This window comes from Trachurus trachurus, assembly GCF_905171665.1.
Source record: "Trachurus trachurus genome assembly, chromosome: 19".
Taxonomy (NCBI): domain Eukaryota; kingdom Metazoa; phylum Chordata; class Actinopteri; order Carangiformes; family Carangidae; genus Trachurus; species Trachurus trachurus.
Genome location: NC_139913.1, coordinates 20,587,537 through 20,643,929, shown reverse-complemented (window position 1 = coordinate 20,643,929; position 56,393 = coordinate 20,587,537). Strand labels below are relative to the sequence as shown.

At 42.0% G+C, this 56,393-nt stretch overlaps 2 protein-coding genes across 2 annotated transcripts; one reads left to right on the top strand and one right to left on the bottom strand.

Annotated features, from left to right (window-relative positions):
- Window positions 1-6,150: 6,150 nt before the first annotated feature.
- On the top strand, window positions 6,151-23,762 carry ace (angiotensin I converting enzyme (peptidyl-dipeptidase A) 1; the record flags this gene model as incomplete). Its single annotated transcript, XM_083993803.1, has 25 exons — window positions 6,151-6,543; window positions 9,615-9,785; window positions 9,871-9,958; window positions 10,801-10,944; window positions 11,064-11,255; window positions 12,017-12,114; window positions 12,299-12,468; window positions 12,566-12,789; window positions 12,888-13,032; window positions 13,681-13,779; window positions 14,919-15,041; window positions 15,131-15,336; window positions 15,653-15,789; window positions 16,120-16,278; window positions 17,347-17,440; window positions 17,661-17,804; window positions 18,336-18,527; window positions 18,988-19,085; window positions 19,536-19,705; window positions 20,464-20,687; window positions 20,780-20,924; window positions 21,067-21,165; window positions 21,454-21,576; window positions 22,052-22,236; window positions 23,569-23,762. Exons 1-25 carry the CDS (start codon window positions 6,310-6,312, stop codon window positions 23,760-23,762), a joined length of 3,858 nt encoding a protein of 1,285 aa, XP_083849929.1. The 5' UTR covers window positions 6,151-6,309.
- Window positions 23,763-26,370: 2,608 nt separating this feature from the next.
- On the bottom strand, window positions 26,371-55,875 carry itga3b (integrin, alpha 3b; the record flags this gene model as incomplete). Its single annotated transcript, XM_083993868.1, has 25 exons — window positions 26,371-26,481; window positions 26,674-26,799; window positions 26,897-26,995; window positions 27,170-27,283; window positions 28,607-28,741; window positions 30,379-30,555; window positions 30,880-30,982; window positions 31,141-31,218; window positions 31,427-31,506; window positions 31,584-31,661; window positions 31,901-32,069; window positions 32,425-32,522; window positions 32,659-32,805; window positions 32,946-33,085; window positions 36,058-36,125; window positions 36,218-36,304; window positions 36,439-36,572; window positions 36,671-36,759; window positions 37,538-37,731; window positions 38,357-38,561; window positions 38,741-38,839; window positions 39,047-39,296; window positions 39,882-39,967; window positions 40,908-41,035; window positions 55,700-55,875. 25 exons carry the CDS (start codon window positions 55,873-55,875, stop codon window positions 26,371-26,373), a joined length of 3,171 nt encoding a protein of 1,056 aa, XP_083849994.1.
- Window positions 55,876-56,393: the final 518 nt, after the last annotated feature.

The following is a 56,393-nucleotide window of genomic DNA, read 5'->3' as shown; positions in this document are numbered from 1 at the left end:
CCTAAGTGTCTGTGGTCAGTAGGCGTTTCTGGTCTTTCAACATCAGACACCCTCACCCAGGTGACTCATCTGGGATGGTTCCAGCACTAACTCGCCTCCTCGCAGCAATTGTCAATGGATCAGCGCTTTTAATCCAAAACCCACTGATTGCCATGACATTTTCTAAAAAGATTTATGTTCTCCAAAGGATGAATTTTGCCAATTTATTTTGGATAATTTTTCTATAAGTGCTCTCAGTCACACACAAGTAAAAGGTCAAAACAGTCCAAATATCCCATCATCTACTTGATGGATTTGCGTAAAACACAGTCATATGGTAATATAATGACTTGATCCCTCACTTGGCCTCCCCTACTACCACACCGTTGACATCTACAGTGTGTGGAGTGAAAGTGAATTGTCATGGAATTTGGTACAAATATAATTTTTTTTCTCATAACTTACATGCTTCTTGAACTTCTACATCACCATCAATCACGACTTCAATTTGTTCATGACCAACTATCTGAAAAAACTAATACATTCCCCATCAGATCGCAGTGACCTTATTACAGTGACTTTTTGATGAAACTTTCCAGCATTTTCTCTCATGCTTGGTGAAATCCAATCCAATCTTCCTCCCTGAAGTCAACTATAGAGTATCCAAATGCTGTAGGAACCAAACCCCATGAATGATACCCTCTCATTAGAAATGATTGATAAAAAGCATTCCACATTGACATCTTTAAAGGATGATTAATAGATAGCACTACAGTGGATTTCTGCCGCAGTATGTACTGTTATCACTTTATTGTAGCTTGTATTACACCATCAGCAGAGCTCTTGTCTACTGATACGAGATAGATGACTTTATTTCTTTATGGGATATGACTCTTCTCTGTGTTCAAGTCCGCTTGTGTTGATATAATAATTCAAATATAATAATTAATTTGTAATTTGAGATGTCCATTAACAAGTAATGACTAAACTGATGATTGTTACATCACAGTTATTGCTATATTGCTGCATATTGCACCAGCTAAACCAAGGCCATGCACGTCTACTAAAATGAAGAAAGTGATAGATAAATAGTTTTATTTCTCTGCATGTCTGCACATAAACTGTCTGACTGGTGTGTTGCATTATGCAGCACTAAACTCTCTAAGTGGTCTCTGGCAATGACAAATAGCTGTGATTCTGCCCTCTGCTCTTGTTATTCTGCATGATTTAAAGCAGCTGGTAATGTATACTCACACAGAGCCCAGCATGGTTCAACAAACAGACATGGAGATGATATAACATATGACATCTACTGCAGCTGAAAACAGGAACTCCATAATCATGTTCCTGCTCTTGCTGACCTCAGACATTGTGTCATTTTCTTCAGATGGCTCAAATGACCAACAAAGATTTTTCAACTCTCACATACTCATACTGTAATTTTACACACACATACTGATTACTTGGTTGCTTGTTTTTTTATCCTCTTAAATCTAAATATTTGAGAGGCCTCTTTTTTACAGTAATAACTGAAAGATATACTATTTTTTTCAGTTTTAATCACTGGGCTCCCCACATGTTACAGATTAGCTGCACTAAAATCCAAGTCAAACGTGCAGCTCAGCAGGACAAGAACAGCACGCTGCTGTTTTATGATGTTGTTTACACTGTGTGCTACAGTAGTAGTAACATGTGACTTCTGTTTTATCACGCTGAAGGTTTGGAAGAAATTAGGAGAGTTGTAATCTTTAGAGCAACATGAACATCAGCTAACAAGTCTCAGATTTCAGAGCCAGAATTATGATAATGATAACAATGATGATGATTATAATTTTCTTTCTTCATAATGAATGTAACTTGGTTGCTGCAGCTTTGCTCCTTGTTCCAGCAAACACATTACTGGTCTCAAATGGATCTGCACATACTGCACAGTAAATTATTATGTATGTTTGTCTTTGATTTATTTGATGTTGAGTGGAGCTCCTCTGGGAATTATGTGTGGTCCTCAGAAATTCATAAACAAAATAAGGAAGTATAAAGGTTTACAATCACTTTTAAAAGCAACAACAGAGATAACCTCTCACATTGAAATATGGCTTGTAAACATTGAAAAAACAAGGTTTGTTTTAAAGTACACATGTGTACAGTTTGATAAGATCAGTCAGAGTCTTATCAGCTACCTGGACTCAGCATTGGCCCACAGCTTGTCGGCATTTTATTTAATCCTCAAAACCCTTCTGGATGTAATTTAAGATAAAACATTTCTCTCATTTCTATTTTACTATCTCACTAACTGTTGATTCTTGCTTCACTCCCACATTAGGGATTTTGTAGCATGAATGTAGATTAAATTAGAACAACAGAGGGTGTGTGTGCATGGGAATCTGCACATGTCATCTCAACACCCAAGAGTACCAACAAACACACACAGACACATTCACATGCCACCTCGCAGCATCCAGGTCCAATGGTGTGCAACATATGCCTGTTTGTATAGATTGGATGTTCTGGGCTATCACAGCCTCTCCACACTCCACAGACTTCCATTAAAAGAAAAGCCAAATTCAATTATTGTGCCAGAGACTGCAGGAAAACTACATTGTACAGGACACACACACACAATAGGACAGTGGTTAACACTCTGTGGACAGTCATACTTTGACGACTTCAGACTCAATTCCAATTAGTCTTCAGGCACCAGCTGCCCTTCCCGTAAACTTTTACCAGTTAACACGTCATTGGATTTGAAAAGCAGAACAAAAACATGATGACGTATTTCTTCTCTTATTCTAGAGAAACTATTTTTGGAATTATATCTCCTTAGAAATTGTTGTTTTTCTGACTTCACCCTGACTTCACCCTGACTAAGTATCATGAGTGTGTGAAAAGTAAGTCACAGTGCTGCCTCCGCTCCTATCAGCCCAGTTAGGATCTACTCTGTCAATAAGTAAGCCGAACCCCCGCAGGTGGTTCACATGTTTGACATGTGCCTCACGTTTCCAGAGACACCCGCGAGTGTGTCTGCAGCAACACCTGTTATCTCGTCTTGCGATAGATGCTGTATGGCGTGATAGAAACGGAAGATGACTTGTGGTGGCCTGATTGAGGCAGCGCTCAGAACAGGGGGTCGTCCGCAGAACAGTGTGGACTGATTGATCCTGTGATCTAAATCTGAACTAACGGCGACCCTCGCTGTGAGGTGATAATGACTCTGTCTGCCTTGACCTGATGAAGACCACTCAGCTGAACAGACTGAGATTCAAAGGTTTCAGTGGTTTGTGCAGAGATCACATCACATGTTAATTCATTTATTGGACCAATCTTTCACAATCAGTGTGTTGTAGTGAATTATGACAGGGTCTCAGCTCAGCCTTGTATTAATCAAAATTATCTGTAGTTCATTTACCTCAAAAGTAAAATGTCAGCATTATTAAACTTACAGCTTTTATCTTGTACAGGTGGAAACTCCTTATCAGCAGAAACAACATTTTATCAGCATCAAAGTTGTTGTGTTTTTAATAGATTTCATTTCTGGTACCTTGTATGAGCGATAGGGAGTTGTCACATGGACAGGATGAACATAATAAAACAATAAGAACTAATTCACTGTAGTCATGTGAATATCAAAGTTGTTTTGATTGACTCGTGACTATCGCTTAACTCCAGAGATCCGTCTGCCAGATACTGGTGAGATCAACATGAACCTGGGAGATAGGAGCTGCAACTAATACAACACATCTAAACAGCAACACATTTCATTTCACACATTTCATTCGACACTCGGGTGTTGAATAAAAACAAACCAATAAGCAAAAAAAACAAATGATTTAAAGCAAACAACAGTGAAAAGTTCATTAGATTCATAAACATTTATGATCCTGCTCTTGTGCAATACAAGATCACTCATTTAAACATTAATACTTTTTACAGTATAATCTCATTTGCCTCGTTGAGACAGTAAAAGAGACGCTCCTAGTTGTGTTAACTGTGCAATAGTCCAAGAATAATAGAAATATTTCTTCTTAACTAATCATATGAGTGTGCTTGAATTTTGATACGTTAAAGTTTGTGCCTCAGATATGTTTTATTTATTTATCTTTGGTTAAGAGGAGGATTGTGGTCATGGGTCATAGGTCTACCTACCTACCTACCTACCTACCTACCTACCTACCTACCTACCTACCTACCTACCTACCTTTTTGGACTTGGAGGATGTGTTTCTTTTTGATATGCTTTTTTAAGAAGTAAGAAAGAAGGTACATATTATCTTGAAGTGGTTTATTGTTTAATCCTTGTGAAAAGTGTGAGTCCAGACATTTGACTACCAAGTCCACAGTCAGGGTCCAGGGTCAGGCCAATGATTAGCTGGTTGGTAGCAACAGGAGCAGCTGAAGAATTCTGGACAGCACGTGGCCATGGTATCATAAAACATTAAAAACAGGATTTTAGGGGATAATGTAACTGAAGTTAAGTTTTGTCTCGGGGAAGTGTTTTTGGAGCAACAATTTGTGCTCAGCCAGGAACATCTGGGACTAGACTCGACCTGGCGGACTGAACGCAGCATTTGTTGCAATGAATGAACTGGTGCAACGAACCAGGTGGCGTGGTTACAGGCAGCTCTGCAGCTCTGCAAACTTGAGGAAGATAAATGCAAAGTGGGTTTGAAGGCATCTGTCCGGTACATCTGGTGCTGTGCTGAATAACTGAGTGACGACTTCAAAAACCAAGAGCTATTTAAAGCTGTTACAGAGGTGGCTGGCGATGGTGAACCTCGTCATTAGGATTTGTAAATAATGTGTTTCCCACATTTAACAAATATTTATTTATAATAGAGATCTCCCTCAGGTGTTGGTAGAAAGCATCAGGTGACCAGGAACATGACTCCAGGCCTCTAAATGGACACAAAACCAGTTAAAACTGGTTTCATGATGTATTAAAATATGTGGGCTTTGCTGTATGTATAATCTATCTTGTGCAATACGGTATTTGATATTCCTTGTTTAAAAAATTTGCCTCTGTGTACTTGACCTCCTTTGAACTGCTCTGACATGATTCCAGGAGGATGACTTAACATAACAGCTCAATGCGGGATTAAGAGCAGCTCAGTAAACTTGGCTTATTTACGCAGCTATTACACAGTTCTCTCATGAGCATCTCAAGACAATGCTCACAATTCCTACCCCCCTGAAATGGAGGAAATGAACCCCTCTGTGGTTTATTTCTCCTCTGCTCCGTTAACCTCGCTGCACAATACACATTCAACAACAGACAAAGGCTGTACTATATCTATACTCGTTGTGCTACAGGCAACAAGAACAAGGCTGTAGTACAGTGGGATGAAACCCAGTCGATTCTGAATGGAGACAGCTTGTAAAATCCTTCCACTGCTTGACAGCTGTGTGTGTTTCCTGAGAAAGACATGTCAGCTGTCACTGCGGTTAACCCAAATTTTAAATGACATCCCTTGTAAAATGATTTTTTTTTTTTTTTGGTGAGGGGTAGGAGGGGTGGGGTGGGGTGGGGGGTTGTAGATTTTGACAGGCTAAATGTAATGTGGTGTGGGAATCAAGAAAATGCACTACTTCATTCTGTCATTCTGCTGGAAAGGTGAGCCCCCTTACTCTGTTTTGAGCGTCTCACAGACTTTTTCTCCTAATCTCTTACAGCCTTTCCAACCCTCACTCTTAATTCCCATCACCCCTCCTATTTTATTCCCCTATCCCCTCTCTCTTTCATTCCCTCCGTCTTTATAACCCCCCCTCCCTCTGTTGTCACCAAGCTGAAGGAGGGAACTGAGAGCAAAGTATGTGGAGTCCCTCCCCAGACACTCCAGTGCTGGTTATTGAGGAGCCGCCACTCTACAGTCAGGCGAACAGGCACGCAGGCACACCGAGCTGGTGTGTCATATATTATCTCTTATCTTTAACAGCTAATGAAACTTAGATCTGATCAAAGATACTGCCAGCCGTCCTAATCCTGGCAGGCTGCTAAACAGAGAGGGAGGGGAGGGAGAGAAGATAGGAGTAGTGAGGAAGGGAACTGAGGGGGGGAATTATGTCCAGTGCTGTAAAGTGGTAAGAGGGAAGGCTGCAGAGAAGTGTGGGCTGGGTTAAACTGGCACTTAAAAAGAAGCTCGCTTTGGCTTGTGTGTATTCCACCAGCAGCCAGGCTGGGAGACTAAGGAGGGAACAGTGAAGGAGTGGATGAGACAACAGCTCCAGGGGAAAGGTGTACTCTCACTTCACTGGAGAAAGTGTATTTTTAGCCGTTCCTCCTAACTCTTCCACATCCAGTTTCTCTCGTCCACTTTGCCTGTGGTTGGAGTGAGCCATGGGCACTGCTGTGGACAGGTTTCTGTGGTCTGCGCTGCTGCTGCTGCCAGTCTTTGGACTTTCTGTGGCTGTGCGAGAAGACTGGCTTCCAGGGGACTATCGCCCTACCCAGGAAGAGGCACTAAGGTTCCTCGATGACTACAACACCACTGCAGAGGAGGTGTTATTCCACAGCGTCTCTGCCAGCTGGGACTACAACACCAACTTAACAGACCACAACTCCCAGCGTCAGGTAGGACCGCTCCTTGAGCTTCCAGTTTGACATGTTGGCTGAACTTTTCTCTCATGCTGGTATGATTTCGAGGCCCATTTCGATCGGGTTCTTGCCAGCACTGGCACCTCGGCACCGCAAATGCATGCATGGTCAAGGGTTTCTGTGGAGCTGAGCCCTGCTTGATTTGGATATCACCCCTATTCATCTCTCTCCAGAATTACATGCTCAGCTTCCTCCCGGCGCAGCCAACTCAGCTTGTGTGTCACTGCAAATATAAAACAGATCTTAAAGCCTGCAGTGAGAACGCCTTCAAGTTTTGAATATATTTCCATGGGGTCTTTCAGGCTATAATGTTGGCTGTTTATTTGTCTAACTGTCTGTTTTATGACATTTTCTACTTCATACAGTTTCCCCAGATGGAAGCAACCGCTATATAGCATGCAGTTTTATACACACTAATAGTCTTTATGGTCCAATGTGGCAATGATTGCAGTCAATAAAATGCCTCTGTTTTGAAGGAATTTCAAAATGGAGCTTAGGGTAATGGCATATTGCAATGGCTTTAGAGTCTCATCCCTCCATATGCCCGAGGAACATTTGCATAAACAGTGAATATGAGGGTGAGAGTGGATACCGGCAATAAAACAGGGGTAAGGTGCAGCCAGGCAGGAGGCTGCAGGAGCCAATGAAACTATAGAGGTGTGAAAGAGTGTTTACTCGCCTTCAGGCACGGCAGTCAGCGCACTAATAGTAATGGAAATGTGTGAAACAGAACAAGCTCACTCAGACATACACAGACTCAGGAAAGCAAATTGTCAAATGGACATAGTCAGTGAGTGCGAAGCCTGGGATGTTTCTTCTCTCTGTGTGCTTGGACAGCTGTCACAGCAGGATTTCACTACACTGCCCAGGCTTTTTGAGAACTGGTCTCCTGATCTAGTGAACAGGTGTAACCACGCCAAGTGTCAGCAGGGTCAGGCTGCAGAATGTGTCCAGGACGTAAGCTGAAAGATGAGTAGGGCTGCAGTCGCCGTGTTCGAGCGTGATTTTTTTCTTTCTTCCCTGGACGGTTCAAAGATGGGATCAAAGTGAATCAGAGCACCGGGCTCCATCTGATCTGGCAGGCAGGGATGAGAGGAGGGGCGGGGGCGCACGGGAAGGGGCATGACCGTTCAGCCTGTCAGCAAAATTTTCTTACGTTGGCATTCCACTTATGCTGCGCCGTAAATTCATCATGGTTAGATTATTATTTTAATAAACTGGCACGCGCACACAAGAGCACACGCGTGCACACACACTTCACTCCCTCTTCAGCCATGCACCTTCAGACAGATCAAACAGAACGAGGATCAGATCACAGGCTTCTAATCATCCTGAATAAAACCTGATGAGAGTGGATATCAATTACCTCAGAAACTTCAGAGTAAAATACCAGCTGCCTTCAAGTGCCACAAGCTGACCCGAGGCTCAGTCTTTAATTTTACTGCTTTTCTATGTGACTTGAATGTGAAAGGACTTCATTTTGAAGTACGATAAATACATTTTCTCACTTAAAAACACTGTTTTCTTTTACAACTTTAATATTTCAGATGCAAATATTTCCAAAACCTTCTTTACATTAATACTATGGGAACAAAGGATTGGGAAGAAGACTACTTATAGACATAAGTTATGTTTTTACAGGTTTAATGAGAAAGAAGAACTGATAACGGACAAGTATACAGTTACATCACACATCGCAGCTTGTGTAACACAAAGACCTCAGCTAAAAGGCATTTCAGCCTTATCTATATTATTTGCTGACAGTGTGATTATCTGAGTGGATGGGTGGTTGTATTGGGGAAAAAAAGAAAAAAAAATGATTAGGAGAAGGACAGAGATTGAGAGGAAGCGCCCAAAGGTCAGAGTTAATACTTCAGCTGGCTGTCACCAGTTTTCCCTCCTCCAGCCTCTTATCTCAGCGAGGGCTGTGGGGGGGGAAGATGGAGAGGAAAGGCTTTGAGGAAAACATGAGTGGGTCTGAGCCACTGTTCTGACACTTCTATCAGGATGTGTGTTGAGAAACTGCCGTCACTGCTCCAGGTTACATCAACATTTGGGTGTGTTGCAGATACTTTCAGTTTTCTTTTCTAATTTTTCAAGTGTGACTAAGATCGCTGGCTTTACTGCAACATTACACACACTGAATGGTTGCAACGAGACAACAAACAAACCAGTTTCTGTCTTGAGGGAAATATAATGTTGTAGTGTTATGGGGCACATAATGCTGTGACAATATAACAGCAGTTCATCATATGGAATAGGAACAAATCAATGTTCAGTGTTCATGCGTTGTTCCACAGCAGCCTTGACTCCATCCATTCTGCCAGCGCTGTCATTATGTACTGAAAAGGCGTATGTCCATGACCTTCCAGGGGGCCATAAAGAAAAGCTCTAGAGATGCAGAGAGGCTGTGTATGAACATGTGAGCTTGAGTGAGAAAGGCAGTTTGTAAAAATACGATCCTTGAGCTTGGGTTATTTGGCTGTTCTGTCCTTGGCCCCAACAGACAGATATAGCACTTTATAGATCCCAGAAAGAAGACATGTTGGTGCAACTATTGGGGAACAATGAGTCACAACTTAAGACAGTAAGGGGGTTGAATAACAAGGTTCTGTGGGGCTGCATTGTTCATTGTCAAGAACACCAGATTGTTAAACAAGAAAAATGTAAGTATTGCACAATTCTGTCCGGCAATGAACTAAAGTCATCAGGAGTCTCAGGGCATCATGAAGGTCTCCAAGAAAGTTCATGGCAATTCATTAAATACAAACACAGATTTTCAACCTTATGATGCCACTGGATGAAAAAGCCATTGACATAAAATCCACCTTTTGAGAACCATGAAATTATGTACAAAAGTTCTAATCATCCAATACAGTACAGTATTTGTCAAGAAATTCAGATAAAACTCATCTCAGTGATGATGCTACATATTCATTAAAGCTTCTTAAATTTCAACTCTTTGTTTCTCCACTGTTATTGTCAAATTGGAGCAGTCCAGTATATTACTGTCACTCACTTCCTCCTCCTCCTCCTCTCACTTTTAGGTTAATGCATCCCTTGATGAGCAGGCATTCGCTGAAGCTTGGGGGAAAAAGGCCAAGAATGTCTTTACTGCCAGTCTTGAAACGTATCTCCCCGACCCCAGTGATAGAAAACTGATGGAGAAGATCCGGACACTGGGAGCTGCCAACCTACCACAGGCAGAAAGAGAGGAGGTGTGTTTCTGATTCATGTTTTCTAATGTGAGGTTTTCTTTTGAGCATCACAGAATGACTTCAAATCTCTTTTCCTCGCTCGCAGTATAACACCATCCTCAGCACCATGGACAATATTTACTCAACAGCCAAGGTGCATCCAGAGCCAAACATAAGCTGGAGCCTTGAACCTGGTGAGTAAATACAGTAGATTCTCTGTACTGTGTTATAGGGCTCAAAATGCATACACTTTATGATACAGATGTTTTAGTGTTCACTGAAAGAAAGAAGAACAGAGCACTGTTGAGGAATATGATCCAAACAACAACGTGAAAGGGGAAAGTCTAGGGACAAAAAACCCTTATAAGTGGTCAAGATCTTATCAGCTCTTGGAAAAGTAACAGGATGGGCAAAATGACTTCAGAGAGGTCTCCACAGGAAATGTTATGGATGTGCCCATGAGTGCTGAGTAGGAAGCTGTAGAAATATCATCGTTGGCTTTTAACACTGCATCTATGTATTGTGAACAGTGTTCCCTGTGCTTTGCCAGCGACAACTGCCAGAAATACTTGTTAGACATGTTTGCTACTGTAACACACACACAACCAAAACAATTATTTCTACTGAAAAATCACAGCACGTAAACATATACAATTATTAACCATTGTCTAGGTGCCGTCTCTATAATGACCGTTGGTTGCATAATCTTAGGAACACACTGGGACAGCATTACTCAAAGTATCTGGCACATCCTCTCACAAGAAAAGCACTGCTCGCATTAAAATAACAAACAGCAGTCTCTTTTTCCAACAGTCCAATTATCTAATGTGTTTCCAGCTCTCACCTTCACTTCCCTTCATAGAATTGGGGAGACAAACGTTGTTTTAACCTACAGTACATGAGTTGACTAATCTCTTGGATAATAAGTTTGTTTGGCCATAATTCAGCCGATCGAGCACAGAGTCATCTAAACATCAATGTGTCTTTATTCTTTTAGGGAAAAACTTGACACTTTTCTTTTTCTCCCAATTTGAAGAGCTCACAAAAATCATGGCCAAATCCAGGAGCTACAAGAAACTGCTGTATGCCTGGGAGGGCTGGCACAATCAATCAGGCGTGCCTCTCAAGGAGCACTACCCCAAGTTTGTGGAGCTCAGCAACAAGGCTTCTCAAGCTGATGGTAAGACATTTCCCCTGAGTTATGTCGTTAAGAATCAAATTTTGTAAATGGTTAATATAATTAGGATGATATGAAAAAGCCACAAAAAAAGAAACATTAACATTTTTCTTCCATTTTAGGATTTGCAGACACTGGAGCAGACTGGAGGTCTTGGTATGAGACCGAGACCTTCGAGGCTGATTTGGAAAAACTCTACCGGACTATTGAGCCCCTCTACCTGAACCTGCATGCGTTTGTGCGTCGCCAACTCTACAAACAATATGGTCCCAAGTACATAAACCTGAAAGGACCCATCCCTGCCCACCTGCTAGGTACATTGTTATGTTGCTCAACTACCCTAGGCTACCAGCTGACAAGAACCATGCATGGCAATGTAGAAATGATTAGGTGCTGTTTGAGAAAAAAGGTGGTTTTATATTTTATCGTATGTCTTTTATATTTTATCTTTTTGCAAAGGGTAGGGAAGAAATGTCCTTGTCAGAAACAACTGTTTGTTTGCCCATTTCACTGTCTATACTTCAGTTAAGGGGGTCAGTTTTACATTGTGTCACTGACTTAGATGTTTCTGTCCCCAGTATGTCACCAGTACATTTTTCACTGCAGAAGCCTGTGGTGTCAGAAAGTGAAAAAAAAGATATTTCCTCAGAGAGATTGTAAATAAAGACTTCATTAAGGAATTTGTTGGCCGCAGACCGTAACAAATCGAAACTCAGAACTGGATCCAGTAGTAGCAAGTTTTCTAAAAGGAAAGTAAAAAGAAGGATCCAAACTACACATTATTAACCTTGACAAGGATCTTGCCCTTTCAAAACTTCAAACATAAGTTGCAGACTTCCTCTACACACCAGTAATTGTCATACAGTCCCCAACACAAACAGCCATTATCACATAAAAGCCTCAAACATACCAGGGACAATAAAGGTCTTACACCATGTGGGGTTAGCATGCCATGTGCTTATCTCATTACCATGAATGAACATGCTGCATGTAGGCATTTCCTATAGCGCTCGATGTGTGGCGGGTCCCATTAGTCACAATTGTTACTTAAGTGTGTTTTCTTCCTCACACTCAGGAAATATGTGGGCCCAGACCTGGAACAACATCTACGGTATGATGATCCCATTTCCTAACAAACCCAACATAGATGTGTCTGCCGAAATGGTCAAACAAGTAAGTGTGTTGGAAAGATTTTGGGCCTTTGGGAAGGAATGGGCGGGAATACAGTGGGAAAATATGTTCTTCACGTCACCACTAATAAAAAATCTCATAAATCCACATCTTTCTTTGTTTTTGGATGATTAAGGTTTTGTCACTGAGGTCAACTATAAAACATGTGATTGTTTCCTCTTCATAGGGCTACAATGCCACACAGATGTTTCGTGAGGCTGAGAGTTTCTTCACCTCCCTGGGTTTAGAAGAGATGCCTCCAGAGTTCTGGAATGGATCCATGCTGGAGAAGCCCGAAGGCCGAGAGGTGGTGTGCCATGCTTCTGCCTGGGACTTTTACAACCGCAAAGACTTCAGGTAAAAATTAAATAAAGCAGAGTTAGTGCAAGTTATTTATTTATTTGGGTCCGGTTAAAATTACTAATCAGTTATATTGATGTTTTGTCTCCTGTAGGATCAAGCAGTGCACCACTGTGACCATGGAGCAGCTCTTCACTGTGCACCATGAGATGGGCCATGTCCAGTACTACCTGCAGTACAAGGACCAGCCTGTGGGCTACCGTCGTGGAGCCAACCCTGGTTTCCACGAGGCCATCGGTGATGTTTTGTCTCTGTCCGTTTCCACGCCCAAACATCTGCATACTATCGGCCTGCTGGATAGTATGACCTCTGATAACGGTAAAGAGACAGAGACGGAGATAAATACCCTCTCACACAACCTTTTCATGACTTCTCAGATGTTCATCATCAAAATGTTCTGCATCGTTTGCCTCCAGAAACTGATATCAACTACCTGTTGAAGATGGCACTGGAGAAGATCGCCTTCCTTCCTTTCGGCTACCTCATCGACCAGTGGAGGTGGGGTGTGTTCAGTGGACGCACTCCTCCAGAGAAGTACAACTCTGAGTGGTGGTACCTCAGGTAAGCTGAGCATACTCTGTACTTCAGAACCACTGCCATGTCTATCTAGCACTTTTGGAGCAACAATATCATTTCTTTGGAGCCATGTTTATGCCAAACTAATGCATTTAAGTCCAGTATTCACCCTCGGTTTTGGTCTCCACCATCTGAGTCTGTAGCTCATACTGTACATGCTCCACCATATTCACCAGCTAGTTGCTACTATGTCTGCCTTTTGGTGCTTCTTTCTTTCTTTCTTTCTTTCTTTCTTTCTTTCTTTCTTTCTTTCTTTCTTTCTTTCTTTCTTTCTTTCTTTCTTTCTTTCTTTCTTTTATTTTGCTGAAAACAGCTCACTTTAAACTGACTACAAGGCTCTGCTGATAACAAAATGATACTGACTGATATTTCATAACACTTTCATAGCTTTTTGTGTCCCTGCCTCAAAACATTAACTACTCTTACAGTAGAAAACTGTGGAAGTATTGGCTAGAATTCAGACTGTGTGAGTGTTTTGTGTGATGGAAAAAGAGCATGCATACCCAGCTGACACTTAAACTTAGCAAATAAGACAAAAAGGCATTTAAAGGCTGAGTAGCTTTCCAGAACTTATGTCTATATAACCACATGCTAGCGTGTTCTAAACCCATGTCTCTTATTTCTTTATTAAAGGACAAAATATCAAGGCATCTGCCCACCCACCAGACGTACAGAGGAACACTTTGATCCTGGGGCAAAATACCACATCCCTGGAAACACGCCATACATTAGGTACCATCACCCACACCACTGTGTAAATGAAGGGATGAAGTCAGTCGGCTTTGGCTTTTGATATTTTGGTGTCATATATTTGTGTTTTCCTTGCTGTCTGATTAACGCTGCAGACCTGTCACAAAGTGTGGGAGAGCAGAGGATCAAAGGCAAATTGTTACGGCTTTGAAAATTCAATATCCATGAAATTAAGCCAATGCCTCTTTAGTATATTGTGTGTGTGTGTGTGTGTGTGTGTGTGTGTGTGTGTGTGTGTGTGTGTGTGTGTGTGTGTGTGCGTGTATGCAAAAATAATAGTAAAGTGAATTAACCCCCTTATTGTAAAAGCAGTCTACATACATATACACATACATGTTGTTGGTAGAGCTTAATTCCTCCATCACTGATCCAGGGAATGAAAAAAACTCATAGATGCAAACTTTAAATCACCTGTAAAACCCAAACAAATGAATGCGTCTTTTACAAGAAAAAAAAGGGACAGAAAATCAAGGTCTGTTTTTTTGTTTTTTTGTTTTTTTTTGCCTATTTTTGTTTTATGGGCTTCATCCCTACAAAGGTCTTTATCAGTTGACATACTGTTATGTATATAGCCAACCAAGGTTGTGCACCTAAATCTGAATATGACTAGGACTTGGTAAAAACTTTTACAAATGACAATTTTATTAGGAAAAACACAAAATTATGAAAACATGAAACATCTCATTGTGAGGCTACCATGCAAGAAAAGCCAGTGAGCAGGGGATTAATGTACTGTGTGCTGTCATTTGGACTGAATTCCTAGGATTTGATTGTAATTTGAAATGAAATACAGAGACTCTACAATGGCAGGAAGCTTGTTGCAGAGGCAGGGAGGGGGATTTATAAGACAAGCATCTTACCCCTTTTTCTTAAACTGTGGGGGAGGACAGTTGGCTTACGGACACATTCTTATAATATACTTTGGCATTTTAGTATGTCTGGTCATTTTATTGAAGCAGCCTAAATGTAATTAATTTTTACCCCCAAAAATGTTTAAGTATATCTATATAATAAATATATTCTTATTTGTACTTTTAATGAAATAAAAGTAATATTATAAGTAAAGTATTCTAATATATGTGGTGCACTAATGAGATGATCATTTTTCCTCTGTACTGTAGGTATTTTGTCAGCTTCATCCTGCAGTTCCAGTTTCATGAAAAACTCTGCGAAGCAGCCAACCAGACCGGTCCTCTGCACACATGTGACATCTACAAGTCTGCAGAGGCAGGCGCCATCATGAAGTATGTCTTATACTCAGATATCCTTTGTAACCGGTGATGGTTTATGAAAGCACTGAAGGTGTAACACAGTTTCCTTCTACCACCTCAAGGAAAGTTCTTCAAGCGGGCTCTTCCAAACCTTGGCCCGTCGTGCTCCAGGAGGCAATAGGCACCGACAGGATGGATGCGAGCGCGTTGATGAAATACTTTCAGCCTGTCATTGACTGGCTGGAAAAGCAGAATGTAGGAGAGACCTTGGGGTGGCCTGAATTTGACTGGGTACCACCTATCCCTGAGGGCTACCCTGAGGATATTGGTAAGAGAGGGGGAACAGAATTAGGGTTATTGTTAGACAAATAGTAGAATATAAAGCTGAGATACATTAATAGAAGAAATCAGAAGCTGGCAAAGAAATATATTTTTCTCCAAGATGTCTGTTCTAAGATTTCCCCTGCAATGTACAGTATATGAACAGAAAAATCATTTAATGTAATCACACACAATCACATACTATAATCATAATTCACATATAATAATGTAGCTAAAATGTGAATATTTCTCAGACTTATTTACATGACTCGTTATTTACACCCTGTGATTGAGCTTATAATGTCTCCTCCTTGTTTAACCAGGTAAGAATACAGATGAGCTCGATGCAAAGAAGTTTCTGGATCAGTACAACAGCACGGCTGAGGTGGTGTGGAACGCCTACACTGAGGCCTCCTGGAAGTACAACACTGACATCAATGAGGCCAATAAGCAGGCAATGGTGAGACCCTCTGACTGACCGACTCCACTGAGATCACCTTAACATTGCTCGAGCATCACCTGTCATCAATTAAATGTGAAGGGCTGTTGCTTATGTTGATATGTTTGCATTGAATGAGAAAATCAATCAAATAAAAATGTGTTAATTACTGTATTGATTGAGTCAGTGAGTCACTAATCAACCCATGTACAGTATGCATGTTTCTACCGATTTTCCTCATAATTATTCCACATATTTAACCTGTCCATCCATCCATCTGATCACTCTGCTTCCATTGATGCATAATGTAAAAATAGAAAAAAAAATAAAGTTTCCATTATTCCTCTTCAGCTTCAGAAAAACTTGGAGATGTCAGCCCACACCTTGAGTTATGGAGAGAAGGCCCGCCAGTACGATACTGCTGACTTCCAGGACCCAGCGGTCAAACGCATCATGAAAAAACTCAGCGACATTGAGCGGGCTGCACTGTCCAAGGCAGAACTGGAAGAGGTGTGGAGGAAATGTTTTTATTTCATAAATCTCTATTCAAGACTCAACTACTCTGGGAACAGGAATAGTTGTAGTTGTTTTTCCAACACCACGATAAAGAGAAAACCACAAGCTTTTCCCATAACAAACAATCAAAGTAGAGAGATGCAGGAACTAATAGACATAAGTAATAATAGCTTATTTGAGGGAAATTTGTGGCATTTGCTCGTGCTGATAGACATCTGTCCGGCTCAAGCTAGCATGTAGAATCTAGCTGGGGAGAAAAATAGTGGTTAGCAGTTGTGCAATATCCCAGGATACACAAAGTTAGATCTTGCAGGTACAGTATAGTCAGAAATGAACTTACTGTGTCTCAAACCATCAACATGCAACATGGCCAAGCTTTTCTCACACTTACAACAATGGTATGTGTGAAATCCCTGCTGTTTGGCATCAAAGTACAACTGAGGCCGGATGTATGTCAGGTCAGTCTTATGCAACAAATTTATGATAATAGATACCTGCTGTGTGAACAGGAAAAACTTCACTCATGCATTTTAAGGTTAACATTAATGATTAATTTTCCCTCTCACCTCTCATTCCTATCAAATGAGAGCAGGCTTCACTGAAAAAACTTTTTTACTACTCGTATACAGTGTCAGTAGGCCACAAGATGGATGAATACATTGGTGTTGTTTTTGAACCTCAGCTACTTGAGAGGAGCAACTTAGTAAAAGTCAGCTGGTGTGAATTTATTCTATGTGTGTGTGTGTGTGTTGTGCTTTTTGTAAAGTGAAATGTTGTAGTTAAGTGGACAGTTCCAGGAGCTGTGCAGAAGGGAATACAGAACAATATAACACAAAGCAGTGACGTAGATGTCAAAGAAGTATGAGCAAACTCATACACTGCACTTAATAACCAGTCGAGATGTGCAAAATCCAGACACTGTCAATGTACGAACTGACAACCTGTTTTTCAGCTGTTCCTCTCACGTGTCTGAGAAACTCTAGAGCAAGAATCTGTATGACAAAACACACAACTTCTGGTGGTTTCATTGTAGTTTAATCCATGGTGTCCTGACCTTTTCAGTACAACAATCTCCTGTCCAACATGGAGACTAAGTACAGCGTGGCTGAGGTCTGCAGAGAAGATGAAACCAAAAAATGCCACCCACTGGATCCAGGTAAAATTATGGGATATTGTAATTCAATATACAGATTATATCAACTAATTGACTATTAAATTGATCAATTATTAATGAAATTACATACATAGCATGAAATAATATAATAACTGTAATAGGTGCAACAATTGCTCTAAGTATTTCACAAGGCGTCAGAAATCAGATAAAAGACAGTGTGCAGAAGGTGAGTTGGATGCTAAATGAATGTTCTGTGTTTCAGATCTCCAGAAGATCATGGCCGAGTCCAGGGATTATGATGAATTGTTATTTGCCTGGAAGGGATGGAGAGATGCTGCTGGAAAAGTACTTCGTCAGGATTACAAGAGATATGTTGAACTGGCAAACAAAGCAGCCACACTCAACGGTATGACCTTAAATGGATCTCAGTCAGGCTGGGAGGGCAGTGAAGAGCAGGTTTAATCATAGTTTTAATCTAATTTCTCAGAATCGGAGCCGCTCTGAAGGCAAAGATAATTTGATTGGTCATTTTGGACCTGAGCCACTTTTGACACAGTCCCATCTGTACTTACTAACAATGGCAAGTGGTTGATTTAGATTGTTTTAGCCACAGAGATGACATTTTGCCTATAACTACTATAGTTATATCATGTTTGTCTGGACTGTTTGAGAGCAAAAAATGGCTGATCTTGTCATTGTTGCCCACTATTTCCAATGTTTCAGGTATACAAGGCAAGGCATCACACTTTAAAACTGATTACAACTAACCCTTCTCAGCTGACATTAGCCATATTAGTGATATTTAGCTGTATTTACAAATTATACTATAGTTTTTATGTTTAAATGAATTGCTGAATGAGCTTCATTTAAACATTTGCTTAAAAGTCTCCTGCATTCCAACTTTTTTATTTACATGTATCCCTGCTACTCTCTATAGGACACTCTGACAATGGGGCTTTCTGGCGCTCCCTGTATGAAACCCCCACTTTTGAAGAAGACCTGGAGAGACTGTGGAAGGAGCTGGAGCCGCTCTATCAGAACGTGCATGCCTATGTTCGCAGAGCTTTGTACAAGAAGTACGGTTCCAAGCACATCAACCTGAAGGGACCAATTCCTGCTCATTTGCTTGGTAAATAACAAGCCTCTTCTCCTTTGCAACCTTTTCTTTGGAAAAGGTGTAGATTTTTGGGTTGAATTTCATAAAACTGCTTTTTTTTGTACAATATTAGGGCTTTATTCTTCAGAAATGTGTTTGGTCATACCACATTTTCAGGACTTGAAGGTCACTTCACTTTCACTATGGAATTCAAACGATTCAAACTCTATAGCCTGAACTCTTCTTTTATGCGGGAGCATACCCCATTGATATTCTGTCTTCGGCTGATGCATCTGGGTTTAGACAGGATTTAATTTGCTTTCAGAGGCGTCAAGCGTAAGATTGTGTGTGACAGCTCCACACGGTTAGAGATTGGACTGACTCACTGTCGCAAATCCCTCTTGGTTAAACACTGGCACAGCTGAGGATGACTTGCCCCATTACTTCTCGACGTAGAAAGATGAAATATGAATGCTGTCCTCTGTCGTTTCAGGCAACATGTGGGCTCAGACATGGTCTGGCATAATGGATTTGGTCATTCCCTTCCCACATGCAACGCAGGTTGACGCCACGCCAGCCATGGTGGCAAAGGTGAATGAACACACAAACCAGCTGTTGCATCTGCACTCATGAATACACAAACACACAGACAAACAACATACACTCGTACTTCATACACAACTCGCACTGCAGCTGTTAGGTCCAAAATAATTTACTTTCAGTGAAAATAAGATTCAGCCAAAGTGGAGGCTCAAAAGGAATATAAACAGGATAAAGGATGATGATAAACACACATTTTAAATAGCACTAAATGAAAACGGCAAAAAGCAGCAGTAACCCATTCCAACATGAAGTCTACATAATAGATGTGGATATTATACATATCCTATCCAGTGGGAACAGCATGTTACACCCTGTCCTTTTAGACATAACCTATCATTTGTTTACTCACCGTGCAGTCATCTACTTTCTAGAGGTGTCTCTTGCCTTTTCCATGTGTTTAATATCTCACTGTCTGACAAACTGTTTCCCCCCGCACAGAAATGGAACGCCACGGTAATGTTCCAGGAGTCAGACAGGTTTTTCACCTCGCTCGGTTTGTTGCCAATGCCAGAGGAGTTCTGGTCCAAGTCCATGTTAGAGAAGCCTGATGGACGTCAGGTGGTGTGCCATGCCTCAGCATGGGACTTCTACAACCGAAAAGACTTCAGGTGAATCCTCAGTTTTTTCATCTATTCTTTTTACTGAAAATTAACTGGTTGGTGAGCTATCATCCATTCTCTGACAGGCATTTGAATAGGCTATATGCCGCTGGCTGAAATCCAGGAAGTAGTGGTACTTCCTGGTTGGTACTACCTGAATTTCAGCCAGCTCCTTTATTTCCTGTTGTACATGTTTGGCCAAACTGATTAATCCCGGTGTGTCTGACCTCAAAACAATAATCAGACACACCTGGCTGGCTGAAATTCAGAAAGTACCAACCAGGAAGTGCCACTACTTCCTGGATTTCAGCCAGCGGCATATAGCCTATTGGTGAATAATGAATTAATTATTTAAAGCAGAAGTAAGCGGAATGTTTGTGTTAATATAAGTCTTAAATAGTTATATCTTCCGACAGCAATCACTTATATAGGGTTATATAGGGTTGAAACGCGGGTCTGTCAGTCACTCTGCTCTGCTGTAAGCCGAGGAGAAAACTTTCCTTGTATCCTACAAGCTTTATCCAATGAGGAGAGAGAACGGCATAAAGGGGCGGTCCTCTCTGTGTGTGCAGCCAAGGGATGCATGTGAATGTGGTGATGTAGGGACGAGGGCGGGGACTGCTACTGTAACTCCATCGGCTGACAAGAAGTTAGCCAAAACCACCGGATCGCTTACTTCTGCTTTAATTTTCAGTATTTAATGTAGTGTAATGGGGACAGGGAGGTGTAAGATGTTGCTGTAACTGTTCCCTTGTTTTCATCTCCAGGATCAAACAGTGCACCGTTGTGACTATGGATGACCTGATCACCGTGCACCACGAGATGGGCCACGTCCAGTACTTCCTGCAGTACAAAGATCAGCCTGTGTCGTTCCGTGACGGAGCCAACCCTGGATTCCACGAGGCCATCGGTGATGTCCTTGCTCTTTCTGTGGCCACACCCAAACATCTGCACAGCATAGGCCTCTTGGACAAAGTTGAGAGCAACCATGGTGGGTGACGCTGACCATGACTTTATTACATAGTTCTATAGTAACGTTATAAGACGTCTCATGGTTGAATTGTTTTGATTCCCTTCCTCCAGAGAGTGATATCAACTTCCTGATGAGCATGGCTCTCGACAAGATTGCCTTCCTACCTTTTGGCTATCTGATGGACCAGTGGAGATGGAAGGTCTTCGATGGACGCATCCCATCATCTGAGTACAATAAAGAGTGGTGGAACATGAGGTAGAGTTCATTGGCACTTGTAATTACATAATAACCATGTATGTGGGAAGTTAATGAGTAAGCACTGATTGTCTTATAAACGTTTTATTTGTAAATGATTTACTGCAATATCAAATAAACTCTCCTTTTCTTTGCATCGTAGAATGAAGTACCAGGGGCTGTGTCCACCTGTAGCCCGCAATGAGGATGACTTTGACCCCGGTGCAAAGTTCCACATCCCTGCTAATGTGCCCTATGTCAGGTAAATATTCCTGATTCTGCAGAACAAACAAGGAACCTGATAGTCAAACACAGATACAGACTGATAACTTGTCACTCAGACACTCTAAACAACCATGGGTAGATAAGATGAATATGTAGAGGAACATAATGGGCATTTAGTCACATGGCTAAAATAAATAATCAATCGCCATTACAAGCAAATCTTAAAATAGCTATCAGCTTGTTCTTATCTTGCAATGTGTTTCTCTGTTATCTGTCGGCACGGAAGCTAATTGATGACAGTACCTCTTTGTTGATCTTCAATCAGGTACTTTGTCAGCTTCATCATCCAGTTTCAGTTCCACAAGGCTCTGTGCAGCGCTGCTAAGCATGATGGGCCTCTCCATACGTGCGACATCTACAAATCAAAAGATGCTGGGAAGCTGCTGGGGTAAGCACACACACACACACACACATACACATACACATACACATACACATACACATACACATACACATACACATACACACACACACACACATACACACACATACACATACACATACACATACACACACACACACACACACACCCCAACCCAAACACTAATACGACAGAAAACATCTTTTAAATAACAATCATAACTCATGTTGCCTTAATGACATGAAAACCTTGTGACAACCAAAACTTATTAGGAAATACATATTGGAACTGACCAAGATACAGTTACATTTAGTTTTTTCTTTGCTCAATAAAGAACAGACATGGTTGTAACAGTGACAGCTATAAGATTATAGTGTCTGTAAGTGCAGGGAATAGGTGAAAACATGTTTCACAGCATATGTGTAATTATCTCTACATGACACTCTCGCCACTGATCCTGGTCTCCCCTGACCTCCTCTCTGACCTGTCATGTTGTCCACAGAGACATGATGAAGCTGGGCTTCAGTAAACCCTGGCCTGAGGCCATGGCCATGATGACCGGTGAGCGCAAAATGAGTGCCCAGCCACTCATGCAGTACTTCCAACCCCTCATTAAGTGGCTCGAGGAGGAGAACAAAAAGAACAACGATATTCCCGGGTGGCCTGAGTACGACTGGAAACCTTCAAGTAAGTCCAGCACATTCAACACATTAACATAGAAACATGTAGGCAAGACTATTCACTGGGGATTTGTGTTAAATACATTTTCCAATCTCCAAGCCAAATGTTTTTTTGAGCTCCTTCCAGGAAAGAAAATGCGCATTAGCTTCTCACAGAGGCATTCATTTTGTTTTTCTCCTCCGCTGCGTCTTACGGTGGAATCAATCTGCTGCTCCTCTTGTTTTACTGATGAGATCCCGCTGAAAGGATGTATACACATTAGATTGATGAGAGTCTTAGCGAGAGAGTGAAAGGAAGAGATAGTGGGAAAAAGAGAATCCAGCTGTTGTCAGAGAGATCAAGACAGAAATACAGACTTTAGATGTTAAAATTAATAAAGAAGTGCAGAAATAACATAAGGGAGATACAAGAAAGGGGCAAGTTACCCAGCCTTTATTATTTGGTATTAATACTAGCACAGAAACTTAGAGATATTTTGCTAAGATTATCTTGAGGCAGATTTTTTCAGTCACATATTTAGAGATTAGAAATGTATACATGCTGATGTTTGGCATCTCTAGATATGAAGAGTATTAATTATGTGCATTTATCAGGCAACAATCATTCCGTCTTTTGATATTTAGCTGCTGTTAATTAAAGCTGCTCAGAAATACAGAAGTCACACCAGTCTAAGTGCCAATGTATGTCCTCTGTCCTCTGTCCTCCTGGAACTTTGAAGAAAAAGTGGGGACAAAATGAGAGAAAAAAAGGAAAAAAAAACGGTTGTGTGATGCAGATGCCAGAAGAAAAGATCAGAGAAAGTTTGTTTTTCATTGTGGGTTCTTTGGTGTTGAATATTTGGATTATAAACTTGGGTTTTACTGAAATGATTTACATGTTGGTTTCTGGTGCATTGAAGCTTACGTCATTGTCATGTAAAACAAAGCAAAAGAGAGAGAGAGAGAGAAGAAAAGGAAAGGAAATAAGCTACAGACTGAATTTTGTGTCATATACAGCTACGTTCAGTACTCAGGACTTGTTTATCTGACCGGTGGTGGAGTTCAAAGTACTCACACACATTCATGAGAAAATGTAATACTCATTGCCTGCAGGTGGCGCAAGTGTAAGATATGAAATTGCAGCAGCAGTTTTTTTTCTTTCAGAATAGGTGATGCGATATCAAAATGATCTTCTTCTGTATACCTTGTGGATAGATGTGGCTTTTACTTCATTAAGCTAAGAAATGCCCAAACAGCCCCCCCTTGTGGAGAATCATCAGCTTGCTAATTATGAACGAGTGAGTTTCTCAGGTGAAAAGACGTAATGATTTACTCTTAATTTTATGTTTGGTTCCAGCAGGTGCAGTTAAAGCTAACACGGTGGACTTCCTGGGTATGAGTGTGGACGGTGCAGCTGCGGCAGCTGGCCAGTGGGTCCTGTTGGTCCTTGGCCTGGTCCTCCTGCTCGCCACCATCATAATGGCCTACAAGTACAGGAAGTCAAGAAAGCCTCATAAGTCCTTATCCACCATGGAGCTCAAGCAGAAGGACTAGATGTCAGTGTGAAGGCTGAAGGGCTGAAGGAAGGCCTGACCTACTGTAGCAAACACAGTACCAACCTCAATGTGAACATCAGTGTTTTTGTGTACTGTACAGCACATCTGATCAAATTAGCTTTTATTTTTGGTCTGCCTCCCCATCTAGTCTTGTATATTTGTTGTATACATTTGGAGTCAAATTATTATTATTATTTTTTGCCTATGTTTAAGGACATTACTATTTTGTAAATTATTTGTAATATTTGAATGTTTAGGGAGGAAATGTTTTAAAATGAATGTAAAGTTGTTAATTGTAAGCATTTTTTAATATTTGATTTTGTTTATTTTTTGTTGGATCCTCTGCATTTCTACAATAAAAACATTCAATATTATTTCAGCCTGTTATATACGTATGTTCAAACACGACATTGAAGAAAACGCCGAATGTCTCCTGGAAAAATGTTTTACTCATAAGTTGATAAAAACAATTTAATTACATTAAAACTGCACAGTAAAAAAACGAAACGAAACAAACAAACAAAAAAACACCACCACAGAGAACAAAGTTTTGTGCATTCGTTTCAGCCCTTCCCTATTTAGTCATAGTCAATGGAGCCTCTGTAATGGCCACAATCACAAGTCACAAGAGTAGCTGTGGGCTCTCGGGTGGCATGGACTGGAGAGGTAACACAACACTCAGTCCCATCAAAGAGCGCTCAGTGACTGTCCTCTCCTGATCCAGTATGTCTTCAGTGCTGCAGGTTGGCCACAATGGCGTGGAAACAATCCGAGTGTCAGCTTACTGTGTTGTACAAAAATACAAAGCTCATGGTCAGTGAAACAACAAAGGCCAATGACGTAGGCGTTCATTCATTCATTCAAACAGTCAATTCGACGTCACTATGTACAATACATCATGTAACTATCTATGCCGAAGCTTATAATAGCTCTCCAGATACAGTATAGTACCATGTATTCTTAAATCCAGTGTTGTGACTCCCTGTATGTGATATAGTTTAAGATATTCAGACAGGTTCTTTACTGTAATAACACAAGACAGTGTAATAAATAATAATCAAGTGTGCTCCCATGATCATCATCATGATCAAATCACGGGTAACTCTACATATAAACAAGAACCTGTTGTTTTTTCAGCTTGTTGCAGGGGTAACTCTTGCAATGGAAATTTAATGCAATGCAATTAACATGTATCATTAACCAATGAGTGCCACTTTTCCTCCATACCTGTCTGTATTTGATATAACGTAGCTTGAAAAACACAAGGTCGGGTTCTGCATACGAGAGCCACAAACATAACCTTTTGCTTTTGAGACGCTTGTCTAAATAATGCTGGAGAAACACTGACACGCACATCACGTAAAGACACTTCTTCGCTCATCATAGAGTGAATGCTGGTCTATGTATTTTAAGTGCAGTTGGAAAATGCCTGTTGTAGGTTTTACACCCTTTCATAGCCTACACCCTGACCACAAAGTGATGCCTGGCAACAAGCACAGAGGGCTTTTACAATCCCAGAGAAAATCAGTGGACTCACTTCTCTGATTAGAGAGAAAAACACACATGGTGGGAATAAAACATGATGAATGACCAGTAACTTTGCACAGAGGAGTGAGAAAGGAAAAAAATAAGTAGGGAATGAAACAACGCATGCAAACTCTGAGTAAAAACCTGCAACTTAATCAAAACAATGTACAAATTACTCTTGAATGCAACCCCAACTCCAATGTACAACAATGCATTCTTCAAAAATACTTAACAAATTACAATCTCTGAAACAAAATAAAATGTTTAGTATATTGCACTGAAAGAGTTGATGAAATCTACTAGAAGATAAAGAATTTCCAAACTGAATGCTTTATCCACAGTTGGTCCATGCACTGTCAAGTCTCTATGGCTCAACTGAGCCCAGTGCTCTTTGTTTGGCCCGTGCCAGTGTGATGGTGAGTGGTTCGAGGTTCAATGTTCAAGGTTCAGGGTTCAAAGTAAAGGCCTCAGCAGTGGCAATGCTGCATCTCTGTCCAGCTGGTGATCCAATACTTTTTTTGCGGCTCCTCAGGCTGAAATCCCAGATTAAACTGATAACGCTCAGCCTTGCGAATTTTCACCCCCTGGTGCTTTGGCATTATCCGGTAGTAGATGGCTCGCTTAAAGAATCCAAGCTGGAGGGGGAGAGAGGGAGAGAGGGAGGTGACATTAAAGACGAGGCAGTGAAATGGCAGGGGAGCTGGGATTATTGATGGGTTGAGAGGAAGATTTAGGATTCGGAGGCTGAGGAAAATCAGGTTAAGGTAACCGAGAGACCCACAATTTCCTACTGCGTGAGATTGGAAAGATAGATAAAGCAGCTTAAATAAGAGTTACAGCAGCAGTGCAATGCACAGTATTAGCCTGAAAGGGAAAAAGAAGAAATGTTAGTTACAGTGCCTACGGGAAGTTGATGTAAAGTGAAGAGACAGAAAGTGGAGTGGTAAGCTGATTCACACCCCAAGCTTAGTGCTGTCAGTAGCAGAATCTGTAGGAAATCCATTTGAAAGTTTTCTTTTTTTTTTTTTTTTTACCCAAAAGCCCCACTGGTGTGTGCTGTCAGGCGGCCCGTGGGGGCCTCAGTAGTCCTCTGTCAGCCTCTCTGTCTCAGAAGGCTGGATCTTCATCTCAGCCTTCTGGGCCTTGGCCTCATACATCTCCCTCCTGCTGGCCCTCTGGAAGAAGCCACACTGGGGGGGCGGTGGAAGAGGAGGGTGCATGGGGAAGGAGGGGTAGGTCGAACGTTAGACTGATGGCTTGATACGGAGTTTATAGATGTGAGCTCAACGGGTCAGCAGAGACATTCAGAGCATGTCTCTGTCAGATTTACAGCATGTCAATGTACAAGAGCACGATCAGCTTGACACGATTTGTATCCTCACCTTCCATAGTATAAGAATAATGATTCCTAGTAGGAGAATTCCAGCTACTGCGGCTGAGATGATGATCCATAGCGGGAGCTCATACGGGATCTCCACTCCCTCCACTGGGTCTATTTCTACGGTGAACTATAAGACAGTAGGAGGCAGTCAGGGAAAATCATCATCATCATTATCATCCTGATGATCCCAATGATCTCGATCGTCATCATCAGCTTTTACGCACCGTGATGGGCTGATTGACCATCCTGAGGGTTGGTTTATTAGTAATGAGCTTCAGCGTGGCTTCACCTCGGACTTTAACTCTTAAAGCGTTGGCATAGTCCTGCAGGAACACACACAAACACACGAGAACATTTTCACAATGAAGTAAACTGTAGTTTGCCATCGATGAGTTGCAAAGTGTGAGTGTGTGTGTGTGTGTGTGTGTGTGTGTGTGTGTGTGTGTGTGTGTGTGTGTGTGTGTGTGTGTGTGTGTGGCTGCAGCTGGTGAACGAACCTCAAGCATTGTGCTGTTCCACAAACGGGACCGGACATAAATCTTGGCTGACTGCGTCATGTTGAGTAGTGGGCAGGTGAACGTCACACATTTCACATTCCCCAGGGCGCAGCTCTTCAACACAACAATTAAACAAACATGGACAACCGCATTATATTAATATTTGCAGATTTTGTTTTAGGTTGTACACAAGCTGATAAGGTATTCCAGCAGTAGTAGAAAGGAAGGAGCCTCGGAGCCATGACCGTTAAAATCTGTTTTATTGTTATAGGCATCCAGGGAGACTGTCAGTCGAAGATTTACTTCTACTGATTCTATTTTATAGTATATGTGGTGTGAATGTAGGTTGGTGCTGGTGTTATTGCACCAATATGTCTCAACAAATGAATGAATGCATGCATGTTTCATTTAGCATTATTTAATAGTTATAAAATTGCTACAAGTCTTAAAGCAGAAGTAAGCAATATTTTTGTGTTAATATAAGTCTTAAATAGTTCTATCTTCCCACAGCAATCACTTACATAGAGTGTTTGGCTGAAACACTCTGCTCTGCTCTGAGCCGAGGAGAAAACTTTTCTCGTATCCTACAAGTTTTATCCAATGAGGAGAGAGAACGGCATGAAGGGCTGTGTGTGCAGCCAAGGGATGCGCCTGAATGTGGTGATGTAGGGACGAGGACCAATAGATCCATGACGAGGGCGGGGGCTGCTAACTCCATCGGCTGACAAGAAGTTATGGTGCGTTCAAGGCAGCCCGTAACTCATGTTTTTCCGACCTGTGAAGTCGTACCAGTTTGATCTGGTACGAGTTCACGGGTCGGAAGTTACGAGTGGCCGTTATAGTGACTTTCACAGATAAAACAGGTCGGAAAAACACGAGTGGGTTGCCTGGAACGCTACAAAGTCGTAAGTCGTGACTTGAAGCTGTAATTTACGGTTTCAAAAGCCTGCCTGGAACGCAGCATTAGCCAAAACGACCGGATCGCTTACTTCTGCTTTAATTGTGTTCATGATGTAGGCTACTCGAGACATCCACATAATGTAGTGTAGACTTGTAGACCGGTCTTGGTCTCAAGACCACTTTTTGTGGTCTTGGTCTTGTCTCGGTCTCGACAGTGTTTGGTCTCGGTCTTGTCTCGGTCTCGGGTCTCTTGGCCTCGCAATGTCTCGGACTGGCAGAACGGTCTCGAAGGGATTTGTAGCCTACAATATCCAGACAGCCATGCTTTTTTTTGGATATCATTATTTATTCACCCCCTTCAAGTGGTACCAATCACATGCATTTTGTGACTCTTGTCTTGGTCTTGATACTCTCTGGTCTTGGTAGTGTCTTGGTCTTGGTTCAGGCGGTCTTGACTAATGTAGTGTAGCTACTGTATAGGCACATTTTTTGTCTGAATACGGATCATGAGAGCACTCGGGCTGTCCCATTTCTTACCAACTCGTAGGTCTCTTTTCGATGAGTGGTCAGTTTGATTGACGCCTGCGGCTCAATGATTTGCGGCTGGGTCGTATCACGAACATCATCCACCACAATCTGCCGTTTAGTGCGCCCGGGCCTGCTCTCTGACAACTGGAAGGCAAGACAGAGAGAGAGAGAGACAGAGAGAAAGAGAGGAGAAAATGAAGGGAGGAAGTAGAGGAGACAGAGACATTACATCAGAGGGTTAGTAGTAATTACTGGTTTTGATAAAGACATTACTAAATTCCTCTCAGAATAGCATTGTCATTTCCATCGTCTATATTTAGGCCACATGCATTACGATTTTCTGTTTCGGGGCTATGTGAGGTTTGTATGTGGCGACACAGATGTTTTTTTCCAAAATGTATTTCTGAGCAGCTGTGGTTTGGCTGTCAGACCATTTTCACACCACTGACGTTTACTTCAACTGCTCAGACTGCTTCACTTCACCCAGATACAATTTATGTCATAAGTCTGACCAATATAAAAGCACAATATAAACAGCAGCAGTTAATTAAATGTAGTTTTGGTTAATATTAGTCCAGTTCAGAGCAAAATCTCAAGGCCACTGCTACATTTTAAAACTGTAAAGCATGTTTAGTGCTAATTGTCAAAAGTTAGTGCTAAATATTTTACCTGCTGTGTCACTGCGGGTGTCTTAGTTTGCTTGCGTTAGCATCTAGTTCAAAGCACCATTGTGCTTTAGTGCAGCCTCACAAAGCAGCTAGCTTGTACCACTCTGTTGTTCTTTGTCCCAGGCCTTTCATTAAGGCCTCTACCTCTGTTTATTTGTAACCAAGTTTGTGGCTTTTCATAGATGGAACATTTTTGGGATGTGCGTATTTCAAGGGTGTGGGCAACAGGACGCCGTAAAGCGTGGAAGAACAAGACAGGAGAGATAGGAAAGATTACAACAAAAACCGCCACACGCATCAAAGGTCTCAGTCTGAATATCAACCCAGTCACCTTTTTATGTGGTTTTCCAGCTGAATCACTAGCATCATTTGTGCGTTATAGTCTGCATCTTTAGCGCCTACTTTGGCTTTACATGTTCCCTCAGGTCATGGGCGTATGTTTGCATATGGACCGTAGGGACATGTAAAAAAAAAAAAACATTTTGGGAGGACAGAATTACCCTTAATAATAGAGTGGACCCACTGTGGTTAGAGTTAAGTCAGTTGTGGCATACTATTGGCTGATTGGTTAGAGGCACAAACTGTATTGAGGCTCATAAGCTCTTTTGCACAGCACACTTATATAAATGTTGTCCACACCCACACATTTTGTACTTTGTAGATATGACTCCAAAACAAGTGTACGCAACGTTTAGTAAAATAGATACTAGATAGATATAGAATACTAACCAGCCAGCAGTGAATTGATTGAAATTAAAACCTGGCAACTAATATCATCAACCATTCATTGTGACATTATTGATATTGATGCAGGAGGCTGCATTTTAATATTGGAACTGATCATGGTGGGGCTAGTTTTAAACATTAAACCAAAGGAAGAAGTGGAAGAGCAAAAGTGGCAGGCCAAACTGAATATACAAATATTTGTATTGAGTAAATGGAGAATTTAAATTTGTTTTGGAGGGGTAGCAAGGTTGTTGTGTCCCTACCAATGTTTAGACAAACCTACGCCCTTGTCTCATTTTCAATCTGCGCACTATTTCAAGGCATCTAACATATTTAGGACTGACATAATGTGCAACACTTAAATAAAAACTTAGAGCAGAGTCTTACAGTGAGGTTCAGTGTGTTGACGAGTGCTTCAGGAGGGTTACACTCCACCTCTGATTCCCCCTTAACAACGATCTTCGTCAGGTACAGCAGCCACTTGCCGTTGGATACCTCTAAAGGCCAGTCAAACTCCACACCCAGTGTCCCCAAGTCTCTCAGGGGGTCATCTCTCATTTCGACCTGGTGGAGAGTCAGACAGGCAGCAGCACGGAAAAAACAAAATCAAAATGATACTATGAAATAATATGGGGTAAAATAACAGTCAGAGCTGGACTGTAACTTTGTGACTCCTAAATAGTATCCACCCCTGGTCATGCTTACACCACAAACCATAGCTCACATAACAATCCCTTCCCCACACAATATTAAACTTCTGAAGAATAGAAGCACTGGCTCCAAAGACTGGGTGGGGATGAGGGAAATGTGGGTGAGTAGCACACATAGTGTAGATGCAATATACAGTCGTGGAGGTCTAATATAGCCCGAGTGGTAGAGGTGACTCACATTGAAGGTGAACTCCACCAGACTGCCCACGTCACTGGTGTTTACCATGGCGGACTCGCCCATCACTGTCCCACCGAACGTTGTTTGCACCAAGCGCTTCTCCCTGTACAGAGTGACAAGTTAATGTACACTGTGCGGCCGGGAGAGAGACGTGGTGTGGAAGATAATGTGATGTGACATTCAGTGCCGCCATGGCATTTCTGTGCTCTTCACTGTACTGTATATACACTGCATCATGGGTTATTAGATAATGGGACTCACATGGAGAAGGAGGGCAGAATGGTATTTTCAATCAGCAGGCCCACAGGCACCGGCTTCAGGTCACTCTGTTCACTAAGACTGAAGAAATACACTTATTATAGCATTATAAACCATAATGTATAACCACAATGACATGGCATGGAGAATTAAAATGCAAATTAACTTTAAATGCTAAAAAAAATGTTTAAAAAGTTAGAAAATAAGAAGAATAAATGCTGAACTGTAGAATCAAGGTTGAGATGCAAGTTTAAACATGTTGATAAAAAAAACAATCTCATATACTTACGTGGACAGAAGCAGCTGGGCTTCAATCTCTTGTGTATAAAGATTAATCCCTGATGTCTCAAATTTTAAGACAAGTGACACCTGATGATGAAAACAATGAAATTAGAAGAATCATAAACCAACCTGAGTAAAAAAGAGAGACAGGTATACACACTCACCTTTTCCTTGCCTTTAAGCGGATTCCCCAGCTCACAAAGAAGATCGCCGTCATGCAGGCTACACGGTATGTCATTGTCCTAAACAGTCAGCGGATCAAAAGAATTATGAGACTGATGGGATTCATGGGAAAGTAGGCGCAATCAGTGCAGCCTTTACATTTCTTGTGGAAATTGAGGAGTGATTATTTTCAAACCTAAACAAAATGAACAGTCTCATAGTGCATTGTGTTTTTAATAAAATGATTTAAGACCTGGCAATAGGGAAAAACTATTAAATGGTAATTTCCCTATCATCTGCTGCCCCCAAGTGGACATACCGCTGATCTGACGCCAGAGTATTTCAGTGCGTCAGGGATGGTGACGTTGAGCACGGCCTGGTGAGCGTCCTCAGCAACTTTCCCCGGAGAAGGGAGGTTAGTCACCTCCACCATCAGCTTTATTATCTTCATGTTGATGTTGAACTGAAGCACCTGTAATTTTCCCTGCCTGGACAAAGACAACATATAGGCCTTCTTATTTGTCTACTTATTTATCAATCATTATTACTACATTTATGCTTGTTTAGCCCATAAAATCTGCTACCAAGGAGAAGCAACTAGTCTGACTCAAAAGAAGCATTACAGATTTAAAAAACTGACATCATAAGACCCTCTTTCCGGTATTTATGCTAAGCAAATACTAACCTGCCACTTTCTTACTGTATGTAGCCTACTGTTCAGACATGACTTCTTTTCAACTAACTACTAATCATACTAAACTTTAAAACGTCCTAAACTGTGACACTATAGCAGCTTTAAAAATCCTTAAACAAAGGGTTAATTTAATCAAAATATCATCTCACTTGGGGTACGTCTTATTATTGTTGCCAGCAAACCGAGCTTTCAGCTGCAGGTTACTGGTACATTTGTTGTCCGAACCACACGCCTTCTGAAAGTTAATCTGCAGGAAAGCAAACATAAAACAGATTGAATTATAGGCTACCTCACACAGGAACCATCACAGATACATGTGCTTCATTGTCCAAGTAATTAGGAATGTGGAATATAAATGTATTCTATGCAGTTCTACCACCTACCTCCGCTGTTTGAGTAAGTTCCTGCTCCTGGCTCAGAACTGGGAAGGAGTCCAGGTTCTGGAGGGCACGTCTGGCTTTGGGTTTTTGTTCATGTAGGGACATGTTGAGGGAAAAGACCACTGGGTCCAGTTTGTCCCTCACAGGTACCTGTAAATAAATCCAAGAATTTAACACTTGTAATAAGCATAATCTTAGCAATAGCAGCTTGTCAATGAACAAATAAATAAGTGAACATAGACAGCAGTTAACAAATATTTTACAATGTTGTTCTGTTGTTGACATCTTACCACTACAGACAGCTTCAGAGTTTGACAGGTGGTTTTGGAAGATTGCAGGCTAATTAGGCCGGTATAGGTGTTATCATTTTTGGGCTGGAAACGAACTCGTGGGCTTCTTCTCTTGTCGGCTTCCACTGTGTATTTCACTGCTTTACAAAGCAGAAACACGCACATTAAAGAGTGAAGTAGTTCATAATACCTTTGTAAACAACAGAAATGCAAATGGGTAAAAAAAAAAAACATTGCAAAAAAAAAAAAAAAGAAAGAAGTTCAGACAAGGGTTTATCAAAGAGATAGGCTATCGCCTATAAAATGTTCATTTTATAATGGCCCAAAATGATTCAGCTTAATTATAAATATTGTCTTTTATTATGAAGGGTTCAAAGGAGGAAGTTATACGAATGACGAGTTGTCCAGGTAAATAAAGAGAGACTCCAGTGGAGTGTGTAAAGTTTGGCGCTAGACTGATTTAAATCGCGTGTGACGTCATCTGTTAAATTTGTGCATAAACTTCGACGTCCGTGTCTGGGATTATTTCTATGGATTATTTATGATACTCGACAGTCCTCACTAGCCAGGACACTTGTTGTTCACCTGTCTCTGGGAGCAGATACACATATTTATCCGTGAAGCTCGGCAGGCAGTTGTGTAGGCTACCTGTTCATGTTAACTAGCTCATTAGCATACTGAGTGCATACCATTAGCCCCTTCATTAGCAACGTGAATGGACACCTGGCTACTAGACTGCTAACACCGTTTATGCTAAAGGCTCGAACTCAGTTTATCTGGCGTGGAAACCTGGATTTTACAAGATACAAAGTAAACTCCCTATGTTGAGGGACATCCGAGAGTGACCACCCATACAACAGAAGAGACCACCTGCTGACCAGGTAACTTAAGCTGCAGATTGGACTCAACTAAGGTAGGCTACCAAACGCTACTCATTCTGCTCTGTGATAGTTTTTGGGCCGCTGTGCTCACAAGTCTCAAATCTGGCTGCAACAGGTTTTTGTTTAAGCGATGCTGCTGCTGCTGCTGCTGCTGCTGCTGCTGATGCTATCTGTCTGGTGTGTGTGTGTGTGTGTGTGTGTGTGTGTGTTTGTGAGCTTGATGTAAATCTGAATTGCATCACAAAGTTGCAGAAGAAGATGACAAGTGAAAGTTTTGTATTAATTGAATTAATGCTCATGTTAAAAGGTAGGCTAACTTGATCCTGCTGAAACCGATTCCAGTATGATTTCTGGTTAGCCTAATTCTTTGGTTTGATTTTATGGAGTAGCCTATTTATACTTAGTTTTCCATATGCCATGTTAGGCCATATGTTTTTGTTGACCATGACAGTTGTTTAACTATTTATTTGATTGTTTAGATATGATACAAGGGTGAAGTAAACAAGCAAAACCCAGAAAAACAGCAGCTGAATGGGTGATTAAAGCAGAAGTAAGCGGAATGTTTGTGTTAATATGTCTTAAAGGCCCCATGGCATCAAAAATGTGATTTTGGTTATTTTTTCGTGCTTGGGGAGGTCTTTGGGCCACGACTGCCCCATGCATCAAACTGGTCATAAACGGAGAAACACCAAGGGGGCAGTTGTCGGTCTGAGAAGTGAAGCTCACTTCCGCGTTCAAAAAACTGCAATCCCCTCGGCTGTCGCTGGGGGCTGGCTCCAGAAGGGAGCAACTCCAATTAAGCCCCATGTTAAAATAGCCGATTTTACAGCTTAAAAAAACATATTACAGCCTGGTACATTTAAATTTTTTGGTCTCAACCGATAGTTTCTACCCCCGCACACACTCTGAGGGGGGTGAATTTTTTTAAAACTCTACCGTTTTACTATTATTAGGTTTAAAGTTCTGGCCAATTAGGGCGCAGAACCGTTGAGTGACAGGTCCGGAGACCGCTCCAAATATGGCAAGTAGAATCCAACATGGCGCGGCTCAAACCCCCGTAGTAGCGGCACAAAACAGACTCCCCCAAACCAATGGGTGACGTCACGGGTGCTACGTCCATTCTTTTGTCTATGAGAAACACACACCGCCCATTAGCACTTCCTCCTTTCTGTGATGTCACACACAAGGTAACTCCGCCCACCGTGACCAGTTGTTTTTTTTCAATTTTTATGAATGCAGCTTAGGTTTCAGTTACTTGCCTGTGATTAGCCCGACCACACGCCACTCAAAAACAGTGAGCCAATCAGAGGAGAGGTTCTCATTCTCTCTTCTGATTGGCCAAATGACCTGTGCCTGCTAGAGCTCCAGAAAGAGGCAACAGAAAGGGGCAATATAAACGATATTAAGCAGATTACAGGTACTCAAAACCAATGATACATCTTGTTAGGGATATCAGCAGGTAAATAAACCCAGAGAAAAGTGCACAGCATGGGGCCTTTAAATAGTTAGGCTATATCTTCCGACAGCAATCACTTCTATAGAGTGTTTGGTCTGAAACACGGGTCTGTCAGTCACTCTGCTCTGCTGTAAGCCGAGGAGAAAACTTTCCTTGTATCCTACAACCTTTATCCAATGAGGAGAGAGAACGGCATAAAGGGGCGGTCCTCTCTGTGTGTGCAGCCAAGGGATGCGCGTGAATGTGGTGACGAGGGCGGGGACTGCTAACTCCATCTGCTGACAGGAAGTTAGCCAAAACCACCGGATCGCTTACTTCTGCTTTAATGCTCATGTTAAAAGGTAACTTGATCCTGCTGAAACCGATTCCAGTATTCTTTGGTTTGATTTTATGGAGTATTTATAGGCTACTCAGTTTTTCATAGAGGCCATAGGTTTTTGCTGACCATGATAGTTGTTTAACTATTTATTTGATTGTTTAGATATGATACAAGGGTGAAGTAAACAAGCAAAACCCAGAAAAACAGGGTTGGCAGCTGAATGGGTGATTAATTGAATAAAAAAAAAACTTGAGGACCTTTCCTGATTTAAAATAGATAGAAGATAGAAGAGAATAGGTTATTGATGGGATGGGCCACATAAAAAATCCACATCAGTATTTGTGAACAGCCAGGGCACCGGTGTCATCATCAACTCAAAATCACAGCCATTATTTGTGCAACTTGTAGATATTAGTCATTTACATGTTTATGACATTTAAGTGAAGAAAGTCTTACTGATATTTTTCTTGAAGTCTTTGTTTCCATTGCTCATTGTGAAAGACATGCACAGAGTTGCTGTAATGCTGTAAAACACCAACAGACAGTAACACACGTGAGAAATGAGTGAATAAGACAGTTTCAAATAGAGGTATCATATTCTGGGATGGCTGCTCACCATGGTGCCTCTGGAGGACACTTATCTGCGTCTACGATCCAAGGCTCCACAGTGAACTCCTTTTTTATGTGGACGACTGGTCGAGCTCTGTAAACCAGTATATTGAAAACAGGAATAAATATGTGATAATTTATACACATTTTTCTAATATTTTAACACAATGAACAACAAAAGCTGTTTGTTAAAAAACACATCAACACCGCGTTTTCTCTCATTGCTACCTGAGCAGGGCGACGCGGTCGTCCAGAGAACCAATTAAGATGTCAGGGTAACTGTTATCATCCATGTCCATCCCACCGTTGATGGAGTAGCCGAAGGTGTGGAATCCGTTGCTCACTGACTTGCCCTCAATCACCTGTAGAGGGCAACAACGGTACATGGGAGGTCAGTACAGTAACTGTGGGCCAGTCCATATCCTGCATGTTCTGTATAGTAGCCTATGTGACATGTTACCTGACTGGGGCTCTCTGAGATTCCCTGTTTGCTTCCCATCCATATGTAGACTTTTCCTGTCTCGTGGAAAGGAGCTCCCACCGCAAAGTCTGCAGACAGTGACAATGAAGTGAAATATTGGCAGGGAAACATGCTGCTATCACAGGACCGTCAGTATATGGAAGATATTAGGCCTCTAGGTGGCAGCATTGCACCACCTCATGATTAGTACATTGCTGACCATGAAATGCAACATGGTCCATCATGTTTCTATGCTGAGATGTTGCATTAGTGCAGTGGTTCCCAACCTTTTTTGGTTCGTGACCCCATTTTGACATCATAAATTTCTGGCGACCCCGCGTTCATGTGCAGTCACGTGATTGCGGCTGTCAATCAAGATGCGTCAGCTGAGCTCAGATGTTTTTATATGCTGCATTTTATTTAAACTCGATTTATATTGGAGAAAGTGAAAGTATAGAATACAGTTGTTTAAGATTGTGTGTGTGGTGTTTTATCATAATTTTAAAAAGAATAATAATTAGATAAAAAATATATTTTTATCAGTATTCTTTTTTCAATTACGAGAAATTTCAGGCGACCCCATTTGAATTCCAGGTGACCCTGCATGGGGTCCCAACCCCAAGGTTGAAAAACACTGCATTAGTGTATAAAGAACAATGCTAATGCACCATTTAGATAGGGTAGACATAGATAGGGTGCCTGCTTGATGAAGATAGGGTGTGACCCAGCAGGGACATGCGATACAGTCAGTGGATGGATGGACAGATAGGGTGTTCACAAAGTAAAGGAAAAATATAAGATGCAGTTAAACTAGGTAGATCCTGTGTCACCATTTCAGAAACTAGTTGCATGAGTTCAGAGTCGTACCTTGGAATCCATCTTGGTTGATATCACCAATTGCAGCAACTGCCAAACCGAATGCAGAGCCCGTCGGCCCCTTCAGCACCGTGGTGGCAGTCTTCTGGAAAGATCCATTCTCATTCATGAAGATGTACACTGCTCCGCCTTCGTCATTCATTCGGTCAAAGTAAAACGGAGCTCCAACAATCAGGTCGTTCCAGCTGGAAGAGGCAAAATGAACATCAGTAACAACCTAATCTTGACCAAAAGAGTTTATATTTCACAATCTTGCAACTCTTGTGAAATGGTAGAGTTTAACCAGATTAACTGCTGCCTTAAAGCGGGCACATGACTTCACAATGATGTCATGATGTCAACACTTTATCTGAGCTGCTGAAAGGACAGGTTCTCTTCTCTCATGCACACATCGTCATGCATTCTCTGCATAACACGGCATATCGCTGCTCCAGAGCACTCGACCATGAGGAAGCTCTGGAAGATCAAGATGGTTACACACACTTGCTTTTAAAGATCCAAACACAGCGTTTCTGCTTTTCTTCTTCCCCAGCTGTGAGTTCAGACTTTTAAGCTGCAGCTTGTAGTTGAAATTAGGTGAAAGCAAGATTGCTTCTTAATTTATGGGCTTTTCTTTGTTTGGATGTTAGACTTTAGTTTTTGAATTAAATGACTTCCAATTTGGGATTCCACTCAAACTAAGGACATGGTGGATTTCAAGCATATCTAGACAAGGAATTATGTTTTTAATTACCATATATATCATATATTCCTTATGTTCCTTATGTTCATTAAGACACAATCTAAACTATCTAGTTTATAGAAACATACTCGTCGTTGTTGAGGTCGGTGACGGCCAGGCTGCTCCCAAAGTACGAGCCCACTTGTTCTCCAGGGATGATGAGCGCTTTTTCAATGGTGGCGTCGGTCTTTGTCCCAAACATCACAGAGCCCTTGGAACCATCCCTGGGAGACCCTGTCACTACTGTGAAGTCATCGTGACTCAGGAGCTTCTTCTCTTCAAGAACTGAATAACCTGTGGTGAAGAGCGTTAAAGAGCTGTTAAACTGTCATCTGACCTTTTGTACAGGTGATACAGGCTCTTTCCAATGTCATTGACCACTATTCTGTAGTGAACCATCTGTTGATCTACTGAGAGCTTGGTGTCAACAGTTATTTTATAATAAATAGCCTACAATATACAAGCATATTTACCTATATAATTGTATCGTCTATTTAGCTGGCCAAAGCTTTTTCCTCTAGAGTCCCAGGCATTGAGTGGATCGGGATCTCTCCATGTCACATGAACATTTCCTTTAAAACAAAGCACAATCACAAAACAGTGTTAAAATCTGCTTCATGCACAACGGACAGGTTTCCCAGACAGAGAATAATCCCAGAGCTAGACCAACACTAGCTATTTTTGAATGCGTTTAATCCTTGTCTGTGAAACCTGCCCATTATTTCAATGTTGAGTATCAAACGCTCCTCTCCTCTCTGTGTTAACCCTTCCGTGCCCACCTTGCCACAAATAGCTGCCTGGTGCGCCGATGTAGACCTCAGTGTCCGTCATGCCGGCTGAGATGCCCATGTTGCACATGCCCTCGAAATCCATGTCGAAGTTGGGGTTGCAGGTCTCGTAGCTGTCGGTCTGCCACTCGTCGTTTCGGTCAAGGGTCAGATCATTACTCCGTACGAAGCACTTCCCGATCATCCGCCACTGCTCCCCTGTGCCGCCTTGGATGACCTTCACATATCGATGCCCACATGCCTGGACACCGGAGAAGAACATACAATGTCTGTTTTACTTTGTGTTGTACACTGTACGGTAAAAACAAACTGGTGAAACCTTTTGAATTATGTCAATATAAATCAATTACTTAATGATCACTTGTAACACAAAGTACCAAACAAATTAAATGTATTAAAGAAAGGTTTCTTGAAATTAAAGGCCATAAAAGTGTCATTATGGTTCATCCACCAACATTATGTGGATGTTAATATATTATTTCCTAAACAAAAGTAACACCGTCAATAAGTCATATAAGAATCCCCCAGGAAAATAACTTTTTTGTATGCATATTTATTTACAAAGGGACCATCTACAAAATTAAACATAGATGTTAACATTTAATGCATTGTAGCAGAGTTAGCCTAGAGCTAATTTACATCTCGGTCTAAAATCTACATGGCACTGCCTACCTGCATATCTAATTCTGTTGTGTCTGTCTCTGACACAGGAAATGAAATATAACGAGTTACATATCACCATTCAGTGAATGCAGCTGTTCACTGTAATAGCACATCACCATCACCTTGACACTGACTAGTGGAGAAAAAGAGGAAGTCATCTCACCAGCACTCGTCCCCCCGGATGGTCCCTCTGACTTGCCACCGTCACACCCAGCCACATGCCCTCCACGTTCTCCGTCGAGGGATTGGCTGTGGACGTGTCATAAGGGTTAGGGTAGAAATTTCATGGGAAGGGTTTTCAAAGGTTCCTGTGGTACTTAAGGGTATGCCATAATGTTTAACATTCAGTCACAGTCTACAGAAACATTTTGCAAGTGCAAAAATTTCACCACCAGGTTTATGTTGCCAATTTAGTATCACATATTCACCTATATTCATCTCTAAACATCCATTTGCTGTACATAAATATTCAAAATCATGATTATTAGCATCAGAGTCAATGGAAAACCAACCTAAACCGATCAGCCTGGATCGTGCCCTGGCAGATATTAACCTCAAAAATGTACTGAGACGGCAGCATCCGTCTCTCCGAGCTCAACACTGAAAGATGTTAGGAATCCTTTTATTATGGTTCTTATTTCTAGCCTCCGGCTGGCCATATTCACCTTAAGGTATTGCAGCACTAAGTCTATTGGTTAATAACCTCAAATTAAGAAAGGATTGCGCTTTCAGAGATTTATATCCTGAAGCTCCTGTAGGTGCAGCATGTGATCCTGAATGCTACGAAACCTGCCGAGGATTAGACTGAGATTGTCTGATGCAGAAGCCCTGCTCAGTGAATAAAGAGGAAGTTGGCTGATTATTGTTTGTGGGTTGTACTGTAACTTCCAGTCACCCCAGTTGAATAGCTAACGGGGAACTCTGGTAGAATAGCAACATGTGTCAAACGGAAACCGATTTCACACGTACAGGTCATACAGCTATATTGTCATGACTACAACCACAACTGTATAACGCTATTTGTGGGTTTTAAGGGAAGTTTGAGCAAGTCAGAGAAAAATACCCCTTTCTAACAATAGCCTGCTTTAACGTAACTGTAGCCTAACTTTGAACTTGTAATGAACAGTTCCTCTGTTAAATATTAAAATAAATCAGTAGCCTACATCTGAGAGCTCTGCACTGTGCTTACTTGTGCTGACCAGGTCCATTCTGGAGCAGTCACTGGTGTCTGTGTTGAGCGGACACGAGTAGACGGCCCCCGTTTCGTTGACATTTCGTAGAGATGGGGCTTTCTCCTTGGGCGCTCCTGCAAGAAGCCTGAACACACAGAGACAGACAGACAGAAAGGGAGAGACGGATAAAGATTATTGTCAGTAGATCGTATCAGGGTCGTGTTGTGGCGATAGACAATATAACGCAGAGACTGTAGCAGCAACAAAAGTGAGATGATTTCCCAGATAATCCTGCTAGTCAAAACACAGAAAAGTATCCTGCAGGTTCATATTTTAATACATGAAACACAACTTTTTTTTATAATCCAACTTTTAACAGCAGGACACTTCTTGATTAAACCTTTTTAAGTGTGACACTAAAGTTGCTGTGTGTATTAACACATAGTACGCATGACGTAGGGAGAGCGGAGCAGTCGGAGCAAGTCTGGGCACCACACACACACACACACATAAAGACAGACACACCAACTAGCCCCTTGGTGATGGACCTGATCTTTTTGTCCACTCACCCGGACACTCCCTACATCAGCACCTTTTAACACACCACAGATCTTTGAAGTAGAGGGATTACCCCCTCTGCAAGGCTCTGTGCAGGGACACACTATTTACTGTCAGCACAAGATTTTTTAGCTCCACTTTGTCGGTGGAAGGTGCAGACAGTCTTGTTTTCAGTCACTCAGTGCCTGAGTCTTGTCCCGCTGCACTATGTGGGAAGCAAACACTATATACTGTAGCAGTGTACTGTAGTAGTGTGTGTGTGTGGAGATTGTCATTGTTTTCATGCAGACTCTCTAAAATACCCAGACTTTTCTGCCTGAATGCCCACATGTTCCTGGCTGAGGTGAACAGTGAAAAGTGCAATTCGGTGAGTCAATGTGTTAGTCAAGCTTACGGGTATATTAACTGCAACAGCGGGGTGGCTACCTTCCTTACACACACTGATAAGCAAGAATAAACACTCTCATAATGGGTGCAGACGAAAAAGACGCCTTAAAAGGAAGGCCATTGTGAAGGCCGTCGTAATTTATGAGTCAAACCTGTATTGCTTAAACTTAAAGGTAGATCATTTGTTTCTGAGTTGAATCATCGAAGGAGGAACATGAGTAATATTGCACTGATTTTTGTAGAATCTTGTTCAGGCTGAGCCACTCCTGCTCGCATGCTTCCTGGCAAGTTATGAGATGAATTTTCATCCTTGTGTACCAGTCTCCACCACTCCTGCAGGATATTTATACATGAGCATCAGACAAAATATCTCCAGACATATTTTCAGTCTCATCGTGCGAACATCACAGGAGCCCAGACGAATCTTGTTTCTCTTTGATGTTTCACCTGAGCATGAACTTACAGAGGAAGTTTGTTTTTGCACTGAAAACCATCCCGTGCATCGGCTTCCGCTGAGTATCTTCAACTGAATCATCTTATCAGACTTTTATTGTCTCATTACAGCCCACAAGTAATTTGGACCAGAGCAATATGACAACATCTGCATTTGTCCTCAGTTCATTTATGAGTATGATCTAAGCTTGAAGGGATTTCACCATTTTGGCAAATTTGCCATTGCCATTATTTCCTATAGTCTTAGGGAAAGATTCATTACCTTTAATTGTCGGTGCAAGCTGTTTTGAGACTGGCCGGGCAGAGATGTGAGCTGCTCAGCTAACACCACAGAGGCTCATGGTATTTCTGGGCTTTCCTTCAAAACTCATCAAATACACAATCCAACAACTCCAAAACGCTCTCGTGGACAAGTTGTGACCTGAACAGTCACCACGCGATGACATAATAATGGAACGTTACGAGACTTAGTTGTTTTCGAGGCACATGGAAAGCCGGTGTTGTGCCAAAGAGAGACTCCTTGCCGAAAAATGACTGGCCTGACGGGAACGCACATTGGCGGCTTTGCATTTACCCTCGAAAACAACTCTGTCTTGTAACGTTCCATTATTATTTCCTAGTGTGGTGAATGTTCAGGTCACAACTTGTCCACGAGAGCGTTTTGGAGTTGTTGGATCGTGTATTTGATGAGTTCTGAGGGAAAGCCCGGAAATACAATGAGCCTCCGTGGCGTTAGCTGAGCAGCTTGTATCTCTGCCTGGCCGGTCTCAAAACGGCTTGCACCGACAATTAAAGGTCACCAACCTACCCCTAAGACTATAGGGATTATGACAATGGGCGAACTTGCCAAAATGTTGAAATATCCCTTTAACACTGAGTATTTTCCACTGAGGGATAAAAAACATTTATCTCCACTCCATGCCTGCACCATTTGAAACAGGTACAATTATCTCTTCTTTCAGCAACCAGATGTGCATTATCAGCAAAGAATCAATTATCTTGCCACAGTGATGACAACCAGATAGAGCCAAGATGGCCTCTGAGGTCCAGCAGGTTTCAGCTGGACTGGGAGGAAGTGGCCTTGATTCAGGTAATCACTCAGTACTGTAGACAGCATCTAAGACTCCACAGAGGTTTGTAGCAGTTAGTAGGACAGATATATAGATGTGGAGAACCAGGGTCACAGCGTCCCACTGTGACCGCGTGGAGGCGTACATAGTGAGAGTGTACTCTAAGCACATTAGTAGTAGGTGTGTGTTATGAGCTTACATGACTTGCCTTTCTGCTTCCAAAGCCATTATATGAGAGGTCACGGCCACCCAATGTGTTTTTCAGATGTAAGCAGCACAAAGCGTCTCAAAACACCGACTTACAAGGTTAACCATTCTTGCAGTGAAAAACTAAACAGGGCAAGAAAGAACAGGGTCAAGCCAGAGGAAAAGGAAAACTCTTTCCAAACACTTAAGAAACCAGTTTGTGTGAACTTTGCTCGCACTAAATAGAAATTAGGATTCAAAGTCCAGTGCTAATCATGTTTCAGGAAGGGCATGGCTAACCTTGCCAGAGAACCAGAGGGGGAAAAAAACAAAACAAGTTAGGTTCAGGCCGACTTCATAAACACACTCGTTGTCGTCTTACTGTCTCAGCAGATCACCTGTGTTTGTTGTGGAAATTCAACACTGCAGATTGAAGCCACCAGACAGTGGAGGCACAGCTTTACAAAAGTGCAGTATTTTCAGCCGGAGTAAAGCCGGTGTTACAGTATCAAGATTTACTCTATATAGGAAACACTGACATATTGGGAAATACAGCAGAGAGGATTGTTGAGTTCTCATGTCTGCATGGTAAATATGAGGCAATAGGTAGCAGCCAGGTTAGCTTGGGAGCAGTGGGAAACAGCTTGAATTGCCTCAAAGGGATACGCCAACTTTTTTTTTTCGTGTCTTGCCTCACTCCCGAGTCCATGACAAGCAGATAGACACCATCCTTTCGACTGTGCGTGCAGTAACAAGGGAGATAGAGCCTGTTATCACCCGTAATTAGCTTAGCTCAAACGCTGGAAGTGTATAGGTAGTGTTAGCCTGCCTCCTACCCGAGCCGAAATCAGCAGTCAGAAGCTGATTTCATTTTAGCTCTAAACTCTGTAAATATATCACTTTATCGACATTTCAAACATTTTTAGGCGAGAAAGTAGCCGTTTAGATCAGCAGTGTGTCGTTAATTTGTCTAAATACCAGCTGTTTACAATTTTGTTTGGACGAATTCGGCGCTACTCAAGCTAGCCGTTGTGACAAACGCACTTCCGGTTACTTTCACAAAATAAAACACCCGTTGCCCTTTACAAAGAGAAAACCATGATGATATAATTTGTGCTTTTACTTTGAAATAGGAAGCTAACCTACCCTCGATGTTGCTAGCTTGAACCAAAATAAACCGTCTTTGCTTGAAACCTCGGTTTTGACCGATCTGGTCCCGTTACCGGCATTTGACCGCTCAAGATGCCTTACCGGAGAGTTTTGTCAGCTCTGAGACGAAGATCAGCCCGCCGGTTTCCGTTTAGAGTTGCTGAAGAGTGTCTCTGATGACTTTAGGTGGAGGCAGGCTAACACTATGCACTTCCAGCGTTTGAGCTAAGCTAATTAGGGGCGATACGGCTCTGTCTATCTGCTTGTCATGGACTCAGTCAGGAGTGAGGCAAGACACGAAAAAAAATGTTGCCGTATCACTTTAACAATGATGATTAATTGATCCAATTTATTAAATATGCAAGACATAGACAGCTACACCAGATTAGTAGTATAGGCTTTGTCCTTCATCTAGCTGTTTCCAGGTAAAAATTCCTCTCTAATTGTCAGTTTTCCATGAGATGTAACTCACATGAAAAGGATTTGAAAGGATTTCAGTCTTCTCAGCTTATACCTAAAATGATCAAAACCCAAGTTACAAAAAGGTGACTCAGCCATGACAGCACATCTCATTTCCTGTCCTGTCCCAACTGCAACATTGCACGTTGTCCTCCGATCTACCTTCTCTGCTCATCACCTCCTCATAAACATGCTGTCAAGGGCCCAGGGAAGGAAGGGAAGGGAAGAGGGGCACCCAGCAGCTGCATTCCTACTCTGAGGACATGTTGAAATTCGCCCCCTCTGCCTCCGAAGTGATCTGAACTGCTGGCTTAACCAAACATTTGCTGTGGCAAACACACCCAGAGAAGGTGCATTCCTGCCTCTGAAGATGGGAGTCTGGGTGAACTGCCGTGCCGCACATTCGTATCAGTGGTGTTTAGATAAATAAACAGACTCAGAGGTAAGCTCATCTACTCATCTTAGTCATCAGCACTGCCCACTGACTTAGCCCAGAGGACAGGAGCAAGACGAGGTATAAAAAAAAAGGGAGTGTCAAGGGAGGAGGACAAGAAAACTGGTCATCGCTCATTGTCTCACACAGAGATAAAGAGAGAAAAAGAGTGATAATTATAAGGACTTGTCATTTTGGTAAACAGACCTCAGTCTACAACAAATAAAATGGTTTAATTAAAATGAAGACATCGTTTTTAAAAATCCCAATGGAGAATCATGAAACCAGGAACCATGAAAAGCAACTAAATGAAAGATGACTAAAACTTTCTATGACACTTTCTCAGAATTTTACAAGACCAACAAGAAGAGACAATGTTCAGGGCTAGTCATTCGGCCTCATTCATCTTTATCTTGGTCCAGTCTGAACATGACTGTGATTACACACTGGCAATCAACTTTTCACCCCGCTGGCCCTTCCCTTAAGCAATAAAAGGGGTATATATTTCTGTATGTGAAAGTGAGAGACAGTGGGTGAAAAGGAAACAGGAGTAGGAGTAAGAGCTGCTGCTTCTAATAAGCGTGCATTTATGTACATTTGTGTGCGAGTGAATGTGCTTGAGTAAGTCGGCCTGACGTAGTTGATTGATCATCTGTCCAGATACGGCTCAGGGCAACCTGTTTGTCACGGGGTGCGGCTGTGGCCCTCATGGCAAACGCTTCAATAACATGTAAGATAACCTCAGGGCCTGTGTTTCACACCAGCACTGCCACTCCTACACCTCTAGGAATAATATACAATCAATCCAACATGCGACATCCGGTTAGTCAGTCCTCTTGGTCAAATTACTAAGCAGGTACACTTTCTCTGTCTTTCTACCACATTTACTTTCTCTACTGTACTGTATGGAGCAGTAGACAAATGCTTGTAAATCAACCCGCATCCTCAGGATGTGGATTCTTAAAAAACAAAGCACACGCAGCTACACAACACAACACAGTTATCTGATCAGGTCACGTTCCTGCTCCTGTGCATCATGAAGGAAACCACAGGTCTGCCACGTCTGCAATTAAAAATATCATGCTTCACGCTTCAGGCTGCTTTTGTCAAATCCAGCCGAAAACAAATACACACTTGCAGCTGTTGCCCCTGCTAACAATGGTTTGTTGTATTAAAGGGCATTTCCAGACGTAATCAAAGTTTACCTCAGATATCAGGTCACCTATGATCAGTTCATTTCATACCATCCATAATATAAACGCCCACACGCTGCAGTTGGGAGTATGGATGGTATGAAATGAACTGATCATAGGTGACCTGATATCAGAGGTAAACATTGATTACGTCTGGAAATGCCCTTTAAGGGCCGAGATATACTTGCTGTAAACTACGCGTACGTGAGCTGCCGCGCGTATCCTGCGTCGCGTCACCTCGCGTCGATATGTGCGTTCGGTCGCAGGCGACGCATCAAACGGACGCAGGATACGCGCGGCAGCTCGCGTACGCGTACTTTACAGCAAGTATATCGAGGCCATAAGGGTACAGATTGAGTTTGGTGGGGATGGACAGTTATGAGGAAACAAGATTTAACAGCTGTGTATTTATGTCTTTTTGGGGAAATGCATGAACTCTTTGCACATTTCTCATTTTGATTTTGATTTTTGATAACATTACAGATTGAGCTGACACTTTAAACAGCTGCCCAGAGTTGTAAAAAAAAAAAAAAAAAAGGAAGGAAGACCGTCATACTGTGCGCACAAGCTGTTCTATTTATTCATTTGTGAGAAACACAACTTAGACTTCTCCATATCTTATTGGTGTCACTGTTGAAAAAAAAGTGTGGTGTCTGCTTGTGGTGAGACAAACAAAACAAGGACAAAAATGGCACAAAACAAGTATGCACTAATAGCATTTGTGTGTCTGTTCACTGCATAATCTCTACCACTCTAACCTAAACTCTAACATACACATACATACACTGTGTCCTTTTAGAATGATGTAAAGCTGTTGCACTACAGACAACTTATTTTGATCCTGAGGAAACATTACCACTTAGACCCACTAAACAAATAAATGGAGATAATATTGAATGGAGCAACTCAATTTGAAGATTGAATTAAACATGAGAACAGGAGGAGACGAGGGCAGCCATCTCTTTATGCTCTTGTAATGGTGTAATGACTTGACTGAAAGATGAGAGGAGGAGGTTGGTATAGACACAGTGTGTTATGGTGTGGTCCACAATTAGTGTACTGATGGTAAGAGGGCATAAAGTCATATATGATGAATGTGTGTGTGTGAGAGGGAGAGTATTTCTGCCTGTGACTGCTCTGCTCTCTGTGTGGTTTTAATACAATACAACGGACTCTGATAAATCCAGTTCTTTGCAATTCCAGGAAGCACTCTCACAAAGCAGTAGGTGGAGTGGACTACGTGCACTTCTATCACACTATTCACAGTGAGCACGCCTTGTTAATACACTAACTCCAGTATGTGCCTGTATAGTGTACAGAACATGGCCCACTGATGAGTCGCCTCTGGGCAAACACTGACCTGACACTATCGACCTGTTGCAGGTAGAAACGTGTTGGTCACTCAGACCTGACCTCACTGCACCTCAGGGATTTCACATTTGTCTAAATTTATTTGTAAAGGCCGGTCTGAATAAAATCACCATGGATATTTTCTGACCTTCATCTTCATAAAGACAAAACATGGACAAATCACATTAAATAATCAAACTATAAAGTTGTTATCCAGTTTAAATCTACTTAGAGCTTTCTAAGAATAATTCATTTGGACAATTATTGGTTGGATAAGATCTTATCACCACTATATAATTAAAACAAAAATCAGTAAACAATGACATAAAGCTATCACACCTGTCAACCTGCTATATCAAGACAAATCATTCACCATAACCGCCACAGTGAGTAAACCAACTGAGCAAACATGCACAGAGTGAAAGGAAGTTGGTGCTGGTTTATGGGCACACCAATGCAACTGTACACACACCGCTGAGGCTGGTTGTGGTTAAAATGTAATTTCACGAGACACAGTCAGAAGATCAGTGCTGAATTTCCATCTCTTTATTATTTCTAAACGCCTTAAAATGTTTGTTTTCTTCAAGTCGAAGTCGATGATTATGTCAGATTTTCATAGAAATTGTAAAAAGAGGAAATGAAATGCTGGCGTCATTCTGATAAATGGTATGTTTTCTTGTAAGTCAAAAACATAACAGGACTGAAATGCAGTTAATATGCTGTTACTGATTGAAAGAGGAAGTGGCACTGAACATTTGAATATTGTTGGATAAAATAAAACATCTGCGTCCCACTGTGTTTGATAGAGACACATGAACACGGGTCTACCTGGGTTTCTCAGCTGGGCAAACATCCGGTTTTAAAACCAGCCATCTGCCTTGGATGAAACAGTAACAAGAGAGCAAACTCATTTAGACCCAGTGTGACAGATTAAACATGGCCGGTCATCCCCTGATAATAAGCTAACTCACTTTTCATTAGCGACGAGTAAAACCTGACAAGGACACTGCCATGTTGGCTCATGTCTGGAGGTCGGTCTGCTAACTATGGCCACCCAGTGTCTGCTGTCACCGGATGAATGATGTCAGTCCCCCCCGCCCCCCCCACACACACACACTGTCTACCAAGCCGACAGGGAGAAACAAACACAAATGTATGCACTGACACAACAATAGACACACACACACACACACAGCTGGACTGTGCTTGGATACATGTTTGTCAGTGGCCCCACACACACCGCACCAGCATACATACATCCTTGCATATTTACATCACGGAGCTATAGAGGAATCCACAGGAGACTCACAGTATCAGTAACAGTATTTTCCATTAACATCTTGACCCTGCTGTGCATAAAGGGTGAGGAGGAGGAGGAGGAGGAGGGGGGTTTACAGGTGGACTACCTCAGCTACAAATGAGCCGACTGCACCACCGCTGCTATAGCGTGTCAGTGTAAGGCCAAGTTTTCACTGGGATATTACTCAGCTTACATGGAAGCAGAGCAGGTATGAAACATCTGTTTTTACCTGTTGAGGCCTGGGAAACCTCAGATAAACACCAGTGAAACTGAGTCTACTTTTATAAGTGAACTGTAGAAAACAGGAACAGGCATTTGATACCATCTAAAAGGGTTTATAATTAATCTATTCGTTAGCTTGCTAACACTTTATCAATCATTTATATGCTGTTATAACACAATAGGTAAAAGGGAAGTGATAGTGACCCTTTGCTTGCCAAATAGTGATCCCATATTTATCTTCACTGTAAATCCTAGTATCTCTTTGTCTTCTCCAACATCCAGACTTTGTACCTGTCTGCTTAATCATATTACTCATTTGTTAAGTTAGTATCAATCAACCACAATCAGAATCTTAATGATCACAAGTTTAATTTCGCAGATCAAATGGGCTTTATGCACAGCTCCACTACTTCCTGATCTTAAGCCAGCTCCTTTATTTCTTGTCTTACATTATTGGACAAATAATGTATTAATAATGATTGATCCAGGTGTGTCTGACCTCACAACAATGGTCAGACACACCTGGATTAATGAGTTGGTCCAATAATGTAAGATAAGAAATAAAGGAGCTGGCTTAAGATCAGGAAGTAGTGGAGCTGTGCATAAAGCCTATTATGGAATATAAGATAACCACATTCAGTTATTAACAAGTTACTTTAAAGCTTCCAGTTATAAATGGTAGCAACTCAACTTTGATATGTAGGAAGCATTAACTGCACCAATGAAAACTGTGTTCTAACTTGTTTATAATTGTTTATTTTGGCTTTATAAAGTGTTTAATAACCTTATTATAAGCAATTATCAATCCTTCATAGTGTTAGTCTCATTACAAGGAGGTACCAGGCATCTCAAGCCATTTTCAGCTGATGTTGTATTGCTAACATCCAGACAAACACTAGTCCCGCTGGCCAGACCCTCCTCAGACAAACACTGACTTCCACATACACATGCGAAGTGTAAACCAATACTTGAGGATCATTTCCCCCTGATGATGATAAATGGCACGAGGAGAGAAAAGAATTGAAGTATGTAGTTTTTCTAGCTACAGGTAGCCCTCATTAGCCCAGCGGCTAGCTTCTTTTACGTGCTGTTTCAGGGCATTTGTACAACCAGGGGAGAAAAAGGGGGGGATCTCTTACAGTTTTGTTAGGATAGAAACAGTCCTCACTGCAGGTATTTCCAGTGAAAGCACCACCATGGAGAATCTCCTCAGTGGAGATTAGCAGGAGGCCCGAGGTCCCGCTGGGATCCATTTCAACGCGTTATTAGAGGCTGTCATTCATTCTGCCGCTACACAAAATACAACCATTGCCATTACCAACTGATTGGATACAGGCAATAAATAGCTTAAAGATTAGGGTCAGTCACCCTGGACAAACTTGCATGTAACATTAGTCAGGTCTTGTACTGTTGCAGTGCCTTGACCTAAAACCTTCAAGAACTCCAAACTAACCCCTTTGTTCACAACACTGATTTTAAATGTCTGCCTGTCTGCTGTCTGACACAATTTGCTGTTTTTCATTTCTACAGTTATTACTGTTGGGAAAGGATTTATATGCTGTAATGAAATGGACTTTGGGTTGCCAAGTTGTAAAGAAGACCCCACTGGAAGGTGTGTATGGTGCCATGCTAATAAGCCATAATCTTCCTTAAAGGGACAACGAGGAGTTTTGGAAAGAGAAGTGTTTTCACACTACATTGCCCATGAGCCTCCTGCCAAGAATGTTTTCATTCATCAAGAATGAAAGTCGGAGGTTTGAAGACGATCAGATACTGTTAAGGTTCCGACCATAAACAGCGATTCGGCGGCGTTATTCCCATGACCCACCGGGCAGTGTCCGCAAAACCGAAAGTAAGGAAACGCTGGTCGGCTCGTCCAGCATTTCCACCATTAATAATAATGATAACAAAATAACGATAGAGACAAAACGATATATATTTATCGAAAATGGAGTCATAAACAAGTGTGGGTAACGTAGATTCATCCACATTAAGGTTTTTTATAACCAAATACAAACTCCTCGTTGTCCCTTTAATAAATTATATTTTTAACCCTCTGGCATCTTAAAAGAAAAAAGTAATAATAAAAGTAAAAGTTATGTAGTATCGTAATTTTCAGCAAATTCAGTGCATATCTAACAGATTTATGGTTTAACACTGCTTCCTTTTCACACAGACATGTCAGTAACAACTTTTGAGGCTGGCTCTCGTATAACACATGTATGAGGGTCTAATGGACAACACAGGAGTCTGATCTGAAAATGTTTCACTGTGGAACACTGCTGCTCTGATGGGCCTACTTCAGAGACAAAGCCCACTAGTATTCACATGACAAGGAATGTTGGATTCTGTCCAAGTTGGACATACCCACCTGCATCATTTACATTAGCCTGCTGTGTAATGTAATATAGCGCATTAGGTCATTCATTTGAAGTTACACTCCAAAAATCAGACTCTATTTGCTGAACAGCTTTTTAGAGCTCACAGCCGCATACACAATACTACAATAATACCAGGCTACAGGCACATTCATACTTCTTCCTGCTTTGCACAATCACAGCTACTGGAACCCTTGAATACCTGACATGAAGTCAAATGCTCTGCAGCTGCACCTCCAGTCAGCAGGGAGGGGAGTGTTTTATAACTGAATCACAGGTCTGGGATGGAGCATCACCTTTATGTCGTTCCGGGACACTAATTCCTGTCTTTAAACAAATAAAGTGCAGTTAAAGTTTAACACGATGACTGTACAGCAAATCATCCTCATCTGCTGCATTACATTTACTTTGCAAGAGAGAGATTTGATTTAGCAATCCCATATTTGATTCTATCACTCTAAAGGAAAAGCAGAGTATGTTCCTGTGCGTATTCAACCCGTGCATCAGACTGTTTGTGACTATAAACCTTACAGCAAGTCAAATGTGTACCTCACAGCAGAAAGGGGAAGGCCCCGACAAATTAAATGGCTGACTTTCATGGCCTCAGGCCACAGCAGGCAGACAGAGATGAGCTGGAAAAGCAAATGCACTTCAGCTCTGATTAAGTATTCATCAGTCAGAAGAATTTAATTCTTTGACTGAGGTCACAGAGGCTCCAATCTGTAAAACCAAGGGATTTTTTCTTCTGTTGCACAAGAAGCAGAATGAGTTTTAATTTTTGCTAAGATTATATATTCATCAGTGGCCCACCACAGTCGTCATTCTCACTTCTGTCTTGTCTCAACCTGAAACCTGGCAGGTTGTGACTGTGCAGAGAGGGGCATTACATTCCAGGCATACCATGGGGTCAGGGGACTGGAAGAGCCAATAGGTGGCCAGCTGACTGCCCAGTCCCCCCTCCCTGCTGCAACAGAGAACAAAAAAGCTCTCTCAGGGAAAAAAAAACCTCTCTGAGACCTTAAATGGGTGATTCAAAGAAAAGGGGGAGTGGAGAGGTGGATACCCTGTACAAATTGGCCTCAGGTATCTTCTATACTCTTCAGGTGCAGCCCTTCCCTATAGGTTGGTTTACTAATTGCTCATGAACGACCCCCCTAAGTTCAAAATACATTTTTTTCAAACTCTTTCAGCCGAGCCATGATATACTGCTAAATTCAGGCTAATTGGATAATAGCCTGTATCCTTAGACGTTAAGAAAACCTTTTTATTGCGCTCATTTAATTGCACAACTGGGAGTGGAGACCTTCTGTCTTGACTTTTATCCTCAACTCTGTCTGACTAATGCATGCACAAAAGAACAGCCACTTGTAAACATGTACGTGTTCATGTCACGACTGGTTTATATGCCCAGTTCTTGCATTTTTCAAATATTCACACTGCAGCTCGCACCAGTAATGAGAAAAGCTGTGACAAACGGCTCTGTGGTGCAGCGAGACAAATCTGGGGCCACAAAAAAAAGAAAGAAAAGAAACCACCAGACAGCAGAGAGGAAACAGACAGGACTGTAAAACAGGCACAAACACAGGGACACACACTAACCATCAGGATGTTGTTACTGTATGCAGAATCACAGAGTAGGTGCACAGCCAGGTCTGAGTGCTGAAAGACTGTCTTTAGTGAGAATTTGTGTCTTCTGCAGATTACAAGCTCAGGCTGATGGAGAGGACGCCGGTGAAACAGGACAAATAAACACACCACACCTGACACAGAAATTGCGTCTTGTGAATTGTCTCGTAAGATTCAGAATAAGCAAGAGCTCATTGTTGTGGGTGTGTAGGTCAATACTCTGTAAACTTAACAACCACACTAAAGGGGAACATAGAACAGCTGTTCACCGAACATGAACCTACAGCAGCAGGTTGAGTTCACGGTTAGTTAATGCTAAAGATACATCCCAATAAAACAGACCTGAGCTGCAGACCAATGAGACTGTTTACAGCCTGTTACTCCCTATAGGCCATAGAGTCTCATTACCACAGCCATGTGCTCCCCTTCTTGTGTTGCAGTCTGTGGAGAGTGACTCCATCCCTCTGGGGACAGGACCATGATGGCCCATTGATCTTGTGTCAGATGGACACCGCTATCAGTTCTATTAACTGGGGGGAGAAGCTCTGTACTGCACTTCACAGAGAGCACTGGCAGATAAAAGCTGGACGCTGCGGATTCACTTCGCTGGTGACGACGCAGAGGAAGTGGGCCCCCGTATTGCAATTTTTCTTCCCTGTGATACTCTTCAAAGCAGAACGAGAGGACACAGATAACAGCAAGTTATGAACACGCTGTGTGATCATGGATGCGGAAGGATGAAGGATGGGGGGGGTGTAATTGGCCGAGGGAAATCCTACACTAAACAATGATACAGTTTGAGAAGCTTTAATTAAAGACAGGAAAGACATATGTCACACATTCTTCCCCTCAAATGTGAAATAGTCCCCTGAAACAAAACAAAACAAAACAAAAAACTCCCGTAAATCCACCTAAACACACTTTAATCCACACCAGCCTTCATGCCATGCTAATAACAACCTACAAGTGTTACAGGCCAATGAACACCTTTATTGCGAAACACACACTCACTTGAGTCTTGGCTGAATGTAATAGCCTGAGGATATGTGGAAAGAAAGTAGAGCAGGCTATGTCAGGAGTCTGTGCATTCCTCTGTGGCTGGATGTGTTCACTGAACTCCACAGATGACAATATGAGAACCTTTTAAACTAACCCGACAGAACTGGCACACTGTTTCTTGCAGTGTCGATGTTTGATTTTCCATGTCATTACAACTTTGAAGACACTTGTTGCTGTGAGTGAGTTCAGTTCACACTCCATGCTGTTGTTCTACCTGGGTGCAGCTGTTTCACCCGCAGCTATAGTCCAGTTCAAAGAGGTGTATGATGGGAGTTATGACATATCCTATTCAGCCATGTATGCATCTCTAACAGGAGGAGTCAGTCGAGGTCGAGGGATTATTCCTGCAATGAGGGGATGACGGTTGACGGTTGTAAAACTACAACACCCAGGTTTGCATTCACATATCTCTGTATCACGCCTGTTTGACTGAAACACGTCAACAACTTTACTGATACCGATTCATGTAGGGCAGCTAACCGCATTAGACAAGCATGATCATTGGATCCTCTTTATAAACGACACAAACGCAAAAAGCGAACCGACAACTGCCCCTGAGAGTCTGGTAGGCTACTGAGTGAATCCGCAGAGATTTATTTAACAGGTGGACTTGAGGAGGAACTACTTTGCGTGTTGAAGAAGGAAGTGTGTGATGTTAAAGGAAGCCCTCGGAAGCATTTAACTACAAGGTTATGTAAAGTGCAGTATATAAACAGGTGTTAAACACAACAGGCTGTTCACTCCAAAGCTTCATCGCGGTGTTTTGTGCACAGTGAGCGGGCGCAATAATTTTCCTCCGCGGCGGATACAATGGTTGTTTCTCCACTGAGACTGTAAAAAAAAAAAAAAAAAAAAAAGCAGGTGCGGAGCCGGTCCTGTTTGGTTGCGGACTTTCTGTGTTTAACCTCTGAATGAGAAAAGAAGTAGAAGCGTGTGTTGTGTGTTTTTTTTTTTTTTTTTTTTACATGCGCATGCCGGTAACTTACAGATATCTCTGGGATCCCTCCGTCTGGTGATGCAGAGCTACTGAGAATCCAAAGAAGCTGCCTTTGGTTTTCCCCTCCTTGATCACAGGAAACCGTTCATCTACATTAAATCCGCTGCAGGTTCGAGTCCCCTGGTACACAGCCAAAACAGCGCACAATAACAGTCTCGGAGTCATTGTTTTTCTTTCTTTTCTTTTCTTTAGGCTGTTGGTGTCTCCTCAAAGTGCACTGGGCTTCCCGCGGATCCACGATCAGCGTGGGTCTCGGTGCGCACTGAGCTCCAACAGGTAGGCTGCTGCTGCCGCTTCACAGACACCTCCCCATCCAGAGCCGCCTGCCCCCGTTTAGCACTAGGAGTGTTGCTGCCTATAGGTGTGGAAGCCGGACTGACTCCCTCTGCCTCCCTCTGCTGCCCACCCTCACCCTCACCCTCACCCTCCCTTCCTTCCTCTCTGGCCTCCACACCCACTTTGAAACAAGTGCATTCATCATGGCTATAGCATTGACTCACTGTAGACTGTGGTTAGCTGAGTGAAACCATCCTCTCTCTCATCCTTCCCCCTTTGCCTCTGAATCTCACTTTCACACACAGAAGACTTTCCACCTGTTGATGCTCTCAACAAGCATTTCTATGGAAAAATAACTGAAAACGACTCATAATAATCATGATATGATCTGACGGCACGGCTTACAT